The sequence below is a fragment of the Bidens hawaiensis genome, unplaced genomic scaffold (assembly GCF_021521415.1).
Source record: "Bidens hawaiensis isolate Kalapana, Puna unplaced genomic scaffold, B.hawaiensis_p1.1 tig00028789_1, whole genome shotgun sequence".
NCBI classification, from domain to species: Eukaryota; Viridiplantae; Streptophyta; class Magnoliopsida; order Asterales; family Asteraceae; genus Bidens; species Bidens hawaiensis.
Window position 1 is genome coordinate 303 of NW_027494725.1, and position 72089 is coordinate 72391.

The window sequence follows — 72089 nt, forward strand, 5'->3', positions numbered from 1 at the left end:
TTAAAAGGAGACGTCTGCGCAGTTGAACACGCAAGACTCCTTAAATGGACGTCTGCGCAGTTGAACACGCAGACTTCACCATAGGGACGTCTGCGCCGCGACCTACCAAACCCGCAGGACCCACCACGCTCAGAGTTGTGACGACCTCACATGCGATACGCAAGCTGGTCCTGCAGGAAATGCCTCCCTATGGTTTCCAAGTAACCCGCCTGTTCCCGCAGGCGCGGGTACCCGCCATTAGGGACTGGCCACCCGCGCAGCATGGCTACACGCATAAGGCTTAACACTCATAATAATTCAGTAGTCACCTGAAGAAGGAATGAGCAAAGTCGGGAACATTCCCGCATAAAGGCGGGAGGGGGAAAACTCCCGCCTAAATGAGCCAGTCCGTATAATAATGGAGGATCTTTTGTGTGATACCTGACGAGGTATGGACAAAAGATCTGACCAACGATACGACAGCTCACTGACAGCAGCATGGCAGACAACACGCCACAACACTGTGACCAATAGCCGCCGCCTGCTCACCAACTCCTGCCATACCACGTGCCTAGCCTGTAGTTGGTGGAAAAGGAAAAGTGAACAGCACGCCTGGTCACTGTCAGCCGCTACCTATCCACCAATTACCAGCAGGGCACGTGTGTAGGCCACAGTTGGCAGAGTAATAGGCCGGCTAAACCTCCTTGGAAACCCACCTTCGGCTATAAAAGACATCAAATGGTACTATCATTTCACAATCTAATATCTTGTATAATTTACCTGATAACTGCTCTAGTATTCTCAATATACTTTTATATTCAAAGAGTAATATAGACTGATTCTCACGCCGGAGGGTGGTCACAAGGAGGAACCCCCCCCTTTCTTAGTGACGAGCTCACGGTGTCTGTTTTGCAGGTTATCGGAAGAACCATCTTGCCGGAATTAACCCCTCGTGGGAAACGTCTATCTAACCCTCAGGTTACTTGTAATCTGACCGGGTTCGACTGGTGTTTCTTCATTGGCGCCATCCGTGCATAAAGCTAGAACTTTATTTTTCTCCAGTTTTTTCAAAACTTCTGGAAAGATGGTTAAGGATACTCCGGTCCCAAAACCGAGTAACCAAGAGACTCCGGTAGTTACGACCCCAGTTATAAGGGGGAATACCGAGTACACAAACTTTACGAACACTACCCCAGCTACCCAAGCCGGGGCAAGTGAAGTAAATAATCAGACACTGGGATTCACCGATACCCAGTTAGAAAATCAACAGACGAGGCTCCCCTGCCAAACACTCGATGAGGTTAAAGCGTGGGCCGAAGCACGTCAAAGAGAGTTCCAAGCTGAGTTGGATGAACGTTTACGTTCACTCCAACAAGTGGAAGAATTCGAATACGACGATGATTCGGAGGAATCCGAGGAAGACGCGAACCCTCGCCATAGGGCGAAAGGGAAGCGTAAAGAAACGGAGTCCCAACCGAGAAGGCGTTTTGGAGAAGCATTCAGTCCAATAAACGTGGGCAACAGCCCACGGGACTTCTCCAAAACATTCACGCCAACTGCGGCAAGGGCGGGAACGTCCAAATTCGCAAGGGACATTGCGGAAGCAATCGCCCCAAGAAGTGCCAAACAAATGTCCAACATAGGCTCGTACGATGGTATTTCTGACCCTGACGATCACTTGAACAGATTCATCGCGGGGGCGACCGTCAGTAACTGGACGGAACCCACGTGGTGTTATATGTTCCAAATGACGCTGGTCGGGGCAGCTAGAGCGTGGTTCGACCGTCTGCCGGTCCACCACATCTACGACTGGGCAGACTTCCAACAGAAGTTCAGCCAACACTTTAGTCAGCAAAGAAAGTACACTGAGGAGCAGTGGACAATCCTCAAGTGCGTCCGAGAGGAGGAAGAATCTTTGCCTGACTTCATCACTCGCTTCAACTCGAAGAAGCTAAGCCTGGGCAACGTTAGCGAAGATCTCGTTCGCGCCGCTTTCATCCAGGGCGCAAACGACCCGGAACTCATCCGCACCCTAACGGGCAAAGATGGCATGCCATCCACATGGGATGCCATCATGACCGCAGCTAAACGCTTTGCGGAAACTGAGAGGCAACTGGGCAGAGATCTTCCGCAGAGCACGAACTTCTACACCCAGAAGACGAGGGAAAACAATGTCCTTACCGCCCGATTGAACAAAAAACGGAAGCTGGGCATTTGGCAGTCAAGGGTAAACTTTGACACCCCGTCCGGCTTCCAACATCGGTTGGGCGGAAGAGATAACGTGAAACCGGAGAAGAACTCCAGGTGGACGCCACTCACAAAGAGTGTGTCCGAGATATTCGCCACGGAGGAGCTCCCGTGGCCAAAGGCTCCGTTTATCCGGCATCGCCACAACGCTGATCGGAGGAAGTATTGTGATTTTCACAAAACCAAAGGCCACAACACTGAAGAATGCTTAGACGTAAAGGACTTGGTCGAAGCATTTGTCAAGGATGGGACACTCGCGCACCTTGTGGCGAAGTGAGCGTCGAGCAGGCTGATGCGTGAACCCCAGCTGGGGAAACGCACAAATAAAATCGCAGCTTCAACGGAGACTACATACTGCGTAAACAACGAGATCCCGAACAAGATACATGTCGGCTCGATGGTGCTCCCATCCAAGCCACGTCTAATGGGAGCTCAATTACACAGTTTATGTAGATCAATTCCAAATTTGTAAAGAAAAGGCCTAGAGCCACTTCTAATGGAAACGATTCTCCTTCAAATTGAAGCTGATGATTTTACATTTATATTTTATGAACTTTGCACATGGAGATGCCGGTATCCGCCGCATCAAGTAAAGAATCGTTGCGCAGGGAAGGCGGCAAAACCCGCACAAACCCAAAAGCATCAAACCTTCACGCAGGTTAGTTAAAGGGGAAAGGTTCAGCCATCCCACTATGTGAGAGTGCCGGTATATCCGCATGAATCCTGGTAGAGGAAGCTGAACACTAACCTATTAACAACCACGCGTTGAACGGTCGATTCGAACACTAATGCCGGTATTCACCGCATCAAGTGAAGAACCGTTGCGTGGGGAAGGCGGCAAAACCCGCATAAACCCAGAAAATGACAAGACCTTCACGCAGGACAGTTAAAGGGAAAGAGTTCAGCCATCCCACTATGTGAAAGTGCCGGTATACTCGCATGAATCCTGGTAGCGGAAGCTGAACACTAACTCATTAACAACCGCGCGTCGAACGGTTAAAAGTCATTCTGTAAGGATAAGGAAAAACCTACGCGCAGGTCAGACATAGGTAAAGTTTAACCATCCTACCAAGTGCAAGTGCCGGTCCTATCCGCACACTCACAAGGGGGGAAGCAAAACTTCAACCTACTGTCAACCACATTCAAGGTTAACTTATTCTAAACACTTGGGAAATCGCTAATTTAAACTAAGTATGCAAGTCATATAAGGTTTATAAAGCAATGAACCCAAAGGAAATAACAGTCTTATCCGCAAAAAGATTTGTATTTCACAAAAGATATATTACAAGAATGGCCGGGTAACTACCCGCCTACAAAACAAAATCTATAGTCTATCCTAGCAGCGGGAAGGGATCTTCAGAATCAAGCTTCAGGACCACTTCCACTTGGACCCGCCCCATCAGTAGAGCGTGGCGGTTCAAGGAAAGCCTTGAGGATAGCAAGTCCATCATCATCAGCAGCGACTTCCTTCACCTTCTCCACCACCGGATGCGGGAAGGCGGCATATTGGTTCACCGCCTGGTCATATGCAGCTTCGGTGTCCACATCGAACAAAGGGAAGTTGGAAGGCGGGACGCCTTTCTCAACGAACCCTAGACCAAGCAGGAAGCCGGCCTTTTCCCCATCCTCATGAGAAGCATTGAGGGCTGCGCTCATGGCATCATCGTAAGTAGTCTCTGAGAAGACCCGATGCACAACCTACAAAGAAAATACAAGTGTCAAACACCTTTTCTATGTACAAAGGAAAGCGTGAAGACGTAAAGCTAAACATACCTGAGACAACGCTTCTCGAAGAAGCCATTCCTTGGCAACCAGAGCTTCTTGGAGGGCGGCTTGAGCTTGGATGCGGGCGCGTTCGGCTTCACTTTTGTTAAGGTTAGCAAGTAGCACTTCCTTTGCAGCAGCCTCTTCAACGCCCTTAAGCTTCCGCTCGGTGTGGTCAAGCACGCCCCTCTGGTCCAGGATCTCTTGGAGCTTCTTGGCATCTTCCATCGCCAAGGCATCATGAGCACGTTGGAGAGCCTCTAATTTGGCCTTGAGCTCCTCGTTCTCCACGCGTAAAGGCTCAGCAACGGCTTCAGCCTTGGTGGCCCTCTCGGTTGCGTTCCTTGCAGTCTCCTTAGCCAGCCGAAGCTGTTCGTTAACAGCTTGGGCAGCCTTGGAGCGGGCCTCGAGTCGCGCTTGAACCTCAACCTCGAGGGCCTTGAAGGCCTTCTCCTTCTCCGCAGCAGCTGCGGCCAACTGTTGGTTCTCCTCCCGAAGAGCCCGCGCTTGAGATACTTCCTTGGCGCGAGCTGCTTTCAACTTGTCGTTTTCACGACAAAGCAGCTCGACGCGCGGCTGCATCCGGGCCTGGAGAACCCGAAGCTCATTGGTTAGCCTACCCTCCTGGTAGCTAGCCATGGCTTCCCCCAACGCACCATGGGGAGCAGCGTGGCGAGCCCATTCCACGCACTCCACAGGGGTACGAAGGGTTGTTCCTCGGCGGATGTTCCATCGCGAAACATACACTTCATTGGAATCCGACACTGCAAAAGAAACAAAGCAGTTAGGAAAAGATGAAGAAAAATATAAAGGTCAAAAGAACCCTACGCACCTGTAGGGTCGATCACAGGCCGATAGCCACCGAACCCATCACCTGAACCTAAGGGAAATCCATCCAAAAGGTCGGGCAGATGGGAAGGTGACAAAGATTGGCGAGAAGCCCCGCGCGTACCTGATGTGCCGGCCGTCGTTGCCGGTGGCGGAGGCATAGTAGCGGTCGCCGTGGTCGCCGCCGCAGAATCCGCAGCAATCGTAACCGCCGGCTCGGTGAAAGATGCTGTAAAAATCGCACTTACCACCGGCGGTGACGTCATCTCGGCTGGAACAGTCGGCTCAAGGGAGTGAGCAACTGATCCAGCGGAAGCAGGCGCAGGCGCCTGGGTCGTCGCCTCAGGTAGGCTGACCGAGCCTACCGTCATCGGCGGAGGGGTACTCCTCTCCGCTCCACCCTGGAATGCGCCAACATCCACGCCTGCACAAGAAGATAAGTGTTTCAATAAATTTATAAAGTGATAAATCTACAAAAATAAGGATGTTTGTACTTACGGGTTTTCTTGAGCCTGAACGTACGGACGGGCGGGGACGAGCCCGATGGAGCCGGTCTCTTGATGCCGGTCACCGTCGTCGTCGTTGGTTCTCCGGAGGTAACAGTCGTAGCCTCCGGAGCAGTGGTCTTCTCACCACCGGGGTTCCCCGCCACCTCTTCACTATCTGACTCGGTGTCAGATAGAAGCACCGGATCAGCTGTGGAGGCCACCTTCTCTTTCCCTTTCCCGCCGGCAGCCTTCTTCTTCCGCACCAGCGGAGGACCATCTGCGGATTCCTCAGAAGACAGGATGTCAGGAATTCCAGCAGCGGGTACAGCATTGAGGGGTTGAGGATAGAGTATCGCCTTACCTGGCCGCCGGTGGCTCAGGATCTCGTGGCCCAGCGGATAGACCTCCACAAACCGATCCGCCGTTTGTTCCAGGATGGGCAACTCGTTCTCGTCTAGAGCACGAGTACCCACCCGCACGGGACCGTCAGCTTCCCGCGGGTACAGGAGCGACTCCAAATCGTTCCCCTCTGAAAGAAAAGAAACAGTTAGGAGACAAACTCATATCAGCAAGAAAGACAAGACATACCATAAGGAATAGAGTTCAAACCGTATTCGAGAAGGATGGGAAACCGAGACGCCTCCTTCCATACCCGGCTCATCCCCAGCATCACCATCCCGGACTCCGCAAACCGGTAAACCGGAGATTGGACCCGGGATATCTTCGCGAACCATTCCGCCTCCTGGTAGTTGGAAGCGTGAAGGCCCGAACGCGCTTGCCCCTTCTTAAACTTCATGGCAATGGGGATGGCGCGGGCAGAAATGTAGAAGAACTCCCGCTTCCACGATCGGAGACTGCGCTCGGTCGCGCAAATCTTCAAACCCTTGATCCGGGTTGTCAGGGTGTACCACCCCTGGATGCACCTCCAAGTATAGAAGGTCATCAGGCGGTCCACATAGGGCTCAATGCCCAGAATCCAGCACACCCACTCGAAGTGCCGAATCTTGGCAATCGCCATCGGATGCACCTCAGTCAGGTGCACACCGTGCCTCTCCAGGACACGGTAAACAAACTTTGTCAATGGGAACCTAAGGTTCCCATAAACAAAGAATGCAGCATATACCCCGATCTTGCCGCTGGGGGCATCGTACACAGTCTGCTGGGGTTCAGGAAACTCAGGCTCAAGAGACTCAAGCATGAATTTCCTGACGACGTACTGGTACAGATCGACAGGTAGAGCACACTGGCACTCGCCAGCCGTACTCCTATCGTCGGTTACAGCTTCAGCATCATGGGAAGACATATTGCAGAGGAAGAAGAAACGATTTCGGAGGAATGCTCAACTGAATAAGGGAGTATTCACCAGAAATCACCTTAGAGATGAAGAGAAGAAGTGAAGATGTGAATTACAAAGGACCCTCTCCCCCTTTATATAGTGATCGCAATTAATGCGATGAATTTAATGCGGAGGAGAGAGAAATTGAAGGTGCAATGAAACCGTGACATGTGGCACCGGGCAAGCTGGCAACAGCTGTTGACAGGACGAGTGCCATTAATTTTGCGGCCACGCGCCCGAAAAATCGCGCCCACGCGCCGTAAAAAGCGTCTGGAATGACCATATAATGTCACGTCGCCATAACTTCCTGCACGTCCTGACACAGTCAGAAGAAACTGTCGCACGACGACTGTTCTTATCCTTTCACCAACTCTTCAAATTTCAAAGATTCAAAAAGATTCGAAAAGTAAGCGGGAAAAACCCCTTACCCTGGCTATCCAGTTCACCGTAAGACGGCTGCAGGTACAGTGTTAAGGCAAAACCCTTCACATACCTAGCACCCGCAGGGAACAGAAGCCAAGAATACCCAATTATGAAGCCGGGTGCGGGTACAGTGTTAAGGCAAAACCCTTCACATACCTAGCACCCGCAAGGAACGGAAACCGGAAAAACCCAACTATGAAGTCGGGTGCGGGTGCAGTGTTAAGGCAAAACCCTTCGCATACCTAGCACCCGTAGGGCACGGAAACCGGAAAAACCCAATTATGAAGCCGGGTGCGGGTACAGTGTTAAGGCAAAATTTAATTTTGTTATTTACATTTAAAAAACATATTTTTTTTAAAGCCCTAGAGAACGGCAAAGGCAGCAGCAGTTGGTGATGGACGGGAGAGATTCGTTGGCCAAGAGACCTGGCGTACTCCTACTCGGTTCCTCCGGCGTCGGCAAACGGACACTCCTCTCTCGTAACCTATTTCCGATCTTTAATTAATTACTCATTGTTTCAATTACCTCATAAGGAATCATCTTAATATTTCAATTCGATGCTTCTTTTATTCCTCATGCTTATATCAAACGCCTTTTCTAACTTTTCAATAAGTTGGCTAAAATAACCAATCAAAACACCCCCTTGATTAACAATTGTTAGTGTTTTAACTCTTAATCAGTTTCTGCTTGCTTGCAAAAGCTTCATTTATTAATGAATGGTACGAGAGTATGCTGAATTGCTATATGTATCATAGTTATTAAAAGCCGCCGCGTCTCGTCCCTAGGCCCATTTTTGAGGCGAGGCTCAATAAATGCATTTTTAGTTCCTAGGCGAGCACTTCGGGATTGTCCATGCCAAGAACATGAGAAGATAAAAGCCGAGCAAAAGATATGCAAGTTGTGCTACTGAAACATAGATCTATGAGAGGTCAAAGACATAATATTGATACATTTTGTAATTCTAAGGTTTGGAATTACATTTAAATCTCGACTATTTTAGAACTTTTGATACTAATTAAATGTTATATCATTACTTTTGTTTACTTTATTTGAATAATAGTATTATTTTTCATATACATAATATATTTTTTATTTTTTATTTAAGTGCGTTTTTTCCCTCAGGCCCTCACTTCTTTTGCGCTTTGCTGCGCCTAGGCCCCAGGCGAGGCCTGCGTCGTGAGTGCACCTAGCGCATTTGATAACTATGATATGTATATAAATTCTGCATGTTATTCAAATTACCTATATCCCACTGCATAGCTTAAGGGTTTATAATTTTCTTTGAAAAAATTGTTTGATTTGCTGTTTCTGTACCAATATTGCTACTGACATGTCATAGCCTTGTATGAGTGTGCTCCAGCTCTATGCTTACAAGTTTATATTTTTGTTTTGAATAAATAATTAAATACGTATGATTGCTCTGTTTTAGTGCGGCTTCTAATCAATATTGTTACTTGCGTATTTTAGGAGTTAGTTCTATCGTTAGTGAAGAGGTAGGTCCCAGCAGGGCTCAGTTGGTCCCGCATGACTCACCTTGAACAGGGATGTCTGCGCAAAGACCATCTACTCCCGCAGGACCCACCATGCTCAGAGAAGCCTACGCGCAGTATGCAAGCTGCATACGCAGGGAAAAGCCTCCCAATGGTAAAGTAACCCGCCTGTTCCCGCAGTTGCGGATACAAGCCATCAGGGAAGGCTACCCGCACAGCATAGCTACACGCATAAGGCTTAACACTTACAAATATTCAGTGTCACCTGAAAGAATGAGCAAAGGCGGGAGGGGGAAAACTCCCGCCAAAATGGGCCAGTCCGTATGATGGAGGATCTTTTGCGTGATACCTGACGAGGTAAAGACAAAAGATCTGACCAAGAATGCGACAGCTCACTGACAGCAGCGTGGCAGACAGCACGCCACAGCACTGTGACCAATAGCCGCCGCCTACCCACCAACTCCTGCCAGACCACGTGCCTAGCCTGCAGTTGGTAGAAGACGAAGAGTGCACGGCACGCCTGCTCTGTGTCAGCCGCTACCTATCCACCACTCACAGGTAGGGCACGTGCATAGGTTACAGTTGGTAGCGTGTTGGGCCGGCTAAACCCCTTGGAAACCCACCTTCGGCTATAAAAGACAGCAAATGGTATTATCATTTCATCATCTACTATCTCGTATAACTTACTTGATAACTGCTCTAATAGTATTCATATACTTTTATATTCAAAGAGCAATATAGACTGATTCTCACGCCGGAGGGTGGTCACAAGGAGGAACCCCCCCTTCTCAGTGACGAGCTTACGGTGTCTGTTTTGCAGGTTCCCTGAAGTACAACTTACTCTGCTGGACCTAACCTTCGTGGGAAACATTACTTAATCCCCAGATTACCTATAATCTGCCCGGGGTCACTTAGTGTTTCTTCATTGGCGCCATCCGTGCATAAAGCTAGAACTACATCTTTCTCCAGTTTTTCAAAACTTCCAAGATGACTAGAGAAATTCCGGTAACCACAACCCCAGCCACTGGGGTAAACACCGGCAACACAATGTTTACAAACACTACCCCAGCCACCCAAGCTGGGGCAAGTGAAGTACATTTTATGAACACTACCCCAGTCACTCATGTAGGGGCAAGTGGAGTAAATATTCCACTGGGATTCACTGATGCCCAGCTGGAAAAACGAACTCGAGCCCCTCGCCAAACACTTGATCAAGTGAAGGCATGGGCCGAGGCACGTCAAAGAGAATTTCAGGCTGAATTGGACGAACGCTTGCGTTCAGTCCAACAAGCTGAGGAATTCGGTAGTACTCGCCAGCACCTCAACATGAGTAGTGAGTACGAGTACTCAGACGCCGAGAGGGAAGATTCCGACACCGACGCGAACCCTCGCCATAGGGCGAAAGGGAAGCGTAAGGAAACGGATCCCCAGCCAAAAAGGAATTTTGGGGAAGCATTCCAACCAGTCACGGAAAAAAGCTCGCGTGACTTCTCCAAGGCCTTTAGACCTACTGCCACAAACGCAGGAAGGTCAAAATTTGCAAGGGACATTGCAGAAGCAATCGCCCCGAGGAGTGCCAAACAAATGTCCAATATTGGCACATACGATGGTATATCCGACCCAGATGACCATCTGAACAGGTTCATTGCGGGGGCAACCGTCAGTAACTGGACGGAACCCACGTGGTGCTACATGTTCCAGATGACTCTGGTAGGAGCAGCCAGAGCATGGTTCGACCGTTTACCGGTCCACCACATTTATGACTGGGCAGACTTCCAGAACAAGTTCAGTCAACAGTTTAGTCAACAGAGGAAGCACACTGAGGAGCAGTGGACGATCCTCAACTGTGTGAGAGAAGAGGATGAATCCTTACTGGACTTCATCACCCGCTTCAACTCCAAGAAGCTGAGTCTGGGCAACATCAGTGAAGACCTCGTTCGCGCCGCTTTCATTCAGGGCGCTGAATACCCAGAACTCATCCGCACTCTGACGGGTAAAGATGGCATGCCATCCACGTGGGATGCCATAATGACGGCAGCCAAACGCTTTGCCGAAACGGAGAAACAGCTGGGAAGAGATCTCCCCCAGAATACAAACCTCTACACGCAGAGGACAAGGGAGAACAATGTGAGAACCGCCCGGCTAAACAAAAAGAGGCGGCAAGGTATTTGGCAGTCAAGGATAAACTTTGACACCCCCTCAAGCTCTCGCCCTCTGGTTGGCGGAAGGGACAACACGCACCCTTCGAACCGGAAAAACCGTTGGACGCCACTCACCAAGAGCGTCACGGAGATATTTGCCACGGAAAAACTGCCATGGCCAAAAGCCCCAGCGATCCGACAGAAACCCAATGCGGATCAAAGCAAGTCTTGTGACTTCCATGGGACAAAGGGCCATAGCACTGAGGAGTGCACATCCTTGAGGGACATCGTCGAGACATTTGTCAAGGATGGGAGGCTCGCACACCTCGTGGCATCTATCAAGAAGGGAGGAAGGAACGACAACAGGTACAGGGGTAACGGACGAAAGCCCGTCGACATTAGCATCAACATGGTCCAGGGTAAGGTCAGAGGAAGAAAGAGACCGATAACCGAACCATGCGCATGGAAGGAAGCAGAAGTGCGCTTCCCGCGAGTGCCGGGAGGCCCAAACAAAGAAGGCCCCATTGTCATTAAAAGCCAGCTGGGGCACTACATCACCTCCCGCACCCTCGTTGACAATGGCGCATCGTCGACAGTGATGTACAGGCAGTTCTTCGACAAGCTCGACGATGAAGACAAGGAACGCCTGGAGACGGTCTACGCTTCAATGGAAGGGTTTGACGGCAGCATGAACACTCCCTTGGGCATCCTATCTTTCCCCGTCACTCTCACCGATGGGAATTATTCACGCACGGAGGATGTGGATTTTGTTGTGATGAAAAAACCACATCATACGTATGACATCCTATTCGGGAGAGACGGGATGGCAAGATTCAACGCCGTGGTATCCTCAGTCCACGGCATGATGGGATGGCCAACAACTGAAGGCGTAGCGATGATCACGGGCATTCCCCAGGTATGCATCGCATCTGTCTCCTCTAAACCCAAACCGAAGATGGCCAAACAAACCATCACTGAACCTGAACAGTGGGCATTCAATGGGAAATATCCCGATCAGGCCGTTACCATTGGCCCGACAATTGTTGATCCAACACGCACCTTACTCAAGCGCTTACTGCAGCGAAACGCAGACATCTTCGCGTGGACACCAGCCGACATGACTGGTGTACCCCGGGGAAAGGCAGAGCATAAGCTCAAATGCGATCCGGCCGTTACGCCGATCGTACAAAAGCGCAGAGTAATGGGGCCCGAGCAAACCAACGCGTGCAGAACCCAAGTCAAGGAACTCCTTGATGCGGGCATCGTGCGCGTCAGCAAATATCAAACATGGGTTGCAAATCCCGTAATGGTACCGAAGAATAACAAACAATGGCGCATGTGCATAGATTTCAAAGATTTGAATAAAGCATGCCCCAAAGATTGTTATCCGTTGCCATAAATTGATCTCAAGGTGGATTCGGTGGCACCATTTCGCCTTAAATGCTTCTTGGATGCGTATAAGGGGTACCATCAAATCCACATGGCTATAGATGACCAGGACAAAACCGCCTTTCGGACGCCCGATGGCACATTTTGTTATAAAATGATGCCGTTCGGACTTAAGAACGCGGGGTCCACGTACCAACGACTAATGGACAAAGAGTTTCACGCCCAAATTGGGAGAAACTTGGAAGTCTATATGGATGATTTGGTCATCAAAAGCCCCGAGCCAGAGGCGATGTTGAAAGACATTGAGGAAACTTTCAACACGCTCAGAAAGATAAACATGAAGCTCAACCCGAGCAAGTGTTCATTTGGGGTGGAAGAAGGGAAGTTCTTAGGAGTCATTATTACTAAAGATGGCTTCAGAGCGAACCCTGAAAAGGTCGAAGCCATTGTCAAAATGGAATCACCTACCACCATAAAACAGGCTCAAACACTTAATGGACGACTAGTCGCGCTTAACCGCTTTTTGGCAAACCATGCAGATAGGTCGTTCCCTTTTGTGTCAACGCTAAGAAATTGTTTAAAGAAAACGCACTTCCGCTGGACACCAGAAGCGGAAGCAGCTTTTCAGGAGATTCGATCACGCCTGATCGAACTCCCAACACTCACGGCACCACAAGCGGGGGAGGAGTTAATCCTATACCTCTCCGCAACAGATAGAGCAACCGGGGCAGTCCTGCTTGTAGAACGAAAAGGCATCCAGATGCCAATCTATTATGTTAGCCGCGTGCTGGCAGACGCGGAAACCCGGTACTCTACCCTGGAAAAACTGGTCTTGGCACTTATACACGCTTCACGCAGGTTAAGACGATATTTCCAGGGTCACCCAATCACTATTCTCACCAACTTCAAACTCTCAAATGTTCTAGGCAAACCCGAGTTATCGGGACGTCTAGCCAAATGGGCAATTGAATTGGGAGAATATGCGATTCAATACAAGCCGAGACCAGCCATTAAAGGTCAGGTCCTGGCCGATTTTATTGCAGAAGTCCCCGCTTCACGGGAGAAAGAGTGCCAGGAGGAGGTTCAACCCTCCCCAGCACACGAAATCGATGAAGTCTGGCGACTCTACACTGATGGAGCAGCTAGTAACGAGGGTTCAGGCGCAGGGTTAAAATTAACAAATCCAGCAGGCCAGGAATATACTTATGCTATTCGGCTGGATTTTCCAAGTACGAATAACGAAGCTGAATATGAAGCATTCCTGGCCGGATTGAGGATTGCGCGAAAGATGGGTGTAAAAAATTTGGAAGCCCACGTAGATTCCATGCTAGTGGCAAACCAAATAAACGGGACGTACACGGCTGTGAACGACACAATGGCCCTGTACCTTGCCCAAGCCAAAGCCATCATGCGCGATTTTAATGATTGTAAAGTGATACACGTCAAGCGCAGCGAAAACAAATCTGCGGATGCGTTAAGCAAGCTTGCATCACTGGCCTTCACCCACTTGGGAAAGGACATTCGCGTGGAACTCCTCGAAACACCATCAGTCCCGCACAAGGAAATTTGTGTCATCCAAACCGGTACAGAAACATGGATGACCCCAATAATAAAATACCTTGAAGCAGGAACGTTACCAGAGTCGAAGTCACAGGCAAGAAAACTACGCTGTAAAGCACTGAATTATCAGCTGGTCAATGACACCCTTTACAGACGTAACTTTCTTGGCCCATTGTTAAGATGCGTGGACAACCAAGATGCTGACTACCTCCTAAGGGAGGTTCACGAAGGCATCTGTGGAGTACACGCAGGCCCCCGCGCTGTGGTAGCCAAGCTAAACAACGCGGGATACTTCTGGCCGGGGATGCATATGGACGCGTTGGCATACATCAGAAAATGCAGATCTTGCCAGCTTTACGCACCCAACACGCATCGCCCGAAAAATGAACTTGTTCCTGTCACTTCCTCGTGGCCATTTCAGAAGTGGGCCATTGACGTGACAGGCCCATTTCCAACAGCAGCTGGGAATGTTCAGTTCCTAGTGGTAGCCATTGACTACTTCACCAAATGGATAGAAGCGAAACCTTTAGCCCAAACAACCGCAAAGCATATCAAAAAATTTATTTGGGAATTTATTATTTGTCGTTTTGGACTTCCACAGAATTTGGTAAGCGACAATGGCACCAACTTTGCTGACAAGAAGCTACAGCAGTGGCTGAAAGAACTTCAAATCACCCACACCTTTACCTCAGTGGCACACCCACAAGGTAACGGTGAGGTGGAAAGAGCAAATAAGAGCATCGTCGAAGGCATAAAGAGAAGACTCTTGGAACATAGATCCGGTTGGGTAGACGAGCTTCCACACGTCCTTTGGGCAAACAGAACGCTGAAGAAGACCAGTACGGGAGAAACCCCGTTCAGTCTCACCTATGGCACTGAAGCCATGATCCCAGTTGAAATCGGTTTACCCTCACCAAGGGTCTTAATCCAACCAGAAGACAATGATGCGGAAAGACGGTTAGACCTTATGCTAACCGAAGAGCGCAGAGACTTAGCCGCCGTGCGTGAAGAAAACTACAAACGACAAATGCAAAAATACTACAACACGCGGGTAAAACTCTGCAACTTCAAGGAAGGAGACTACATACTGCGTAACAACGAGGCTTCGAACCAACAACGCCCAGGAAAGTTGGCCCCGATTTGGGAAGGGCCATACATTATCAAAGAAGTTCTGGGAAAGGGCGCGTACCGGCTCGAAAGGCTCGATGGTACTCCCATCCCTAGAACATGGAATGGAGCTCAATTACGCAAATGTTATATGTAGATCAATTCCAACTTGTAAAGAAAAGGCCTAGAGCCACTTCTAATGGAAATGATTCTCCTTTCATGATGTATTAATAGCTTGTAACCTATGAACTTCCCTTACGGGAAGAAGTAGTTGCGTGTGGAAGGCGGCAATACCCGCATAAACACAACGCCAAAATGTTAAAAAGTTCTAAGGAAAACCTACACGCAGGTCAGATGTAGGTAAAGTTTAGCCATCCTTGTAAGTGCAAGTGACGGTCTTACCCGCACAATCACGAACAAGGAAGCCAAACTTAACTTACCGTCTACCACGTTAAAAGGTTAACTTATGAACACTTAAAAGGATAAGAAAAACCTACACGCAGGTCAGATATAGGTCTAAAGTTAAAGCCATCCTACTAAGTGCAAGTGACGGTTACAGCCGCACAATCACGAAAGAGGAAGCGAAAACTTTAGTCCATTATCAACCACGTTCAAAGGTTTAACTTAATGCCTTAGAAATTTCGAAAAGGAAAACCTACACGCAGGTCAGATAGAGGGTAAAGAATAGCCATCCTACCAAGTGCAAGTGACGGTTTTACCCGCACAATCACGAAGGAGGAGGCGAAACTTTAACCCATCATCAACCACGTTCAAAGGTTCTTATTCTAAACACTTGGGAAATTGCTAATTTAAACTAAGTATGCAAGTCATAAGTTTATAAAGCAAAGAACCCAGGGAAATAACAATCTTATACGCAAAGAGATTAATATTTCACAATCGATTACAAGAATGGCTGGGTAACTACCCGCCTAAAAGAAATCTATACAAGGCTGTCTATCCTAGCAGGGGGAAGGGATCTTCGAGATCAGGCTTCAGGGCCACCTCCGCTTGGACCAGCACCGTCAGAGCGCGGCTGCCCAAGGAAAGCCTTAAGGATGCTTAGCCCATCATCAGCAGCAGCAGCTTCATTCACCTTCTCCACCACTGGATGCGGGAAGGCAGCGTACTGATTCACAGCTTGGTCATAAGCAGCTTCAGTATTAACATTGAATAAAGGGAAGTTGGAGGGCGGAAAGCCTCTCTCAGCAAACCCTAGACCAAGCAGGAAGCCAGTCTTCTGCCCATCCTCATGAGAAGCGTTGAGGGCTGCGCTCATTGCATCGTCGTAAGAGGTCTCTGAAAGGACCCGACGCACAACCTACAAAAGAATATTACAAGTTAGAACATTTTCTAATTACGAGCGGAAAGCGTAAAGAAAAAGATAAAGATACCTCAGGCAACGCTTCTCGAAGCAGCCATTGGAGGGTAGCTTGACTTTCTTTGTAAGCACGTTCGGCTCCGCTTTTATCAAGGTTGGCAAGTTGAACTTCCTTGGCGGCAGCTTCTTCGACGCTTTTGAGTTTCCTTTCAGTACGGTCAAGCATCCCCCTCTGGTCAAGGATCTCCTGCAGCTTCTTGGCATCTTCCATTGCCAAGGCGTCATGAGCATGTTGAAGAGCCTTTAATTTGCATTTAAGCTGCTCATTCTCTTCGCGAAGTGGCTCAGCAACAGCTTCAGCCTTGGCAGCCCTCTCAGTTGAGTTTCGCGCAGTCTCCTTGGCCAGCCGAAGCTGTTCATTCACAGCTTGGGCAGCCTTGGAGCGGGCCTCGAGTCGCGCCTGGACTTCAACCTCGAGGGCCTTGAATGCCTTCTCCTTCTCGGCTGCGGCAGCGGCCAACTGCCGGTTCTCCTCCCGAAGAGCCCGCGCTTCAGATACATCTTTGGCGCGAGCTGCTTTTAACTTGTCGTTTTCACGACAAAGCAGCTCGACGCGGGGCTGCGTTCGGGCCTGGAGAACCCGAAGCTCATTGGTTAGCCTACCCTCTTGGTAGCTAGCCATGGCTTCCCCCAACGCACCATGAGGAGCAGCGTGGCGAGCCCAGTCCACGCACTCCACAGGGGTGCGAAGGGTTGTTCCTCGGCGTATGTTCCATCTTGGAACATACACTTCATTGGAATCCGACACTGCAAAAGAAACAAAGGCAGTTAGGAAAAGATGACAAAAATATACAAAGAAAAAAGAACCCTACGTACCTGTAGGGTCAATAACAGGCCGATAGCCGCCAAACCCATCACCTGAACCTAAAGGAAATCCATCCAACAGGTCAGGCAGACGGGAAGGTGGCGTAGATCGGCGGGAAGCCCGGCGCGTACCTGATGGTCCGGCCGTCGGCGCCGGTGGCGCAGGTATAGTGGCAGCCGCCGTGGTAGCCATTGTTGGCGCCGTCTCCTCAGCAACAGTAACCGCCGGCTCCGTGAAAGATGCTGTAAAAATTGCACTCACGGCCGGCGGAGACACCTTCTCAGCTGGAACAGCCTCAGGAAGGCTGGAACCAGCGGAAGCAAGCGTAGACGCCTGGGTCGACGCCTCGGGAAGGCTGACCGAGCCTACCGTCATTGGCGGGGGAATACTTACTCCAACTCCACCCTGGAATGCGTCAACATCCACACCTGCACAAGCAAAAGTGTTAGAAAAATTTATTTGAAACAACAAATATAGACAGGAATTATGGGGGTACTTACGGGGTTTCTTGAGCTTGAACGCACGGACGAGCGGGGGCGAACCCGATGGAGCCGGCCTCTTGACACCGGTAACCGTCGTCGTCGCTGCCTCCCCGGAGGTAACACCTGCAGCCTCCGGAGCGGTGGTCTCCTCACCACCGGGCTTCCCCGCCACCTCTGCGTTATCTGACTCCGAGTCAGATAGGACTACCGGGTCGGCCGTAGAGGCCACTTTCTCCTTGCCTCTCCCGACGGCAGCCTTTTTCTTCCGCACCAGTGGAGGACCTTCTGCGGATTCCTCAGAAGAAGAAATGTCATGAACTCCAGCAGCAGGCACAGCATTGAGAGGTTCAGGGTAGAAGATAGGCTTACCTGGCCGTCGGTGGCTCAGGATCTCTTGGCCTGGCGGGTAAACCTCCACGAACCGACCCGCAGTCTGCTCTAAGATGGGCAACTCGTTCTCGTCCAGAGCACGAGTACCCATCCGCGCAGGACCATCTTCCTCCCGCGGATTCAGGAGCGACTGAAGATCGTTACCCTCTGAAATCAACAAGAAAGTTAGAAAAAATCGTAGTCAGCAAAAAAGAAACAAGACATACCATAAGGGGTAGAGTTCGAACCATATTCAAGGACGATCGGAACCTTATCCGCATTCGCCGCCTTCCACACCCGGCTCATCCCCAGCATCACCATCGCCGACTCCGGAAAACGGAAAACCGGGGACTGGACCCGGGATATCTTCGCGAACCATTCCGCCTCCTCGTAGTTGATGGCGGGAAGGTTCGGAAGCGGCTGGCCATTCTTGAACTTCATGGCAATAGGGATGGCTCGAGCGGATATAAAGAAGAACTCTCTTCTCCATGAGCGAAGACTCCGCTCGGTGGTACAAATCTTTAAACCCTTGATACGGGTTGTAAGAGTGTACCACCCTTGGATGCACCTCCAAGTATAGAAGGTCATCAGGCGGTCAACAAGGGGCTCAAGGCCCAGTATCCGGCACACCCACTCAAAGTGCCGGACCTTGGCAATGGCCATGGGGTGCACCTCTGTCAGGTGCACACCGTGCCTCTCTAGGACACGGTACACAAACTTTGTCAACGGAAACCTAAGGTTCCCGTAGACAAAGAATGCAGCATAAACCCCGATTTTGCCACTAGGGGCATCGTACACAGTATGGTGGGGCTCAGGAAACTCAGGCTCGAGAGACTCGAGCATGAACTTCCTGACGATATACTGGTACAGCTCGACAGGAAGATAACACTGGCATTCGCCAGCAGTCTTCTGATCATCAGCATCGTGAGAAGACATGGTGGAAGAAAGAAGAGATTTCAGAGCAATGCTTTACTGAAAAAGAGAAATTCGCCGGAAATTACTGGAGAAGAAGAGATGAAAGTGGAAAGTGTGAATTGCAAATAACCTTCTCCCCCTTTATATAGCAATCGCAATTAATGCGATGAATTTAATACGGAAGAGAGAGAAATCAAAGGTGCAATGAAACTATGACGCGTGGCAAAAGCAAACTGGCAACAGCTGTCAAAAAGGACGTGTGCCAGAGATTTCGCGGCTACGCGCCCGAAATCCCGTGCCCACGCGCCTGAAAAAGCAACTGGAATGACCACATAATGTCATGTCGCCATAACTTCTGGCACGTCCTGACACAGTCAGAAGAAACCGTCGCACGACGTTTGAGGTATTGGGTTGTTATCCATCCAACTCTTCAAATTTCAAAATTTAAAAATTTGAAGACCAAGGTTCAAAAAAGTAAGCGGGAAAATATCCCTTACCTTGGCAAACAAGTAACCATAAGCCGGGTGTGGGTACAGTGTAAAGGCAAAACCCTTCACATACCTAACACCCGCAGGGAATTGAAGCTAAAATATTTGGCAACCAAGTAACCATAAGACGGGTGCGGGTACAGTGTAAAGGCAAAACCCTTCACATACCTAGCACCCGCAGGGAATGGACGCCAGGAATACCTTGGAAGTAAAGTAACCGTAAGACGGACGCAGGTACAGTGTAAAGGCAAAACCCTTCACATACCTAGCACCCGCTGAGAATTGAAACCAGGAAGGATCTTCTGGGCAATGCTTGTGAAAACGGAAGTAATATCCCCGCATTGCGGGAACATCGAGTACTACGTTGTTTGAGGCTCCAAGATGGAATTGGTGGTTTAAACATAATTGATCACTATGTTCAAAAACTACCAGAACCACAGGGAGAATCCGCACAACTAAGACTCAATGCTCCTGACTTGCGAGGAGGTTACAGACCTACCCGCATCATACCCAAAGACCAAGCAGGAAACTCGGGAATTTCTGCAAGTGACAAGGACTTCCGCGGGAAGAACCCCCATGGAAAACCTTACAAAAACCCCTTTTCAAAACCCTTTGCTTAAGTCCAAAAGTTCACCTCACTTTATTAGACATTCGTGAGAAGAACATTGGACTGGGGGGACTTGAAGAGGTAGGTCCCAGCAGGGCTCAGTTGGTCCCGCATGACTCACCTTGAACAGGGATGTCTGCGCAAAGACCATCTACTCCCGCAGGACCCACCATGCTCAGAGAAGCCTACGCGCAGTATGCAAGCTGCATACGCAGGGAAAAGCCTCCCAATGGTAAAGTAACCCGCCTGTTCCCGCAGTTGCGGATACAAGCCATCAGGGAAGGCTACCCGCACAGCATAGCTACACGCATAAGGCTTAACACTTACAAATATTCAGTGTCACCTGAAAGAATGAGCAAAGGCGGGAGGGGGAAAACTCCCGCCAAAATGGGCCAGTCCGTATGATGGAGGATCTTTTGCGTGATACCTGACGAGGTAAAGACAAAAGATCTGACCAAGAATGCGACAGCTCACTGACAGCAGCGTGGCAGACAGCACGCCACAGCACTGTGACCAATAGCCGCCGCCTACCCACCAACTCCTGCCAGACCACGTGCCTAGCCTGCAGTTGGTAGAAGACGAAGAGTGCACGGCACGCCTGCTCTGTGTCAGCCGCTACCTATCCACCACTCACAGGTAGGGCACGTGCATAGGTTACAGTTGGTAGCGTGTTGGGCCGGCTAAACCCCTTGGAAACCCACCTTCGGCTATAAAAGACAGCAAATGGTATTATCATTTCATCATCTACTATCTCGTATAACTTACTTGATAACTGCTCTAATAGTATTCATATACTTTTATATTCAAAGAGCAATATAGACTGATTCTCACGCCGGAGGGTGGTCACAAGGAGGAACCCCCCCTTCTCAGTGACGAGCTTACGGTGTCTGTTTTGCAGGTTCCCTGAAGTACAACTTACTCTGCTGGACCTAACCTTCGTGGGAAACATTACTTAATCCCCAGATTACCTATAATCTGCCCGGGGTCACTTAGTGTTTCTTCAGTTAGGGATTTATATTTCCTTTAAACAAAACTGTGTGATTTACTTTGTTTTCAGTTATTTCTAACCAATATAGCCACTTGCATTTTGAAGGATTGCTATCTGTAAATTTTGAAGATGAAGCTGACTTGCCTACAGACGTTCTTGCTTATGGGTAACATGATTAATTTCAGAGGCGAATGTTTGTTCATATCGAGTGTTTTTTTGTTACAAATGTTTGCTTTATGTTGACTTGCAGGTGGACAATTAACACAAAGTATTACACTGCTGATATCTCCATGTGGATGGCTCACTTATTTGATGAATTTTCTATCACAAGGGCACCGATGTTTGATAAAGTAGCTGCCTTAGTGATGGTTTTTGACCTGAATAATGTTAGCATTTAGCAACAACTCATTCTCTACATATAATTTAATATTGAATCTTTAATAGTAATCATAATAATGTTATCAACTTATTATTGTGTGCAGCTAGCCTCGTTTTCTGAACTTAAGAAATGGGTCTCATGCAATAATATTGAAAACTTTGACATCTTGTTATGTATCGGGAACAAAGCAGATCTTGTGCCAGGTCATTCAGCTCATGTTGAATACCGAAGGCGTCTATTAAACCTTGACGAGTCAGCAGAAATTGGTATTTCTGAAACTGACGGTAGTCATTTACTTGGAGATGAAGACTCATCATCTGATGAGATTAAAAGGTCTTGTATGGAATGGTGTTTGGAGCATAACATAGAGTATATCGAAGCCTGTGCATCAAATCCTCGGTTTGACAAATGTAAAATTTCTTCAAATTACTATTTCTTTCAAGTTTTAATCTTTTTGGTTTGTCACATTTGTTAAATTTCGCTGCAGGTTTGTCGGTTGATGGTGATTCACAGGGTGTTGAACGTGTTCTCGGGGCTCTCTCTGCTCATATGTGGCCCGGGATGGTGTTGAAATCTGGTGAAGCTGTTAATCAACCTTCTTTACCTGAACAAGAATCATCAGATTTAGAACATAACTATGAATTTGAGTATGAAATATTATCAGGTGGATCTATAGAACCATGGGATGATACAGATGTAACTTGGGTTTCTGCAACCAATGATAAAACAGAACCGGATATGCAACCATCAACGTCACAATCACAAGAAGTGATTGAAGTTGAAAGAGAAAGATCAATACCTGAAGCACACGAGGAACGTGATGAAGGTAAGGAGGATGAAGATGAGGGTGAGGGTGGTGTGCATTTTGAACTGGAGGATATGGAACAGTTAATGTCTGAGATTGGAAGTATGCGTGACAGTTTGAGATTGATGCCTGATTTTCAAAGAAGGGAAATGGCTGCAAATCTGGCCATGAAAATAGCTGCAATGTTTGGAGATGCTAGTGGTGATGATGAGGAAGAAACAGAACAGTAAATGTTGCAAGAGATTGGATGTACTTTTTGTTCATTTTTTGTTATGTCAGATGGCTATTACTCATGAGAGAAACTAAGAAAGTTAACTAAATTAAACTCCCTACATATTATTTTGTACCAGATACCAAAATCCCTGTGTTCTAAGGCTTCTTTTAAGGGTTTTATTTAATTACAATACAAGGATGGTTCTAATTTAGGGGTGTAAAGGAGCATGGCCGAGTCAAAGCTAGGGTAAGCTCGAGCTTGCTTGTTTTAACTTAAATGAGGCGGAGTTCAGCTCGTGAGTAGTTTTTGAGGCTCAAGCTTGATTAAAGCTTGATTTAATCTGAGCTTTTACTCTAACTGACGATTGGCTTAGCTCACACACCTAGTCATGACTGGCGAGAAAGGTAAGAAGAAATGTGGAATATTGATGATGTTAAATTAAGGGTTAAGCTGAAGACGTGACAACTTCATAATTAACTCAACGTTTATTATGGTAACGAAAACAGAAAAAATGAAGCAATTAGCCATCATTGTTGATGAGCAGTGGCGGATCTAGAAAATAATTTCAGGGGCAGCGTAAATCTTTTTTTAAACGTACATTAAAAAAATTACTGGCTACACGTTTACGGGGTCTGATTACGCGTTTCACGCGTAGCGGAGCACAGTAATGCATTTTGCTCGTGCAGGTGTCTGGTTACGCGTTTGGCGCGTCCCGACTCGGCTTTGTGTTACAAGCGTACCGGCGCCCGGTAACCTATTTGCAATTGTGGATCAAAACAAGTTGGTTTATAATGAGTCGTATCAAAATAACCTAAACTTGTTTATTTAGTGATATTGTAATATTATTCAAACTTATTAGCTTACTAATAAAATGATTTTATTGATATCTTTCGATCAAATCAAAAACACATATTGTTAATGAGTAGTTTTAAAGTTTACTCAACAAAAATATTGATAAACATAATATTTAATTAAATAAGAAAATAAAAGAGTCGCACATGTTTGAACTTGAAGTTGGAATATTTAAACTTGGTGATGAACCGATGGTATCGTTTTCTTTTCTTTGACGTTTAAAAAGGTTGCTAATAAAAGATTATTTACTCATCTTCCAAATTCCCTAAACAAAATTTGAACCAAAAACCTAATATCAATTTCAATTTACACATAAAACTAAAGGCTAAATCCCTAACTAATTCAATTTAAATATAATCCTAAATACCTAATCAATTCCAATATAAACATAAACCCTAAATCCCAAATTAATTCCAATTTAAACATAACCTAAATCCCTAAATACAAGAAATCTTACCGAAAAGAAGGAGAGGTCGGAGGTGGAGTGGCCGAGTGAGGTCAGGAGGTGACTGGTGGCGGCAGTTAGAGGCGGCCGAGGTGAACTAGTGGTGTGTGGTGAGCAGAGTCCAGAGAGGCAGAGAGCAGTCGGCTGTGTGTCTGTGTTCACAATATCCGGTCCTTTTTTTTATTGTTAAACTTAAAAGGATTATTTGGATTATTGAGTTTTTTGGGCTTTATAATTTAGATGGACTTTTGTTGGGTTTTAAGTACTAAATTGGTTGGACTTAAAATACATAGGGGTAACATTTTTTTTCAGGGGTAACGAAACAAGAACACAGACCAAATTTTTTTTTTTTACATTACCGGCGAAACTCCTAAGCTAGGTCAACTCCTGGGTATAAATTATTGAATTATTTTTAATTTGAGTATAACATTATTATACATTTTATTTAATAATTTTCTTTTTGAAAAGTGTTAGATTGTGCAGTTTATACAAAGGTCTCTAACGTCTGCAGAGCACACAATGTGTCTATAGCATGTATGAACGTGTGTTACCCTATGCATACAAACTATCAGAATTTTACGTTTTACGTCAGAAATAATTATGTCTCGTATACCTTCATGACTTCTTAGTTCTTACACTTAAGTTACTAGTTGCCCTGCTGGCGGTGCACTCATATAATGTATATATGTGTGAACTCTCGGGTGGGCAAAAGTAAAATTGCACTAATTTTGACGTTATTTTACTAATCTCGTGAAAATAACGTTAAAAGTGGGGGAAGGTTATTCAGGCATCATGTGGTGGCGTTGATAGCCGAAAGACAAGGGCACATGCACCAATCAGCCGGTGTCCCGATGATTGAGTGCTATGTGCCTTATGTCCAAGGCTTGATGCAAAACTACTATCGAGCCGGGGGTCTCATCGGAAGCAGCCTCTCTATCCCTATGGGGTAGAGGTAAGGTTGTCTACATCTTACCCTCCTCAGACCCTACCATAGCATTGCTATTGGTGGGATATACTGAGTACGATGATGATGATATGACTTTTTAGTTACTATGTGAGAAAACACTTACTTAATAATGCTATTATTTTATACAGTTTAATCATTTATATGAACCAATAACCAAACCATCGTTATCAGTTTTGATATAAAGTGCAAAAATAATGCTTTTAAAAGTAAAAAAATATATCATAATCCTTGGATTCAGGTAATGATATTTTTCTTGGCTTTTCCCCTAGCAAAGTTGGTTAAAAGTTTGATAATAAAAAATAACTCCTTTTTTGTGGGCATGCTGCATGTTAAAAGACATTGTTAACATTAAAGTGAAAGCATGTGCCATGTGTTTGTGACCTTATCAAATATTCTAGTGATCACCCAAAGTTCCTTAAAAACCATTAATGGGAGTCATTTTCATGTAACTATCATCCATCCCACTTGCTTCTTAGTGTTTTAAGATCAAGTATGGGACCATAACGTTTAATGTCTATGTTAATTGAACCTAATTCTATGTCTATTCCTTATGAGGGGAGGTTTAAAAGATTGATCGTTAAGAAACTAAAGCCATGAAAAGAAACTAACGAATCTTGAAAAGGTAAAATGAATGGATGATAAAACATTAGAGGATTCATCGATACCTTACTTTACTAATACGAGGACTAAAAGCACGTTGTCATGAGATGAAATACTATCAAGTTTGAGTTTGACTTGTGAGAGACAACAAATTATTTTCTTGGTTTTAACTGACTTAGTAATACGTTCCACAAACATTTAATCATGTTTAAAAATTTGACTACTGGTATGCAATATTTAACTTGTTTATTTAAAAGCCAGCTGACCTGGGTTATCTTTAACTCTTGTCAAAACTAAAATATTTAACTAACAGTGGAACAACTCAAGTTGATTAAATAAGTTAAAAATTAACCCCGAAAGTTTTTATATGCTTACAAGTTACACCTTCTTAAACCTTTTACATTAACAAAACTATGCTCTTATTTTGGTAGTGTTATTTTCTTCTTCATAACTAAATGCATTAGCTATTTATAAACTTCAATGATATTTATCCATCGTGATATTTATAGATTGTAGCGTTGTTACTTTGATGATGTAGTAATTTAGTGAAGTGTTTGACATAAAACAGTTCCATAACAAACACATCACATTACATCTCCCTTTTTTAACAATAATTGAGGATAATTAGTCACTAACATTCGTTATACCTAAAGTTTGTTTATCATTTATGACATTATTCAATATGTTGGCAAAACAAATTGTTTTATTTGCTTCTAGCGTAAAAGGGTGAAACCCATGCCCACAAATTTGGTGCATCTCTTGTTAGGTTGCTATCAAATCTTCCAAATATTGAAAGCACTTTAAATGATGCACGACTCAGAAATAACTTTTTGTGAGCAAAATATAACCGTGAATGTATACAATAATAACAAATACAAATAAAGTATAAATCATGCATTAAAAAAATACTTCTCTTTATATAAAACCATCCACGAAGGTTAATATTATTTCAACCCCGAAACTTTTGTCGCATTTTCGCTTTAACATTTTAATTCTTTTCTGATAGTGTTTTTATTATTAACTTTAGGTTGATTATAAAACCATTAACTTGTTGCAAGTAGGCCGGACTTTATTTGTTTTATATAAATTATACGTAGTAGTAGTAGTAGACTAGTAGTAACTTTTGTATGTAATTTCTCTAAATTTTTAATCAAGTCTAGAATATATACACATTGAATCATCCGTATAACTGCTATAATTATAGCAAACAAATAAATAAACCATCTCTTTCTACGCAGCCTCTTCCTTCTCTCGCTACCGGACTGTCACTTCCAGTGGCGGACCCAGGATTTTTTGTCAATGGGGTCCCAATTTTTTCGGTTTACAAAATTTTTCGGGTTGGTCGTTAATCGGGTCGGGTCGAGGCGAGGAACATAATAAAACACGGAACTATGGTGTCATTGGAAACGAGTAAGTAGAAAGAATCTAAATTAGAAACTAGATGAAACATACACTTTTAATTCATACCCGAAAAACATGAACGTAATCTATATATATGGTCTTACATAATTGACCAAAACATGAAAAAATAACTCTAACACAAATAAATGATTAATTATAATATACATACACAAGGTAAATAATAAAAGAATATGCAAAATCCATGTTAACATTATATATGTTGCATGGTGATAATGACTATATGAGAGAAACTAACAAAAAGCACAAATACCCTAACTGAATAACTAAGACTAGGATATTAAAAAAACAACAAAAAAGGAGTATGGTGGGGCTTGAACCTACAACCTCTCACAAGTAAAACAAGGGACTTTCCACTGTACCAGTTCAATCCTAATAGTATGGGTTCCAAGTATTAATTTTTATGGGGTCCTTACAAAATTTAATATACCGTCTCTAAGTAATTTTTAAAAAACATCGGTGTCCCGGGACCCCGATCGGACCTATGTGGGTCCGCCCCTGGTCACTTCATCGTTGTCTTCTTCGACTACCTATCTTTGTCTTTTCTTTCTTCATCACACTGAGTTGCCACACAATCTCTCTCTACTAATATTGTTGTTAAACCAACATTGTGAACCATATTATTTTTATATTTCGTCTCTCGTAGATCATACAATAAACCATAAGGCATAAACCCATATAGCTGGAGTAGAGCAAAACGTAGTGGTGGTTGATCGGAGTTGATGGTGGTGGTTACTTTGTAAGAGTGAACAAATAGGAAAAATGATAACGGGGTAGTTTGACTGGAGACCGTGTGACAAATTGACTTTCTGGTCATGACAATAACTATTAACTATAACACTATCAAATAACAAAAAATAATAAAAGAAAAGTGACACCTTAGCTCAAACTATTGACCTGCCAAATCGATTAGTAGTCAAAAAGGGGCCAAAGCCATTACAAGAAAGCATATTTAATGGTTAACACCAAGGACATGAGTCGACGATAAACACAGAAAAATTAAATAAAATAAAATGGATCTCTTAATATTATTTTACTCATATGAAATATAACTTGAAAATTCTATTACAACTCTCTTATATAACCTTAGACTTGATTATCTATTTATATTGTTAACTTACACATAGCTAGCAAGAAATCTAAATAACCCTAACTTGATCATTTCGAGACTAGAGGTGAGCATGCCAACCCATAAAAAATCAGATAAAAACTCGGCAAAACCGGTCAAAGCCTGATAAAAAACCAGACCTACCTCTATTCTAGACCCCCTAAACCCACAACCAACTTGTTGTAACTACTTGGCTTTTCGCCTCTAACTCATGAATTGGACTTTTTTTCTCGGGCCAACAACAATTATGCCGACGTGGCATACGAAAACAAATTTAGGAACAAAAAAAGTAGCTAAATGTTAGCACTTTACATTACCCTTTTTACTATATATAACATTCTTTTTATAATTTTACAAAAAGTAATAATGTGTTTTTAATTAAAAAGATGGAATATAGTATGTTCAAAACGTGACTAACACAACAAATAATTGAAGTGGAAATGGACAAATTGAAGGAAAATGAGAATCTAATCTTTTAGGTTCAAGTTTAAAAGAGAGTGCCAGCCAATTTTAAAAAGCTTGCAGTATTATGCATTATATTTGAGAATATTTTAACTTTTTACGAGTGGGTCCACAGCCTTGTCATCTATATGGAAATAAAATCCCTATGAAAATGAATTATGAGATTGTGCACATGTAGGCAAAGACGTTACATGGATTTTGGCCTTTTTGAATTATTAAACTTTTAGCTAGCCTAAGTTTCACTCGATCTTTTTCAAATTTAAGAATAATATTATATTGTTATATGAGATATTCATTACGTATATGGATTGTGTATCGTTTTATATGTTCGTTAATTTTCAAAAATTAGTCAAGTTAATCAAACATGGTAGATTGAGAGGTGTTGAGATGGAAGGTGATGCGAAGTCAACGTCAAAAAATAGTTTTTAATAAACAAAAAGTACAACCGATGATCTTATGATGTGAGTTGTCAAAGTATACATAAAGACTTGTCGAGATCGGGTTTTCATACATCATTTACGAGAAAATAAAAGAAAAAAATGCATTTTAAACTACCATTTTCTTTGTGTAAGCTACGTTTACAAAAGTGGTATACGAATTATGATACCACAACCTCAGACTTGCCAACTATTAAAAGGGTTTTTTTTAATTGAAAATTAGTTGAGGGATAAAAACAATGTCTAAATAAAAAAAGAAAAATACAAAATGCATAGGAATTTATTTACAATATTCTAACCATATGCATTTTAGGAAGAGTTCTACAATTGTGAATAAAACTGACTTTAATGCTAACAGCCTGTATTTACTACATGCATCTAGTCATCCCTGTCACATCATCATTTTACCCATCTCTCCTCTTTTTAACTCCAACCCATTCTTCCCACAAACATCCACACTCTTCCACATCACCATTTCTTTATCTTTTTTTCTTTAAAACCTTTCTATTGATGGAAAAAGAATTAATATTGGGGCCCACAAAAATTGGAAAATGCATTGCACGTAGGAACCTACGTGCTTCATATTTTCTTTTAGCTTCGTTGAGCACTTCAGACAAATGAACAAAGTGCATATGGATGTATGTATGCATTGGAGTCAGTCTAAGCATTGACGGGTTTGGACGGTGGTGCAGCATGTCACATTGTTAGTGGTTTGTTAGTTTTTTTTAACCGCATCAGATTATTTTTTTGTATTAAAGAGTTTCTGTGAAAGAGTATTATGCTCAAATAGCCATATAGTCTAGCTTGAAACATGCTTGTAATGACATCTTTTCCACCCGGGTTTGTACATCACCCCTTCCACTTTTTTTGCTTCGTTTTCTTTTATTACTTTTCTTTATGCAAGTTTTTTATTTATTTGCTAAATATTTTGTCACCGGTATTTTTTATACTTTTTTCGGTTAAATTATTTAAATTTTCAAGTTACAATGCCATCACGAAACACGGGGTCTAATACTGCTTATAAACATACAAGGATGTAACTAATAATTGTATGAACTGTTGTAGGCTTGTAGCTACTTCTTACAATTCCATTGATTTATATTGTCTCATATGGACAGCAACACCAAATAGCCAATACGATATTAATTGAACATTCATTACCAACAACCAGTTTGTGTCACCTCCAAATCCAATGGGCTAATCTTCACGAGTCAATGCAAATGAAACGCTAAAAGCTGCTATAGAGTTGCCGTCTTACCGACAATGTTTTGTTTATATATTATACCACTATTTTCTAATTTTCCCTCATAAAAAAATAATAAATTCATTTTGATATATATGAATATATAAGTTACACACGTGTAGGTAATATTATACAAAAGAATATATATGAACAAATTAGTATGATGGTTTTCATTTCCAAGATGTCTTCAGTGTTGACTGTGTTCTTGCCAATTGTATTTTTTATTTTTAACGTATAGAAAAAATAATCACCGTATATAATGACTTTGAATTTTTGATGATTATGTTTTTCGTGCCCATCATGTTTTTCATTTTCATCGTATTGAAAAAGAATTTACTATAAATAATAGTTTTGAAGTCGTGTTCTTCGTTTGATTGAACTATTGTTTGATGAAATGAGATGAAGTCATGTGCGTCATGATTTTTTAAAATATGCCAAAATTCAATCAATTTTGATTGAAAAGAAAGCTAGAGGTCGAGACAATCAATAGATTGACTTAAAAAAATATCGAAAAGTTATGAGATGAAATTACAAAATAACCTATAAACAAAATATTTATCAATTATATGATTGGTGGATTTATTTTTAAAAATAAAAAAAAATGATGGTTTTCTCATTAACATCAAAACTTGTTTAATACGATATTTAACCGGCCAACAAACTCAACATCAATGTACTTACTCACAAGTCAAAAACATTTAAAAGTTCATGTACATTTTTCTAATAGCTCAATCCCTCTGTTGATATAGCTCAAACCCCCTGTTAATTTACACCATGTAGTGGGTTTAAACCCACTATCTTTCACTAAGACTACACGTTATGGACGGTATAGTGGGAAGCAAAGGGGGCAGTATAAGGGTGGAGGGCGGTGTTGGAATGACCACCGGTAAAGAGGGGTGTTTTGGTGAGGCAACCTTACTTCTCTCTCTCTCTCACATACACATACACATACACACACATATATATATGTATATAAATAATGGGGGCAATAAAGGTGCCTCGAACCATAACAGAAAAACATAATGGAGGGGCTTTAAAACCTCCAGTGCACAAGTGACGATGACGTGACACTATGGAGAGGCTATAAAACCCTCTCCATAATAAATAGCCTAAGAGGCAACAATCTTAATCAAGTGACCCAGTATAAGTACTTCCGTTAAAAGACAAAAATCTCGAACTACGACTGTTAACATTTCAACTACACATATTTTAATTTTATTATGTACAACTGCATATTTTAAACTTTTCTTTTTCTGACACTTTAAACTCTCATAATCCAAATTAATCCTTTGGACAAAAGAATTTTTTGTCACTAATATGAAAAAAATAAAGTATAACATGCAAGGTTTTAGATATTATTATTATTTAAGGCCTTGAATGGCCTATTAGTAACACATACCATCAACTTGGTTTAGTAGTAAAATTATAAGTCTTACGATGATTATCGGTCCTAGTCTTATTTAAAAGACATGGTGAAAGATGGAAAAAAACAGATAGTTGTTAAAAAAAGTAACAAATATTGGAAACCCAAGACAAAACCGTTACTAAGAGTTTAACTTCGTTCTTATTTTACGATTTTAGCTTACTGTACCGTGGAAAATCTTTTGCCTGTACATTTCAACAATTATTGTTCAAGTTACCGGAAAGCTAGATAACAAAATCATAACCCATTTAGTTTATTAGTATGGCGCCTCCCTCGCAAAACCAGGTTATATTAAAATCGTGACAAATGCAAGATAAAGATAGCGTTTTGAGTCAAGTAGTAAACTTTAAAAAAAAAAAAGAAAAGAAAAGGAAAAGGATAACGCAACCATAAATTGGCAAATTGATTATGAATTATGATAAAGAAATCAGAGAATATATCCCGGAAAATAAAAAAGAAAGAAAAAAATACTAATACTAGCCTGCCTGCCTGCCTATCTATCTCGAGATTCTATAGCACATATTTTGAGCGGTAACACGTATCACGGATCCCTTCACAACTTATCCAATCGATAAGCATCACGTACTCCATATTATATTATACTGCCAATTTTACAACCATCACGGCAAATAATCATTCGAACACGAACTATTATTATTAATATTATCATGTTTACGTTGAGTCTCCGACGAACTTTTTCCGGCAGACCCACCCGCAAACTCGCCGCACTTCCGGCACCTGGTCATCACCAGTATCTGCCTGCACGACGGACACGAAGAATGCGATCCTAACCACACATCAATACACCCCACATGAAACCCATGTCCACACTGCGGCAGAACCCTAACCTCATCTCCGTCGGAATATTCCGCTAAACAAATAGCACACTCGCCGGAAGTCAACTCCACTTCCAAACCCTTACCCGAGTCATAAACAAACTTGGGTATGGACTCAACCACCTTCTTCTTCATTCCTTTGTTAGCAGCTGCCGGAGGGCTAGGGTTCCGGCGAGTGTCGGAGGTGGTTCCGCGGCGGAGCCAGGCGCAGCGGGCTACGGCGATGAGGCCTAAGACGCAGATGAGAGCGCAGAGGAGTGCGGCGAGGATGACGACGAAGTCGGACTCGACGGCGACGGCTTCCGGCGGCTCAGCTGCCGTCTGGTCGAAGGATGAAGATGTGTTGGTGTTGGAGGAAAGGAATCGGTGGGGACGAGTCATGATTAATTTGTTTGTGAGTTATAAAGAGAGAGAGAGAGAGTGTGTGGATAGATTTTGTGATGAGTGAGAGGTGAAAGTGTGTGTATTTATATAGGGAAATAAAGTTATGTTAGAGCAAAAATATTTTATAGGTATGTGTTTTTTCTTTATGGTTTTGAAATAAATTATGCGAGTTTAAATTCAAACTAATGGGAATAGGGAATGGTGGTATAGTACTAGAAGTCTAAAGTTGCACCAGTCAACTCACCAAGCTTGGTTAAAAGCTTCACCCAATCACAATTCAACACACATCCTTGTGTACACAATCTTTTTTCTTATTATTTATGTTTTCTTTTTTTTGAGTTCTGTTAAGCTATTTGTCGTGGAATAATTTGTAAAAGTTAGTTATCGTTTTACGTCACTGTCATGTAGAATAACTAGTCTGTTGTTAATTTAAGTATTGTTGAATAACTAGTCACTATCCTGATTAGTGTGGTGATGTGGCTTTTTATAATTAGCATACAATTAATTGGTTGTTAGTGAAGGTGGATCAAACGTGGTTTAACGACCAAAAAGTTGGTGAGGTGGCAATATAACGCATATGGCACCTCGGCATAACGGGTAGCCTTAAAGTTTTATGAACTTATACAACTCTTAATTACACAAGTTTTTTCTTCATGTAATTATAACAAGTAATTGAACAAGCATGTTACGACGGGGCTGGATAATGAGTTAGATGTTCAAAAGCTAACATGAATTGTGCCAAGAAGTCGGTAAGCATCGTTTTGATTCGTTACGATAAAAGTTTTGTAGCAAAATTTTCATTATTTTAGTAGAAAGCCCAAAAAGTGTAAAAATTTAACAAGGGCAAAAGTTTCATTCACAAATTATTCATGACGTGGTTAGCCAGTTTACATATATTTATAATTATATATTTATAAATATATATTATCAAAAACTTTGTTCCTAGTTTATATAACATGATGTTTATTTAATGAAGAAAATGTTAAAAAAACAACGAAGACAAAATAAGAATTGTAAGGATTTATGGCTTAAAAAAATTCAAAAAAACTAATAAAAAATCATATATCAAAATATAGATTAAAAACGAAAAAAGTAAAAAAAAAAAAACTAAAATGTTTCCTACGTCTTTCTTGTTAAAAATAATGAAAATGACACAATGTCGAGAAAAAAAAACCACAATGCCAAGAAAAAAAATGATGAAGATAAACAAAAATACAATGATAAATAAAAAAAGCCACAATAGATTGCAAAATTAACACAATGCCTAGCAAAATATAACAAAATGTTGCGTAATATAACACAATATTAAAAAAAAAGTCACAATGCCAAAGAAAAAATACATAATCAATAACGAAAATAATCAAAAAACACAATTATAAATAAAAAGTCAATGATCTTTTTTCTTCAACATTATGTCTTTTTTTTTCTTTTAGAGAAAGAGAAAGACGTAGGAAACATTCTTTTTTTTTTTTTTTACTTTTTTTTGTTTTTGACCATATTTGATGATTTTTTCTTTAATATAGAATATAATAATAATATATTTATATAAATCAGAGTCTAATACTCTTAAGTTAAGCTCAACGAATATAGTTAAACTCCACAAGTGGAAATTAAGCTCAAACTCTTTTATCAGGGAAGCTCTGTTCCAGACTTCCAGCCTCGAGATATTTTTAGCCATTCAATATCATTTGACTTGCTGATAATGTTTACACTTTACACCCCAACACTCATATGCACAAATCATATGTACTCTTTGTTATTATTGTTTTCGTGATTATATTATACAGTTGTAATATAAAAATCAATAATTGTCAAAATCATTTATAAATAAATGATAAAACGTTGCAACCAACGGTTTCGTGAATTAAATAGAAAACCATTTGTTGCTAAACCTATTAATCATGGACTTGTCACCAATATATTTTTGTCGTAGAGTTTACATACAAAGACAAACTTTCCACGTCTTTGTACTTGCGCTAGCGATATAATGTTTTGGAAATAAATGTAATAGTGAGTTCAAATCACTGTAATTAAGCGTGAGGTAATGTAGAATTTTACGTGTTAAAACATTTGCATCTTAAAGAAAATAAATATCAGGGGATTAAAGAGGTTGTTTGGGTTGTTTTGGTGATTTTGTGTTTTGTAGAACATATTGTTTGGGTCATTTTTGGGAAGGTTTAGGAAAAACATATTGTTTGGATTCCATGGATTCATAATTGAAGAAGAGTACTTGAAGTTGAAAATAATATAAAAGCTGAAGAATGGAAAAGATCTGGAGAAAAAAATGAAAGAAGATGTATATAAGAAAATGATAAAATGGGTGTTGTTTATGTAGGTCTAAAATTAATTATTTTATTTAAAAAAAAAAGAACCTGTCGACAAATATATGGCCTTTGAAATTGACCCCTCATTGATCTATTTGCCCCTCACGCCCGCCAAGCTGCTACCGCCATTACTCTTGTCACACATTAGTGCCCACTTTAACAGTGTTTAACATTGAATTTGAGTAAGGTGACATGGGACACTGCCCACTACAACTTAAAACACTAAACACTTACTCAATAACTCTTATTACAATTCTAGAACATGACTTCAAACACCTCGACACCAATAACGTTTTAATGTCTCTCTCCAAATGATAGTGACACGAATTTGTATTCATCTGCCGCCAATAAATTCTTCTGTTCATTTAAGACTAAGAAATTTTAACCTGCAGTGAACATAATATACAAATACAGAAAATGATTATTAACTCGATGTATAAAATATCTCTAAATAGTAAATACTAAACTAAGATTCTCTCAAGTTGATAGTAAGTTGATTAGAAAGTCAAACTAAATTTAACCTAAAAAGTAATTTAGAGAGTAGTGAAATAACATAACTTGATAACTTTCTGTTTTGGGGAACATTTTCCTCTCGTATAAACTATTCACGTTTTCAAAAGGTTTGAAACAAATATTCTAACTTTCAAAAGATATTCCCCCTCAAGGCTCTCATAAGGTATTTGGTCAAATAATAAAGTAGTTTTTTTACGAAAATGAATTGGTCTAAAATTAAATAATTTTTAAATCATATATTAAGCGAGTTTAGTTGGAGGGTTGAAACTAATGCGATTTCAAAATTTGATACAAGCCTAACAATCACGTCAAACATGTAAACCTGATTAACCTGAACATACATATTAATGATATACAATTACAAATAACACAAAAATATAAAAGTATATAAAATAGCTATGGTTAAACTATGAAACTTTTTAATCAATTAGCTGAAGTTATGACATAAATAAAAAAAGTGTATACAACAAATTAAAGGGATCGCCCAAAATCAACCCGATCTAAGTACTTAAGCATGCTCGAGATTCAACCAAAAATTGACACAAACTCGTCTAAACTAAGACTATTACTTACCTAATGCTTAAGACATTCACAATCACACTCAGTTAGTTGTCACATTAGATTTTCACTAATCACTCAAAAACAATTATTTTCACCAAACATATAACTATTCTTACAAATCTTTATATTTTTATATAGTCACAACTCTTACTTTTTATTTTTGTAATAAAGTTATATTGTTAACCAAATCAATTTATTTATAAAACAATTTTGCTTAATTGGTCTAGTCTTAAAACACACCATGTTGGCAGTTTAAGACTCCAAGTCACAAGTCGGTGAACTCGACGGGTCAATATCGACAATTCGGTCATTGTTAGTTATGCTACCAAATTACAATATGTTTCCTAATTGCTTTGTAATTATAATTGGTAATGTTTTGACTAGCAAGTTTGGTGAGTATACATAAACTGAGGTATGGTTAAATATTATAAAGCACATAAGTTGCAACCGAGTTAGGGTTCATCGAGAGAAGCACACGTTATGTGTAATCAGAGTTTTTAAGTTATATTTTTCCTTAAATATGTTGAGAGTTATTCAATATTGTTTCGTGTTTGTTTTACATTTTGATGAGTTATATGGGTTCATTCTTGACATCCAACATGAAATATAAAGACTTATAACCTCAATTTTCATCCTCTAATTGTCTCCTCGTCAAACTACATACAACCTTTATCTCTACAAAAGTACGTGGTATTCAACACCATTAAAGACTTCGAACGCGCACTTGGACTAGGTACCATTCCGTGTTTCATATGAGGTCTTTTAAAAGTCACTCACACGTGACTCATATAAACCACAATAACACTCTTGAACATGGAATAGGCGTCTGCTTTAATAATGCCAATCAAAGTGAATGAAGACTAATCATAAGCACGCACATGAAATATCTTCCCTCTAGTGTTTTTCACGTGCATGGGTCCCACGAGACGTACATGTAGTAGAAGATCCAACTTTCAGTGGATGGTGGGTGTTGCAGGCTGCCCCTTTATATACCTTTAATTTTCTTTTTAACATGACTTGCATTGTTTGTCTTAGTTTATTCTTTAATGTTAAGAAATGTATGATATTTTCTTATGCCATGAAAACCTTCCTTAGGATACTAAAGTTTAAGTGACCAAAGATTTTTGTCCCAATTCCCAAATGAGTCACACATGTCACTTATCTCAAAAGATTAGTAGAGTCAAGTCAATGTCTAATCATAATCATCGTGTTAACATTTGAAAAATGGTTTTCATAGTACAAGTTAAGAGTAAAAACCCATGTTACTACCCAAGCCAGATAAGCTGGCATGGCATGAGATGGAGCTAGTTACGGTTAAATGCTTAGGCTGTGTATAGTGGGGCTACAAATGGGGTGATTTTGGGCGAATTTTTGGAGGAACACCACCTCCCCCCGTGCGCGTGCGATACGAGGGCTGACAGGGGGGTTGAGTTTGTCGCCTGATTGTTTATTTGAAATTATTATATTTAGTGTGTGTGAGATATATGTGTGTGTATATATTGGGTTACAACACCACTACACCTCTAAAAAAATCCACCATTTGCTAACCGGGCGCACATGTCAAAAATCGAAAATAGCCCCTCCACTACACATAGCTTTAAGGGAATACGTAGTGTTTGCACGAATAAAGTGAAAAATGTCTCACCATGTAATTGCCACGTAGGTGAAAAACTTCCCATAAAAATACGCATAAGGGTGAATGGAGTGGTCACGGGAGGGCTTCGGGGTGGGTTTGAGAACGAACATCACCTTGGTTGCATTGGGCTCGACCAAAAACGACCCTGAACGGGGCAGCCACGCCAATTTTCCAGAATGTTTAATTCTCTTTCCCTTTTTTTTTAAAACTATAAACCGTTCTAACCAACCTCCAATGTCTCGAATCTCTGATCACTGGTGGCAGGGGTGCTTGATGGTGGCGAAGGTGTTGGAAAAATATAAATTGGTGAATGGAAATTAATATATTAAATTATTAATATTAAACTCTTCATATGTTGAAACTATTGAGTAGAGTTTCTTTATGACACTTGATAAATTTTATTAGAGTATGAAGTCTCTAATTAAGCGAGACTCATCACTTACCTACAACTCTTGTATGTTTACTAGACTTGGTGTCTTATTTGAAAAAAAAAAAACAGAGAGAGAAATATACAAGAGATGTATTTTGAGCATGGAGAACACTTGAAAACCTATTTGTTGGGAACCCATAGAGATGATACTTTCAACTCTATTACATCAACATATTATTCTTCCCATTCTTTTTCTTTTCAAGAACACCAATATACCTAGTGCAATCTCGGGTGCGAGTGCCATCTCCGGCAGTATACACACTGTTCCGGTTGTTGTACCCTGGGAGACATACGGCTCTTTAGTAGCAATCCGAAACCTGTTTTAAGTGAAGCGTATTGAATACGTGCCTCAACCACGCTCATATATATTGTTTTGTTCATTTCTTGTTACAGTCAATGGAGTTAGCCACATCAAGAAAAAACTAAGACGAATGTGAAGATACTCAACGAGTGAAAGACTCGAGCTAAGAAGTTTCTGTTGAAGTTCTCACCGAAGACACTAACATAAATCTTTACATTAATATAAATTGTATTTTATTTAAATTTTCTTTTGGTTGTGCACACGGTATTGTACTATATTATTTCTCTGTATAACGAGAGTATCGTTATACTTATTTTATTTTTTATTATTTTTAAATAATATTGTGACCCATGTCCTACAATCTTAAAACAGATTTCGTGTGATTGTTGCTACAATCTTAAAACCTTATTTATAAGGATTATGGGTTCACGAAATGGTTTAAAATAAAAATATTTTAGAGATTATAATCATATGAATATTTTCTTTTTTGGGAAATTACGTGCGTAGTACAACTCGTTGTGTTTGGATTTTTAGAGATCATGGTGCAATCTTAAATCCTATACCGTGTTACAAAATGTAATGTTTGATTCATCCGTTTGGTCTTAGAAACGATTTTTATAATCGTTTATATTCTAACTATGGTGTTAGAAACGGTCTTGGAAAACCATTGAGATTTTATTGGTTTTGTTTTAATGATTTTTTGCAATTGTTTATGACTAACAATTGTGTTAGAAATGGTGTTTAGTAAACCAATCATTTCTTGTAAACATTAATAATCTACCGTGTACGTTAGATCAGGTTTATCGGTTTTTGTAAACATGTGTGTTAGAAATGATTATTTTTATAAAATAATATGTTTAAGAAGCTTGTCTAAACACCTCGTTTCCACATGTTTAAGTATATAACATGCGTGTAAGATACGATTCATTATATATATAAATATATGTGTTTAAAACGTTTGGTGTAAACGTTAATTTTCTGACGGGCGTGTTAGAAAATACTATAGTGAGACGTATATGTGTATTTTTGTGAAATAGTGCATAAAAATCCTATGTGTGTCTGTTCATATTTCTCCCATTAAGTTACTAATAATTCAAGTATTAACTCTGTGTTAATGACGTGACTTTTGGCTGTGTACTAGAAAAACCAACAATTTAAAAGGTTTTGCCTTAACGTTTAATGTTTCGTGTATGTATTGTCTTTCGTCTAACGTGTGCGTTAGAATCGTTTATGTTATAACATGCTTGTTAGAAATTGTTTATTTTATAAACCGTACTGGCTGGAAATGTTTTTGTGGACATTGAATTTTCTAACATGTGCGTTAGAAACGATTAGAAATGGTTTATTTGTAAGGCCCCGTTACCGGTAACCATACTTTCGTGTTGGATTTACTCATAAACACAGTTCTAAATATCAGAGTTAATTAAAACATTTACGCGGAATATAATAAAACTTTCATAAAACATTACAATATTTCATAACTTGTCTCAAAACATCCTTTGTCTTTCACATTAAAACATTAAAATTAAAACATCATAAGTCTTCAGATGCCAGACTCTTGTTCAGTGCCACGTGTCTCCTCAAGCGAGCTGCCTCAATCTACTCACCTGCGTGCATACTAAAAGTCAGCTACGCTGAGTGAGTTCTAGTTAATCACATAATCATACCATACACATAAAATTATATCCTTTCATTCATACTTTTATACTTTCATACTTTCATACTTTCTTACTTTCATACTTTCTTACTTTCTTTTGTATTAACTTACTTTCATATCTTACGTTATAAAGAGCATTACGCCCTACATTCCTCGAGTATTATTAGGGATCGGTACCCTCTTTCCTCGAGTATTATTAGGGCTCGGTACCCTCTTTCCTCGAGTATTATTAGGGCTCGGTACCCTCTTTCCTCGAGTATTATTAGGGCTCGGTACCCTCTTTCCTCGAATATTAGTAGGGTTCGGTTCCCTAGTTCTCGAATATTAGTAGGGTTCGATTCCCTCTTCGTTACCATACAACCATACATCATAACTCGACTATTAGTAGGGCTCGGTACCCTTTTCGTAACCATACAACCATACATCATACCTCGAGTATTATTAGGGCTCGGTACCCTTTTCGTAACCATACAACCATACATTATCATTTCTTTCTTCTATTATCTCTATCATGTTCATACACATAAACATACATAACATACTTACCTTATACATAGCGTTACAACCTGACAGTACGTGCAATATCCGAAGATCGTTCACGTACCATCAAGCAATCATTCATACATTTCACATTATCCACATAAGGCATACACTTATCTCTTAGGATAAGTGTATTAACAAACATATTGAGTATGCACACAACCCCGAAAACGTAACACATAAATGGGGCTAGAAACTCACCTGAACACGGTTACGTTCACCGTTAATCGTAATCTCTTTCTTCAGTTGTGCACGGCTGACTGAATAACAAGTATACGTATCAATTAACTATCACTTCTCATAATGTATTTCTATCTTAATATGACCCACAACGAACAGGGGTCCGGGGGCAGCGCCCCTGGCAGCGGGGTCTAGGAGCGGCAGCCCCTAGCAGGGTCCAAGGGGCAGAGCCCCTGGCTGGGGTCGAGCTGCCAGGTCAGCTTGGAAAAATTTTATTTCCATTAACTGTCTTAACACATTTTTCATTAGATTTTTAATTTATTTTCTAATCGAACTTGACTTTAAGCGAAGTTAAACCTTAGGCGAACTTAGCTTTAGGCGAAGTTATCAGGCGAACTTGGCTTTAGGCGAAGTTAAACCTCAGGCGAACTTAGCTCTAGGCGAAGTTATCAGGCGAACTTAGCTTTACAGCGAAGTTGCCATCAGGCGAACTTAGCTTCAGGCGAAGTTGCCAGTTAGGCGAACTTAGCTTTACAGCGAAGTTGCCATCAGGCGAACTTAGCTTGCAGGCGAAGTTCATCAGGCGAACTTGGCTTGCAGGCGAAGTTCATCGCTTTGAAGGCGAAGTTGCCCAGATGAGGGCGAAGTTGCCCAGATAGCCGCTGTTTCGGTTTCTGTCCAACATTTCGAGCGATTTTAACACCCTTGTTACGGTCCAACATCACCCACTACGCTTCCCGACCATTTTCGGTCGTTTATACACTAAAAGCTCGGATCTTTAAACTTCAAGATCAAGAATCATACCTTTTTAAGCTTGTTTGGGTCTTGTTTACTCGTTATCACAACTAATCTCTCTCTCTCTCTCCCTTGGATCTGCCGCCTTTCTCTCTTCCGGCCGGCCGGCGGTTGTAGTGTGTGGTGTGTGTGTGTTTTGGAAGTGTGAAAGGATAAGATGGAAATGAAGATATTTTGGGTTTAGGGGGTATTTATATCCCTTAAATCCCATTCTCATTTAACCCATCTCAATTAATCCGAGTCCATGGTCCGCTCCTTACCCGACCTTAATTAATTACGCGAAATCACTAAACATAACTTCATTTATTCAACATTATAAATTTTAGGATGTTACATTATTTTATAAACTCTATCCTTGGAAAATGTTATGTTTTGTAATGTGTACGTGCGTTATAACATGTTTTTTAACATGTGTGCTATAAACTGTTTTAGTACATGAATATTTTATAAAGCCTTATTGATATTAATAATATAACATATTGCAAAACTAAGGAAATGATTTAGTATGATTTTTAAACAAAGTTTTGCATTTTTTAAATTTTACAAAATGGTTTGCTACTCTTTCTAAAAGTGGTGTCTGTTAAACTAAGATAACGCGCTCAAGGGTACTTTATGCTGGAAAACAACTTCGTGTTGTGTGAACAAGATAAATTGTTCAAGCTTTGCCACTTAACTGTAGTAATGGTAACAACTTGATGTTAATTTGAACATATTTGTTCAAGAATATGGTTTCAAAATTGAAACGAGGATATGTGTGCATGGAGTTCTATTTGAGGGAGTGCCTCAATACAAAGCATAAATTTACCATTGAAATGATTTCGGTTGGATGATGAAAGTGTTGAAGATAATAATAACACTTTGAGATTTGATGTCTAAACGTCGTCTATTTATCCATTTGAATATTTATTAATAAAAAGTGTTTTATATTTTATGTTGTAGTTTCGGTTGTATTATTATTTTGTGTTCAATATCTTCGGATAACACTTGCAGTTTTACAACCAAATACAATAATATTATTGTGACACAAAATATTTTACAGATTTTTTTAACGAAAACTTAATGTTAATAAAAAAGGAATAATTTTAAATGGATAGTACAAAAGGGATTTTGCCTAAGAAATAACTTGTGAGTTATTGCAATGACTAATATTCGTATTGTGTGTACGTGTGTTCGTGAGCTAATATTCTACGTCCGTAACGATCTACACAGGGTTTCCGCACCTGTGTATATCGGGATATCTCGTGTGATCCGTCAGGGAACCTACAATTGGTATCAGAGCTTTTGCTCGATTGTGAGGTTCGGGATATTCACGCGGGTGTAGAATTCGTTTCATTTCGGGTGTTACCGGGACGAGTTTGTGGTGTTTTTGCTCATTCTAGCTTCCTACCAGTGTGTTTAAGCCTTCAAATCGTCAAAATCGTCGTTAAAATCCGTTTTTCAGATCTGCAGAAAGTTCAAGTTCGTCAGGCGAAGTTGCTGTTCATCAGGCGAAGTTGCCGTCAGGATTCGTAGGGTTTCAGCGAAGATATAAGGAGAAGCGAAGTTATTCATAACTTCGCCTACCTCCTCAACTTCGCCTAACTCAGCGAAGTTCTTCTCAAGTTCGCCTAGTTCAGCGAAGTTCTCTTCAAGTTCGCTTACTTTCTAAGTTCGCTTATCCTAAGCGAAGTTATTCTCAACTTCGCCAATTTACGCGAATTTACGAAGGATCCAGCGAAGTTATTACTTAAGCGAAGTTATACTTAACTTCGCCTACAGTACTGTTTCGAAGAAATTTTTCTAACTTCGCCCATTTCAGAATTTTTCGGGTTTCTTAGTCTTCAAGAAGGATGTCGTCAATCAACATTTCAGAGCTTGTCAAGATGGAAGTTGAAGCGGGGTCAGCCACAAAGGCCCCAAGATTGCTAAAAGGAACCGACTTTGTTGCGTGGAAGGATCGGTTCATACAGTATGTTAAGTACCAGGATGCAAAAATGTGGGTATGCATCCAAGATGGATATATTCCACCAATCATGGTGTATGAGGGTCGAGACCAAATAAAGAAATACAATAAAATGGAAGAGGAGGAGAAGAAGATGTACGAAGCCGAAAGCAAGGCTCATGCTGCAATCACAATGGCTCTTCCGCAGGAGATCCTTCATACATTCAGAAAGTATACATCGGCTAGAGAGCTTTGGGAAGCTCTTGAGAGCAGATTCGAAGGAAATGTAGGCATTCGGGCCTCAAAGATAAAGCTGCTTAAAACTCAATTTTCAGTCTTTAAGTACTTAAAGAACGAATCTCTTGATGATATTATCACTCGATATTATCATCTCATGACTGAATTGAGTAACTACTCCATTTCCTACCGAGAAGAAGAGATTGTAGAAAAACTTCTCGATGCTCTCCCACCAAAATGGGAGATGTATACTGTATTAATGAGGGAAGACAAGGACTTCTCTACTTATGATCTTGAAACCGCTGTCAACAAGCTCAGAACTTTTGAGCTTAATATGGTGAGGAAAGAAACATCTATGGATCAGGTTCAAGATCCAAGCATGTATGGTGCGAAAGTGAACTCCAATACAAGTTCAAAAACTGACTCTGCCGCCTACTACTCGAAAGGTGAGTCGGGTGCCAATTCTTCACAGGAGGGGCATGTGTTAGTAAATTCAAATGGGGATGTTTGCTTTGTTGCGGGTGGATCAAGTGGTACTCAACAGACAGCAAGCCAGAGTGGTGGATCTTCAAGTTCCTCAAGCAATAATTACTCAAAGATGCCAATGAGCGTCAAATCTGTTGAAGAGCAGTTTATCCTCTATGCTTCATTTATTGCTTCATACGAAAACTATATTCAAGGAAAGGTAGTTGATCCGGCAATGCTAGATGAAGACTATGACCAGATCGATGCTGATGATCTGGAGGAGATGGATTTACAATGGCAGATGGCCATGATAGTGAGGCGAGTGAAGAAGTTCATGAGGAAGACGGGGAGAAAGTTTGTTGGTGGCAGGCCAGGGTTCGACAAGTCCAAGGTAAGGTGCTATAACTGTCAACAAAACGGGCACTTTTCCAAAGATTGCAGAAACGAGAGAGTTGAGCGTGGTCAGGGCCGGTCCCCACAGCACACTGGAAGTACTAAAGAAGTCAATGCCATGCTGTCCAGAGAAGCAGGTGAATACAACTGGAACCTGCATTTGAATGAAAATAATGAATAGGCAAATATGGCTAAGGTTGAGAATGAAGAACGTGAAAAGACTACCGGAGAAGAGAAAGCTACTGGTAAGGAAAAAGCTTTCATGGCAGATAACAATGATCAAATCTCCGAGGTAAGTTCTAAATCTTTTTGTACTAAATGTGAGAATTTGTCTGAGCAACTTGCTACCATAACTGATCAGTATGTTCGTTTAGATGCTGAATTTAAAACTCTTAAAGAAGATCATCACTTTACGAAAGCAAGAGAAAACAGTTACAAAGTTAAAATAAAAGCATGTGAAAAAGATGTTAAAAGCTTAAAAACTAAACTTGCTGAGAAAATTGAAGTTATTGATCTTAGTTATGAGGTTTTAGAAGAAAAGACTAAACTGATTGCTGAACGTGAAAAGCAGATTGCTGACCACCAGGTGAAAGTGGTGGAACTGAACCGAAAACTGGAGCAGTTTCGAAATTCCTCAGCTATTCTTGATCACCTTGTTAGTGATCAAGGTACCTCTACAAAGAGAGGAGGAATTGGTTATCACGAGGTTCCACCACCGTATAACCACAATTACACTTTTAACCCTAGTGTACAGAAATCTGCTGATTTTGAAGTTCCTCAGACAGTTCCTATCAAGGTTACAAGTAAAGATTCAAGCGTTAGTAGTGGCGAAACGAGTTCGCCTGTTTCAAGTGTAAATATTTCTGTTACGGGTCCAGTCTCATCGGATTCGGATAAGTTGTCCGAATCGGGTAAGACAAAAGAGAAGGTAGTGTTACCCACTGGTGGAGATAAAGATAAAACTTCTAAAAAGAGTACTCCACTCAACCCGTACGTCCCACCTTATGTGAGACGAACTGCTGGTAACACTGCCTCTACATCCAAAACAACATTTGAAAAGAAAATGGAGTATAGGTGTTGTTTTCGGTGTAATAAGGTAGGACATCTTGTTGCAGATTGTCCTTTGACGCCGAAATTCAGAGGTGGGAGGCCTATTAAAACTGAGCATAAGTCTATTGGTAATTTTAATACTGTTAAAAATGAAAACCCTTTAAAGTTTCAAAATGTAACTAATTCAGGTTTTCACAGAGACAAACCTCAGTTTTACAATGCTAATAATCAAACCGCAAGATATAATACTTTCAATACACATAGGTTTGGAAGGACTCACATTCAATCTCCAATGAGATTTCCTACTAGGACTGACAGGAATTATTCAAATGCTAACCTCGGAAAGCAGAAGTACGGGATGTATAGATCCAAGACCAATTGGTCTTGGGTCCCTAGATTCTAATCATTTGCTTTATTGTGCAGGAACAGTTGAACAGGGCTGCCCAGAGTCTTTGGATTGTAGATAGCGGCTGTTCCCGGCACATGACGGGCAACAAATACTTGTTGCACGACTTAAAACCTGTTCAGGGAGCCAGAGTTAGTTTTGCTGGTGAAAGTGGAGGAAGAATTACTGGGAAAGGAACGGTGTCCAATGGGAAGATGACACTTGAGAATGTGAATTTTGTGGAAGAGCTGAAGCACAATCTGCTGAGTGTGTCGCTTGTGATAAGGAGTATACTGTTCACTTCACGAAGAATGAGGCGATCGTGTTGAAGCCTGTTTTTCAGATACCAGAAGAGTGGATAGTGATGACAGCTCCACGTGAGACAAATACGTATGTGATGGATATGAGGTCTACTGAAATGGCCTTGGGAGAATCATGTTTGTTGATGAAAGCAAGCGAATCAGAATCCGAACTATGGCACAGGAGAATGGGGCACATTCATCTTCGGAAGATGAACCACATTGTCAAAAATGGGCTTGTGATGGGCGTTCCCTTGAAAAGTTTTAACTTTGAAGACAAATGTATTGCATGCAAGAAGGGAAAGCAACACAAGAAATCCCATCTCACCAAGAAGGTCAACTCAATTGCCAGTACTCTAGAACTGCTTCACATGGATCTCTTCGGTCCAGTGAATGTAAAAAGTCTAGGAGGTACTTCTTACTGCTTGGTGATCACTGATGACTACTCGCGATACTCGTGGGTATATTTTCTGAAATCGAAAGATGAGACGGCTCAAATGGTGAAGAGTTTGATTACTAAAGTTGAGAACGTCATGAGTAAAACAGTTAAGTTCATCAGAAGTGACAATGGGACAGAGTTCAAGAATTTTGAAATGGAGATTTTCTGTCTTCAGAAAGGAATTGAACATCAATACAGCGCTCCGTATACTCCGCAACAGAATGGAGTGGCTGAAAGGAAGAACCGAACTTTAATTGAAGGAGCCAGGACTATGCTGGCAGATTCGAAGCTTCCTGTGATGTTCTGGGCTGAAGCAGTCGCTACAGCCTGCTATGTTCTGAATAGAGTGTTAACCGTTAAGAGACTTGGTAAAACTTGCTACGAGCTTATGCATGGAAGGAAGCCCAACTTGAGTGGTCTTGAACCATTCGGGTCTCCTTGTTCGATCTTGAAGACAAATTCGAAATTTGGAGAAGTAGCCGATGAAGGAATCTTAGTCGGTTATGTTGTTGGGACTCCCAACAGGCGTGTCTTCAATACTTCGACTTGCAAGGTGGAGGTGGTATGTAACACTGACATCACAAGTTACCAACCGCCAAAACCAAGCAATGGACCTGCTGAGCTTTTCGACTATGTTAAGCTTTTTAAGTCGTTTAACGTACCGGATTTGGAGATTTCTGAAGAAGAAGAAAGAGCTGCGACGAAGATGATGCTCGATGAGGAAGAAAATCTATTGCAAAGACAACTGATTGAAAAATGTCAACCTTCCTCATCAAACACTATTGATACCCTGCTGCCTCAACTGAAGAAGAATTTATCAATCCTTTTCACTCTCAGCATGAAACAACCATTGATGAGATCTCTTCTAATTTGGAAGATAATTTGCATGTCGATTCTGTTCCGACCACGAGAATTCATAAAAATCACCCTTTGGATAATGTGATTGGTGATGTGTCCTCAGGTGTACAAACGAGAAGCAGCTTGAATGAACACACCTGTGTTTATACAAGCATTAAGGAGAGAGGAATAATCGATGAATGCCTGTATACCTGCTTTATAAGCCAGATTGAACCGAAAAATTATCAAATGGCTTTAAAGGACAGCTCGTGGCTCGAGGCCATGCAAGAAGAGTTGGCTCAATTCGAGAAGATTGAAGTTTGGACTTTGGTTGAAAAACCAAAGAATGTGCATGCGATAGGCACAAAATGGGTGTTCAAGTGCAAGAGAGATGATAAGGGGATAATTATAAGAAACAAGGCGAGGCTTGCCGTGAAAGGTTTTAATCAACAAGAGGGGATTGATTATAACGAAGTGTTTGCTCCTGTCGCCAGATTGGAAGCCATAAGATTGTTTCTGGCGTTTGCTGCTCATGAAAAGATGAAGGTGTTTCAGCTAGATGTGAAGAGTGCGTTTTTGAATAGGATAGTTGATGAGGTTGTGTATGTTGAGCAACCTCCGGGTTTTCCTGACCCAGACTATCCAGATCACGTGTAAAGGTTGAGCAAGGCGTTGTATGGATTACATCAGGCACCTCGTGCCTGGTATGCAACTTTATCGGATTACTTGCTCGAGAATGGTTTTGAAAGAGGGAAAATTGATAGCACGTTGTTCTTCAAAAGAGATGGAAGCGACATCCTGCTGGTTCAAGTCTACGTGGATGACATAATATTTGCTGCATCAAAAGTCTCCATGTGTCAGGAATTTGAAGCCGTCATGAAGAAAAGGTTTGAAATGAGTGCTATGGGTGAACTAACTTTCTTTCTAGGATTGCAGGTTGATCAGAGGAAGGACGGGATGTTCATTCATCAAACGAAGTATGTTCATGATGTGCTCAAGCGCTTCAAGATGGAGGACAGTTCTCCATATGATACTCCAATCTGCGTCAATCACAAATTGGGTGCTGAAGTAGACGGTGATGCAGATGTGGACCCAACTCAATATCGGGCGATAATAGGTTCTTTAATGTACTTAACTGCATCTAGGCCTGATATAATGTTTGCTGTTTGTCTTTGTGCACGTTTTCAGGCAAATCCAAAAGAATCTCATTTGAAAGGTGCAAAGAGGATACTGCGGTATCTCAAGGGCAAGCCGAAGCTGGGGTTGTGGTACCCGAGAGGAGGTGACTTGGAGCTGGTCGCTTACACGGACTCTGATTATGGAGGGTGCAATCAGAGTCGGAAGTCAACAACGGGAGGTTGTCAGTTTCTTGGTGGAAGATTAGTTTCATGGCAGTGCAAGAAACAGACGTCAGTCGCAATCTCAACGTGCGAAGCTGAATATATGGCAGCATCCAACTGCTGTTCTCAGGTTTTGTGGATTCAGCAACAATTGCGCGACTATGGTCTGAATTTCTTACTCACTCCTATTTTAATTGATAACACTGCTGCCATCTCAATAATTAACAATCCCGTGAAGCATAGTAAAACTAAACATATTGACATTCGTCATCACTTCATACGAGATTGTGCTGAGAAGAAACTGATCAAGGTCGAAAAGGTCGATACGCTGGAAAATTTCGCTGATTTATTTACAAAAGCGTTTGATAAATCCAGATTTCAAAACCTAATTGAGCTGAACGGGATGATCAATCCCGAGTAACCATGTTTTTGTGATTATTTAAAAAAAAAAAAAAAAAAAAAAAAAAAAAAAAAAAAAAACATCACTATTGCTTAAAATCAGTCGGTTACCTCAGTTTGATGGACATATCCTCGGATATGTTTTGGTCCTCGTTTCTACTTAGAGAATGAGGGTCGCCATTAACCAGATGACTGAAAGTGACCGGGGCAGTTAAGATGTGTTTTCTTTCTGTCACTGAAAATTAGTCGGTCATTCTTAGTGAGAAGGACACATACTTGTATGTGGTCGGTCCAGTTGATCCATTGGATCTTCGGGATTGCCGTTTACCTGAAGACTTTGACGTGATCGGGGTGACTAAAGTCAAAATTTTTTTTAGGGGAAATGAAATTACTTTTCAAGTCTAATACTTCGTAAAGAAGTTCTTTGCTATGTTTAACAGAAAATCGATCCAACATTGGAAAATGATATATTTACTATCTTTATGTGCTTAACTGGTGAAGTTATTAGGCTTAAAAGGCTTTAGGACAATCATTGTATGTCATGGTAACTTTTTATGGTGCGTAAAAGTAGATGTGATACAAATTAAATTTTACTTGATTTTATGTGGAAACTCCTTAAGAGTTTTGTGTGTCTTCATGTATATCTTTCCGAATGATAGGCAGAAAAGTAATTACCCAGTCATACACGAGCCCGTAAGTGTTCTGATTCCCGTGAAGAAAGCGTTTCAAGACACTGCAGTGATCCAGATTCGGGACTTGCAGTTATTTATTACTCTGAAGTCTATAAGTATGTTAAAAAAAAATAGTACTTATGAAGTTATTGTAACATTAGAGAGTTCAAGATATCGAGACTTCTCAATCATGGAGTAAGAATGAATACGGGATCCAGACATAGAATACTTACAAGTTAATCAGACCTCAGGGTCGAAGTCAATTCGGGGTGACTTTGGGAAAGCCAAATACGCTTTGAGGATAGATAGGAGGCATCAATATTTCTGAGTTGTTGCCCACTTAAATTTTAAGGATTAATTGAACCTAACTCGTATCACAGAAACGATGAAAACCATCTTAAGTATATTACCTGCTTACAACCTGTCTCTATATGTCATAATACAGCTAAACACGGATCTATGTAACAGTCACGTAGTTAGTATGATTCCTGTTAGGATCTTTTCTAAAACGTGGTGTCCCTGACTAGACTGAAATTTGATCCCTTATTTGTTAAATTTTTATAAGTTTTTCCTATTTTTGTAGTTGTATTATTTTATAACTGGTTACTTAGACATGATCATATTTGTTTAACTCTTTTTGGAAGTTTCAAATGTTAATTGCAAAATGTTCAAACTTAAAGGTTTGATTTTGAAATTATAGGCGAAGTTGTTGAATCAGGCGAACTTGGGCATAACTTCGCCTAGGCGAAGTTATCCGTAACTTCGCCTGAACTACACTGACCCTATATAAGGTTTTTCAAACAGTAAATTTCATTATTTTCAAAATTATCAGCGAACTTAAGCTCCGAGTTTTCCGGCGAACTTAAGAATTTTCCGGCGAACTTGATTCCTATTCCGATTTCGATCTTCGTTTCCAGTTTCGATTATCACTTGAGGGTACGTGTTGTCGATATACATCACTAACATGTTCTTTCATAGAAGTTTTTACCCGGTTCGAGACCTCGGGTCGTCGGACCTTCAAAACCGAGTTTTTCAAACTTGTGTTACGTGTTCATGGACGAACTTTTCGTCTTAATAACATTAATATGTTGTGTTCTTCTCTCCTGGATCGTCAAATCGTGTGAAATCATCGGATTTTTGGCCGTTTGAATCTGAACAGTCGCCGATTCAGATGAAGGCGAAGTTATGGTTTAGGCGAAGTTATCCACAACTTCGCCTGGGGCTTAATTTCGCTTGAGGCGAAGTTATCCGCAACTTCGCCTGAAGCTTAATTTCGCCTAACTCTTATCTTCGCCTAGGCGATGCTGTGATAAGGCGAAGTTGACATCAACTTCGCCTAGATCATTTTACTTAAAATTAATTAGACGAACTTACAGATGAAGCGAAGTTGTTCCCAACTTCGCCTCACCTTTAACTTCGCCTATACATGTTTGATCACAACTTCGCTCTGGTATAAAGCGAACTTGTGAGTTGCTTAACGGTTATCTAACTTAGTTCGTTTAGTGCAGATATGGCTGCTGTTGGAGGAGCTGGTGGTGATGACGGTGACGATCAGAGGCAATTCTTTCCAGCTCATAACCAGTTCATCACTCTAGATCCAGATGCAAAAGGCGTGGAGGACTACAGGGAGATAATCACCTTTCTCCTGCGCTCAAGAATTTTTCACGCTATCACAACTACCCTGCCTATTTCACTGCCGAATATTGAAGACTTTTGGCAGACGGTAGAGTATGATTGCCGGGTTGAGCTCCCGGTGATGCGAGCCACCGTTAATGGTCAAGTTGTTCAGTTTTCCTCTGAACACATACGGGTGGCGTTGCAATTTGGAGAAGAAACAAGAGATGACCCCACGGAGTTTGTTGCTCCTTTTCGTGATGGCGCGTTCCTAAGGATGGGGTATTCAGGTCTCTTAGGGGATACACAGCGAAGGAAAGGATTCTTATTAGATCAGTGGCGCTTCCTAATGCATGTCATGATAGTCTGTATGTCGGGACGGAAGGCGGGCACTGATGGAATGGGTGCGACGATGCAGTCTGCTATGACTGCCCTGACTTACAATAAAAGATATTCTTTTAGTCAGATGATCTTTTACGAGATCGATCGTCAGAGGAGGGCTGTGGCGCGTGAGCGGTTTACGATGTATCCACGATTCCTACAGATGATTTTGAATCATGTGGCTCCGTCGCTACCTCAAAGACGCCCTATTCGATACGTGGAATGTGTGACGAAACGTATCTTTGCTCAGTGTCGCACTTCCAGCGCACGAAGCAAGCCTGAGCTGCGTCCCAGGCATACTCCGCTTTTTGGGTATCTTATTAACCCGGAGTATGTGCCTGCGGCAGGGGACGAGTTTAGGGACCCAAGACAACAACAGGCGGCAGCACCCCAGGCTGTATCAGCTGCGCCTGCTGTATCTACTGCTGTATCTGCTGCTGTGCCAGCTTCTGAGATTGATCTTGACGCCATGTTCGACGGGCAAGGGTTGTTTGATATGGACCGGTTTGATCCACATGAGAACATTCAAGTCTCGGGTCCACAAGCAGATTTTGATGAGGTGATGGAAGAGGCCAGACAGATGATGGTGAGACATGAGAGAACGGTGGGTAAGCAGAAGAGAATTGTCGATGACGACGATGAGGAAGATGATGAAGAAGAGGCTGTGCAGCTGGTGCGAAAGCGATCAAGAAGGGAAACGACAGGTATGGGTGTAGGAGCCGGAGAGACTTCAAGGTTTGCACGTTTTGCTCCTCCTGCCTTGTCTGGTATGTCCCTTGTTCCTACCTCTGTGCAGGTATCGAGTACAAGCGCTACGGTTGTTCCCGTAGTGGCTACATCGTCGGCTGCCATTCCACAGATCACAGCCGTCCAGACGTCGGCTCCAGAAATTGTGTCTCTACCACCTCAAACGCGTACTCCACCGGTGGTAGTAGCACGATTTGTTGAGTCTACGGTCACCACTACTGCAGGAGTATCGGGTACGGTACCACCTGCGGACACGCCCAGTTCTGACTCGGAACGGATAGCTTCACTAGAGCGGATTGTAGCTGAGCAGTCAAAGACTATTCAAAGCCTAGTGGAAGCAAATCAACTGCAGGCATCCCTCCTGGCTGAGCACGGGAAAATAATAGATGCCTTGAAGGAGTTCTTGGCATCTCAGGGGGAGATGAGCTGTAGAGGAGATGAGTTGAGGACCAAGCGTAGAGAAGACCGAGACGATGATCCCAATGCACCGGAAGGTGCAGGTGGTGAGCTGCCAAGAACCTCACAAGCTCTTGGGGCTTCCACAGCTGAGGGGGAGTCTACCGAAGCGGTTGGTGGTGATGATGTAGTGATGGTGGAGGATGACGTGAACGATGCGCTGAAGGAACTTGATGATGACATGTTCAGCGACGATGTATTATTTGATGAAGATGTTCTGCCAATCAGTGAGATTGAAAAGATTGGTGCAGAAATTATGGTTGAAAATGTGATAGAGGAAGGAGAGATTGTTGATGAAAATGTCGAGCACGAGATCCCTGAGGTTGAGAAAGCCGATGTGAGGGCTGAGATGGATGAGACTACTGAGTGGGAGGAGCAGCCTAGGTGGAAGAAAGGCTGTGCTCATTGGTTTATCAAGACCAAGAAGCCTGCTGTTCCAGCCATGTTCAAGAAAAGCTATAACATTAAAGGCTATGCTGAGGCGAAGAAGGGAATCATCTGTTGGATTTATGATGAACAGATTAAGTTATTTGTGGTAAAACGTTATGATGGCATTCAATACTTCAAGAGAATGTTGAGATCTTTCAACACGTTGCCGGAATGCGAGGTGAAAGATTTGGGCAAGTTGGGCAAGTTGGGCCTGATAAACAGAAGTAACAACAATATGGCAAGAATGATTGAGAAGATTGTGTGGAAAGAAGGCGTAAAAGAAAAGAAGTTTGAACTATTAAAGCCACAGAAGGGAAAGCTCGTGGAGGATACAGAGAGAGGATTGAGAGCAGATGGCAAACCATGGATGGTGATGAAGTACAAGCCGATCCGATGCATCAAAGAGGTTCCAATGAAGAATATGCCTCAAGATGTGTTGAAGAATCTAAAATGGTGGTACGTTGATTGCCAGACTGCTGAAGCTGTGATGGAAGATGAGGATGAACAAGAGATACTTAGAATTTACGATCCGATGCATCTTGTCAACTTATCGCAAGCTGATCTGAAGATGCTCAACGAGAAAAAGATCTTTTATATTCCAGCTTGGAAGGATGAAGCAAGAAAGTATCAACGAGTTGTGACGGTGTGTGTGAGAGAAGGAGTGCATGCATGAAGATACAGGATTACGAGACAAGAGCTGAAAGATCAAGATATGAAGCTACTGCCAAGGGGGAGTCTGTTGGTGCATAGATGTCAGTAGTTCATATGTATAAAGTCTGTAATCGAGTCTGTAATATTGTTTATGTAATTGTTTGTGTAACAGCGAAGTTGTTGACAAGTTCGCTTAGGCGAACTTGTTAACCAAGCGAAGTTGTTGACAAGTTCGCCTAGGCGAACTTGTTCAACGAGCGAAGTTATTGACAACTTCGCCTGAGGCGAAGTTGTCGTGTATTTAAGTAACCTACGGGTTACTGTTTCAGTGTTGGTCATTTTAGGTTTTTGGTTGATCGAGTTCAGTTACGTGTGAGTCTATTGACGTGAGTTTGTAAGCATCTCGGTTTGAGTTATCAATATAACGTGTGGTTGTTCGTATTGTGTGTACGTGTGTTCGTGAGCTAATATTCTACGTCCGTAACGATCTACACAGGGTTTCCGCACCTGTGTATATCGGGATATCTCGTGTGATCCGTTAGGGAACCTACAATGACTAAAAGCTAAGACGAGACATCAAATTTATAAAAACATCATGAGAAAATGTGGTGAGTGTATTGAGATAAAATACACAAGAACGAGATATGTCATCTAATGTTAAGAGCATCAACATGGAAATGCACAATTATGTGTTTTCGATAATTGTAACATATGAAAGAAATATATGTTATTCTTGTAAATGAGTTTATAAATCTTGCGAGATTTATTATATGAGACTTACAATAGCTAGTGATGGACTTGTAGATGATTATATTGCCATAAATGTTGTTGGAACTGTTTGGAGGATTTATCTTCAATTTTGGAAAGGCGGTCCAATAAATAGTTGCATTGAAACAACAATAGAAATGTTTACGTCACCTTAAGCAATTAAGAATGCTACGCTGTTGAAAGTCAATCGAATTGACTAAATCTCCAAATGTTAGTGATTTATATTGTTATTATTCATCATGTTTGTGATGAATGTGTCATTAAAGAGACTTGGATTAAAGACTTACGTTGAAGCCTTGGAGGTTAAAGGCAACCGAGTTATGACCTTAACAGATGAATTAAGTATTGTTTAAAGGCATTCCAAAAGACTAGGCTTAGGAATAGTAAATGAAATATGATTATTTTGTCTAAACTGATAAATGAATGTTTGGAAGAGATAATGGGTTATCTCTTAAAGCTGTGAAGGATCAGAATGATGCATCTTCTTTTCACATGCTAGAGTATTGTAGTCTAAAGCATGCTAGACTAGTACTTGTTAATTATGGTGCTTTGCGAAGACTAACTAACTTGAAACATTCAAAACATACACAAGAAAGAATTTGTGTATAGACAAATGCAAAGAAGGTTTTCATCCAATCTAAGGAAATGACATAACTTATGAGGATCTTAAGAAGATCTTAATTTTCTAGGTCTGTCCAAGATAGTGGATTTATGATGGTTTGTTAACAAGCTTTTATGAGCAAGTATTGATAAACTCGCTGATACAATGACGTGGTCTTGTTCAAATCATGAGTGTCAAGTTTGTCCTTAGTAAAGTTAAGCAAACAGAATCCAAATGCAAGAAATTGTAACGCCTGGAAAATTCTCGTTAATTGGCTTATGTGCCTATATAAGTTTTCATGTTAATCGGGATTAAATTTTCCAAGTCAAGAGGCTTCCTGGTAATTCGTAAAAATCCATATAAGTAGTTTGTGGTTCAAGTCGTCTCAAATTCATACTTAGAAGGGCCAGAATGTAACATCTTTATTTTATAATAAAAAAATTAATAAAACCCTAACCCTCACCCCTTGGTCCGATCGGCAGCCATCACCCCCACCCTCTCCTCGTTTTGCGTGCAATCAACCACCGTCCAGCCTCCCGAGACTTGTTCCAGGTCGGTATTATATTATTACAACTCTTTTTAGCCATTTTTAAACCCGTTATTGAATATGTTAGGGTTGAGTTTTGATGATAACAGTTTGCTGACAGATTCGTATTCGTTTATTGTAGGGTCTGTAATGTGATGATAATCCATTTTTTTTATCTATTCTTGTTTCCATGATGTTCTACTTTGAGTCTAGTTTCCATAAAGGTATAATATGTAATTTTTGGACGAGATTTGAATGGTTTTTATGAATTTATAAGATCAAGTGTCAAAGCTGATGCGGGATGACGGATTCTGGTCTATCTTCCCGACATCATAACTCTTTTTCAACACGTCCAAATTAGTTGGTTCCACTTCTGGAACTTAATATTTTGAGTTAAGAATCAAACCCAATTGGAATAGTTTAATTTGGTTCGGTAATGAATTTTATAAAAATAAAACCATTTTGTTGCGCACTGAAATAGCTGCACGTACCTTGCTGTGTTAGAGGAATTTTTATAATTTTGTGTCCAATAGAAAAATATAATAAAAATATTTTTATAAATCTAAGACATTTATTAAATTCTGGAAAAAATTTAATAATTTATTTCAAAGGTTATCCTATGTAATTAAATGCATCTTCGCATGCTAAAATCTGCACGTTTTACTTGTTATTGATCGATAAGTTCGTTTTAGGTTTAACCGGTGGATGTTCAATTATGTTCTTGTCGGGGCTGTTTGAAGTGAGTTTTTGCACCACAATCTTCCTAGGTATGTCCCATATATCATACTTTAAAATCATGTCCTTTGGTGTTCGTTTGATCGGTCAACTAGTTGTAGATTGAAAACTAGTTTTCGGTTGTCTAGAATAGTGTTTTATTGCGTTTAACGCGAGGGATGAAGTAAGTGATTACCAATTCAGTTCGGATAGCTTTGGTTTAATGTACGGGCTGTTGGAAAATGATTTTTATAAGTATTGGGGCTGAATTGGTTGTCGGTTACTCAAACGGGTCGGTACAACGCGTATTCGCGTTTATTGATTAGTTAGTGCGTTGTGCTTGCGAGCTATCGACCCATTTGACTCGTGTAGCGCCGTGTGGACTTGATGGCTGTGAATTTAACATATTGGGTCCACACGGGGCTGATTTGGTTGTTAATTGCCTAAACAACTATTAAACGCGCGTATTGATGTCACATAGTGCTTCCGAGGGTAATTTGGGAATTCTTTATTCCTGGGAGTATCTAAGGCTCGCGTTGGTGAATGTATGGCCCCGGGGGCTGTTATGATTGAGTTTGATGAGGTCTAGGCTTTAGGTAACTCGAACCGTGTTAGGACGCCTCGTAGGATAAACAAGTCGGTATGGTTTAGTCAGTAATCTTTGTGTGCAATCCGACAGGCTTGTGATTTGTGGATTGGCTTTGAGGTTCTCTAATTCGTTGGTATTTGCGTGACTCGTGTCAGGTGAGTTCATGATGCCCCTTTTTCTCTTTTTACGTTTTGGGCTAGCATGCACACCATATTACAGTTTTATCCGACTATACTCGTTTAAACTAATTGGATGGTTTTATATGGCCTTACTTGTGTTTGTGGGTTCATGAAAACATGGATAAATTATATTGTATGCCTTAGAATATTTGAGGCTCGGTTATGGTTATTTATTTTATAAGGTTATAGACATTACTTATGGTCTAGACTCAAGGATGTAGGCTTACCCGTATTGTAGTATGTCATGAGATGATATTTATGAATGTGTATGCCGGTGTTACTTTATGACCCTAGGCTTACTTTCATGATGGTATGTTTAGAATGTTATATATATATATATATATATATATATATATATACGCGTGTGTATGCATGCGTTACTTTATGGCCAATAATTGGCGATGTTAATTAGCCGTTTTCGACTAAGGATGTTGCGTATGCCTACTTTGTGTTTGCATACGGATGGATGGTGATCTTGTCTGAGCCAAACTATACTACTCAGGTTCTTAAATCCTGTGGCGGGCCCTGAAAAGCCTGTGAGGGGGAGGCTCGTGTGGCATGATCATCATCGGATGTTACGTGTTTGGGTTGTACGTGTGCTCGACCCTGATGTTATTACTTGGATGATATATATGTAGGGATATAATTATAAGGATGTTAATATATATATATATATAATGATGATTATCTATTATTGATGATGGACTAACCGTTGTAACCCATTTTATTTTTAAAACTCTTGAAATGACTATTATGATTTTTATTATAGATGTTATTTATTAAAACTTGAACTCACTCAGCTCAAGCTGACTTTGTGTGCATGTTAGTGTGAGTTTCAGGTTAGGGGATGGATGCATTACCGCTTGGACGTGCACGAAGCTACTTGGACGGTGGAGGGCATGCTTAGTCGAAAGTTTTAATAATAATAAACACTTTTCTTTTAAATTTTTATTAAATACATTGAAGTTTGGTTTTGGGCATAATTCCCGGGTTTTGGGAACTTGGTTTTAGTACTTGTGATTTTCCGCTGTGTATTACTCTGAAACGATTTTTAATAAGATGAATTTGTTTGACTTTAAATTTTTGAGAATTTTTGGATATGATTACCACCTGTAGGATTCCCGGGATTCGGGGTCTTACAGAAATGTGGGGGAGGCCATTTAAGAAGAAACCCCTTAGGGGTATGTACAAATGGTAATTAATGTGACTTCTCAAGCATGTAAAGAAAGAGAGAATCTTTACTTACCCCATCTGCAAGTTGGATAATGTTTTCCAATAACACTTAAATGTGGGGGTGTCTTGCATTTTAACTTGGATGGTTTGGCAATGAGGATTATTGTAAAACAATCTAACATTGCAAACACACGACTAAGTGAAGGACAAAAATGTCATAGTACATAATGAAGATGTGCCTTAATGATAAGTGTATCTTACAAAGATAAATATTATAACCAGATTCAGGTGGCCACTAAGGTTATAGTCTTAGAAAGTTGACAATAGGCAAAATTAACTTATAAGTGAAGAACACATCATGACAATTGATCTCAACTACGCAAGTTATCTGTAGTGACTAGACAAAGTCAACGATAATGTTATGGATCCAACAACCTGAGGGTTTAGTAGAGATCATGTTGTGAAATGAGACTAAAGCCCATGACAAAGGGTATATAAAGGAAAACCTAACTTAGTTGACTGGAGATCCCAAGATCTAAGTTCAATTGGACAACCTAATTATATATTCAAGGGTGGTCACTGTGGGGGCATAACTTATGTATAAGTTGACAAATAAGATAATATATATATATATATATATATATCCTCTTAAATTATAAAGGGAGTCTAATTACTTCCTAGTCCATTCCTATAACAGTAGTGACATGTTGTGAGGCTAAGCATAATACATGGTTAATGATTCGTGTTAATCATTATAACCTTTTAATGATTTATGGATAATCACCTATTTGAAAGAGAAGTGGGGTCGCTTCGAATGAAATTGTGGGGTGCGCAATTCCTAAAGCTTTTACAGAACCAGGCTAGTGTTTCAGGACCATAATGAACACGACAATGAAGAGATGTGCCCGGCTAGGGAGAGTATTGTGTGAAGTGTATTGTTGTCTACACCAATGGGGGTTTGTTCAAGGACATCGCGTCTACTAACCGCTAGGAGACTAAGTATACTACACAAAGGAAGGTTCGAAGTTAACACCTACCTATCCTGCAATACTCAACTGTCGAGGTTACATTGGATATTTTGTGTGTTTTGATTAATCTTCATTCATGTGGGGGATTGTTGGAAAAATATAAATTGGTGAATGAAAATTAATATTTGAAATTATTAATATTAAACTCTTCATATGTTGAAACTATTGAGTAGAGTTTCTTTATGAAACTTGATAAATTTTATTAGAGTATGAAGTCTCTAATTAAGCGAGACTCATCACTTACCTACAACTCTTGTATGTTTACTAGACTTGGTGTCTTATTTGAAAAGAGAGAGAGATATATATATATATATATATACAAGAGAGGTATTTGGAGCATGGAGAACACTTGAAAACCTATTTGTTGGGAACCCATAGAGATGATACTTTCAACTCTATTACATCAACATATTATTCTTCCCATTCTTTTTCTTTTCAATAACACCAATATACCTAGTGCAATCTCGGGTGCGAGTGCCATCTCCGGCAGTACGCACACTGTTCCGGTTGTTGTACCCTGGGAGACATACGGCTCTTTAGTAGTGACCCGAAATCTGTTTTAAGGGAAGCGTATTGAATACGTGCCTCAACCACGCTCATATATATTGTTTTGTTCATTTCTTGTTACAGTCAATGGAGTTAGCCACATCAAGGAAAAACTAAGACGAATATGAAGATACTCAACGAGTGAAAGACTCGAGCCAAGAAGTTTCTGTTGAAGTTCTCACCGAAGACACCAACATAAATCTTTATATTAATATAAATTGTATTTTATTTTATTTTCTTTTGGTTGTGTACACGGTATTGTATTATGGTATTTCTCTTGTATAACGAGAGTATCGTTATACTTATTTTATTTTTTATTATTTTTAAATAATATCGTGACCCATGTCCTACAGAAGGCGGTGATGATGAAAATGAAGATGATTGTGGGCGATTAAGGATGAAGATAGCCCACGGGTCTCTAATTTTTTTGTTCCATCAAGATTCCCACTTTATATTCATAGGACAAATTAAAATAAAGTAGTAGATAAATGAGCAACAAGTTGCGTAACCCGTTTTTTGAATATAAAATTCGATTCTACTAAAAACAAAGTTTTCGGTCTTAGGGGCCGAAGAAACCAAAACCCGCTAAACCCTGGTTAAAAATTCTATAGCCCACAAGGCTAGGAAACCAAATATATCAAAAGCGATAGGAATAAATTTATTTAACTATTAAATTGGATTTTGATTTTGGGTTTTTGAATTCTTTTTATTCCTTTTAAATTGTTTACTATATACAAAAGTTAATACACTTAAAACAAAAAACTCTGAATTTATGTTTTTATAATTTTAATTCTGAATTTATCTATACCTTTTTCAAATCCTGTACAATTTTTTAATTAATAGAGTATTATTTATAGTTTAGTTATGTTATTTTAATTTGAAAACAATTTATTAAATTCCGTTTAATAAAGTTGAAAATAACATGGGTTTGATACTTTGGTCAATTCCACCAAATGTTCTATTTGATTAAGGGTAACAAAATGAAGAGGAAATGAAATATTAAAAAATAAATAAATAAATAAAAGAATGAAATAAATAATTATTATTTCTTATCTTGTTTGGTTTAGTTACGAGAATGAAAAGAATTATTACTTTATGTTATTTGAAACTATAAAAAAAACACAATAATGAGTTAGAATCGATAAAAATATTCCGATATCAAAATAAAAAAATTACAATGGGGACGGTGGTGGTGGCCAGGCAGTGACATTAGTGATAGTGGTGGTGATGGTGGTAAAGTTGTGGTAGCGGTGGTGGCGATGGTGGCAGGAGGCGACAAATGTGGTGACGGTTGTTGCTGTCAGGTGGTGTTGTTGGGAGAGTAGGTTGAATGAGGAATGGCAAAAAAAAAGCGGAGGTTGGAAGGAATGAGATTTCTTCTTTAATTGTTGATTCTATTTCATTAACCAATCAAACATCGTATATCAAAAACTACCTGATGCTTCCACTACACCACATTATTCTGGTTAAATTGCACCACATTAAAATTTAAAATACTGGTTAAATAAAAATACAAATAAATTAAAAAGACGTGTGTAATGATAGACCGGTGAAAATGGGATCACATATTTAATGCATAGAAGAAAGTGGACGGTCCCGGAAACACCACAAGAGGCAACACTCTGTTTTCACTTTTCATCTTATGGTGTGACTGTTTGGGCTTCAAAATGGTGACATACTGACATGGCATGGGGAAACCACTCTCATACTCAGGAATTTTAAGGGAGTTTTGTGTTTACGGTCAACTATTTAAATATAGCAACCAAATTTTCAGCCACATGTAATACTATCTAGTAGGTAGGCAAATAAAAACTGGTTAATTAAACCAACCTGAAAATCAAATCGAAACCGAACCAGTTTGAAACCGATTATATAAAAACCGGTTTGGAATTTTTTACACCAAAACCGGTTCCAAACCAGTTAACTGAACCGAAACCAATCATAACTTGGTCAAGAAACCGGTTTCAATCCGAACCGAAACCGATCATAAACTGGTTTTGACTTTTGTTAACTAAACCGAACCGTTTCAATCCAAACTAACTTTGAGTTTTAAACCGGTTTGTGCACCTCTACTATCTAACGTTAAATTTAATCAAGTTTATAAGTTATATAAGGTTTGATTCAATGAAGTTTAAAGGATCCAATTAACTTACTTAAACGTATAACAAAACAATCACTATGATAGCGTTTGGTATGTATGAATGACAGACGAAATAAAATAGATCATTGTGAGGAAATGAAATAGTCTTTGGTTTGTAAATGGAATGAAATCAACGATTAAACAAGAAATATCATTCATCAAAATTGTTTTTTCGCACCATCCATATTTTTTTCATTCTATTTCTTTTTCACCATCATTTATTGACACCACCATTTGACCACCGCCATCGCCGCCGCTACCACCACCAACACCACCACCGCCTGAACCATTGTCATCACCGTCACCGCCTAACCATCACCACTATTGCTACCGCCGTTGCCACTGTTATCGTCGCCTCTACCACCACTTTCACCACCAGTCCACCACTACCGTCATCGCTGCCACCACCACCATCACCAGCCTCACCATCATTGTTGATGTCGCCTGACCACCACCACTGTTGTCATCACCACCATTGTTTGACCACCGCCGCCACCGAACAACCACTGCCTGACCATAACCGGTGCTGCCAGCATTGCCATTGCAAATACGATTTTTCTGGTGAGTTTTCTTCATTTAAAAGAAGGGATGCTTTTAGCATTTTTATTTCATTTTTTATATTTTCTTGTTTACTAACGCAACATAAAGTAATGATTAATTCATTTCTCATTTAATAAAACAAGACAATAAAATGATGATAAAAAAATTCATCATATTCTCTTATCTATTTAATATTCTTATTCATTCCATTACCACATGCTTTGTACGTTTCTTTTTTCATCTAGATGAAGCAACCATGAGCACAAACACATTGCTTTCAAAGACTAGCCACAATTGTGAGGTTTACCAACGACATGATGATTAACTTTACTTTTAATGGTTGTTATCTTCTTCAAAATATTAAACTCATGCTTGTTATCTTCTTTCATTTATTTAATTATATTTTTTGTACGGCACAAACTTAATTATCTAGATTTACAAAGTTGAAGGCTTATCATAAATCAACGTACTGGACCTACCAGATATTCCGGAAGAAATTAATTTGAGGATGAAAAGTCATTAGGCTGAGGGGTGTGGGGGCTTTAATGGGGGCTCCAACCAATAATATTATGACGTGTGGCAGAGAGAGAAACTGGATAAGGGGGGTGTTGGAGCCCCTGGCCCTGGTGTGGGGGGCTTTAATGGGGGCTTTAATGGGTATAATTATATAGGAATTTTTTTTTTAATTAAATAAGAGCCCAACGGCTCTTTGTATAAAACCAAGAACACTTTACTCTCTCTTCTCCCGCTAACAGGCTCACGCCTGCATGGATTTTCGCGTTAGCGCCCCGTTAGCGCCCCCGCTAGCGCCCCGGTGGTGTGGTGTTAGCGTCTGGGGGCGCGAGCGGAGGGGCTCTAGCGCCCCCGTTGAAGCCCCACACCCCTCAACCTTAAAGAACAGGACAAGAAGCGCTGTTTAATGCTTTAATTTAATTTTGATTTCCTGTATCGAAAAAGATAAAAAGGAGATAAGATAAGATAGATTATTCGGAAAACAATACAATGTGCTACTACTACCTTACCTTCTGTGTTCTAATCCCACACTGTTTTTCAGACGCCCAGGAGACAAGACTTCAAGTCCCCACCATCCAACTCTCTTGTCGTACAAAACAACAAACACTCTCACGTCTACTTTCCTTTTCAAAATTTATTATTATTATTATTGACATTTATCACCATTAATTATTCTCAATTATCTACATTATTATTTTCACCAACCGCTTTATTTCTTTATTTAGCTGAATCTTTGCTCCAACTTTTAATAATAATTGTAATAATCAAGAGAAATTTATTGAAACAGGCATGCTGGTTGACGATTATTTCAAACTATGCACAAAATTTTAACACATGTAGCCCGAATGAAAACAAAATTTGGTACCAAAAAAAAAATGTGACGTCTCTCAACTAAGCTACGGTGATGTTTAAACGTGAATAAAAGAGCGGCATAGGTAACTTGTTTACCTAAGCTCTAGAGGTGTTTGCCTGCTCAGATGTTTGGCACCTCTATTTATGTTTACCCATAGCAGACAAAATACCGGGCTGCTCATCGAAATTCGGTTCAACCGGTTTTTAAAACGCTGGTTAAATCGTTAAACATTCCCATTTTGATAATTTCCCAAACATTAATTAACTAAACATCAATCAATACAGAAATTTGCTGTCTGTCTACATTTATCGCCCTCATGGACCAGTCGGAAACTCCCCGCACTTGTTACACCTCGTCGCCATCGCCACCAACACCTGCCTACACGACGGACACGTCGAGTGCCCGCCCAGCCACGTATCAATGCAGTCAACATGAAACCGATGGCCACAGTGCGGCAGCACACGGACCTCATCTCCATTAACGTACTCTCCCAAACAAATCGCACACTCACACCAAGATTCCTTTCCATACATCTCATCGGCATCATAAGTGAACTTCGGAAGTGCCTCAATCATCTTCTTCTTGATTCCTTTATTCGCAGCAAACTGCTGGTTTTGAGTTCGGCTACGGAGCCACGCGCAACGAGCCACCGCGATCAAAGCGACTAGGCAGATCAAGCCGCATAGGAGAGCCGCCAGGATGATGACGTAATCCGACTCCAAAGCCGCTGGCTCAGGCGGTTGAGCCACGTCATCAAAGGTCGAGAGAGTTCGGTACGGGCGAGTCATTGTTCGTTAACAAATCATCATCATCATCGTACTCAGTATATCCCACCAATAGCAAGGCTATGGTAGGGTCTTAGGAGGGTAAGATGTAGACAGCCTTACCTCTATCCATAGGGATAGAGAGGCTGCTTCCGGTGAGACCCCCGGCTCGATAGTAGTTTTGCATCAAGCCTTGGACATAAGGCACATAGCACTCAATCATCGGGACACCGGCTGATCGGTGCACGTGCCCTTGTCTTTCGGCTATCAACGCCACCACATGATGCCTGATTAACCTTCCGCCACTTTTAACGTTATTTTCACGAGATTAGTAAAATAACGTCAAAATTAGTGCAATTTTACTTTTGCCCACCCGAGGGTTCACACATATATACATTATACGCGCGCACCGCAAGCAGGGCGTATTGTTCGTTAACAAAGATTTAAAAATATAAAATAAATATTTTTTTGATGGGTGGATCGAAAGGGGAATATATATAACGCATGGGCTTCAACAGAATTAGTAGACGTGGCATGTAAACGGGCAAAGGATTGAAATAGATTTACATTTAATATGGTGTGTGGTGTGCTACTGTTACAGAGTTAGTCACGTGTACGGTGCATGTTGTTTTTCGGAATTATTTTTAATAAAAAAATGGAGTTTCTGTTATAGTACCGGCGGCGGCAAGTAGTTTTGTAGCAACCTGCCTACGAAAACTTATCTACTTAAATTTACATAGAAATTAGAAAAGCCTCAGGAGCGATGAGAACGATGCTAAATTTAGAACCGAATGGCTAAACGTGATGTGAGTCATTCGGTTTTTAAGTGGGAAATTCTGAAAATAATTTAAAAGAAGAGAGAAAGTATGAAAATATTCATTGAAATTTTCAACTTACCAAAACAATCCAATGAAATATATTAGCGTTGATACATTTGGTCTGAAATTCGCCCACCACTAAATCATTGACACGTGTAAAGTAACTGACACAATCCGATAGTTTTACTTTCAAATCGATCTGTCCTGATTATTTTGGTCTGAAATTCGTGTTCACGTGAAATTCATCTGACCAGACGAATTTCACGTGAATTTCGTGATCATATCATCTTCATCTTCACCTTCTTCATCTTCATCTTTATCACATCCTCCCTTTGCCGCCGCCGCCACCCATCTCCTTCCCTGAAGAACTCCAAGAGCTCAACATTTTCCGACGAGCCACCGCCATCGCCGGAAATTCATATGGATATGATCGGTGGTGGCGGTGGCTCGCCAGAAATGTTGAGCTCTTGGAGTTCTTCAGGGAAGGAGATGGGTGGCGGCGGCGAATGGGAGGATATGACGAAGATGAAGATGAATATGAAGTAGGCGAAGATGAGGATGAAGAAGATGCAGAAATTGAAGATGATGAAGAAGATGGTGTTTTTTTGAATTTCGTCTCCAAAGATAGAATTCACATGAAATTCATCTAATCAAACGAATTTAAAAAAAACACGAATTTCTATGGAGATGACTTTCAAACAAAGATGCTTTTCGAACAAAAATAATATGGTCAGATTTATTAGAAGGCAAAACCCACGTGATAGATAAGAGATGAGATACTTATCAGAATATTAGTGGCTCTTGAAATCTATTGGTTATATTACCAATGCTTCGGATCCGATGGTTTTCAATGGATGTTTTTTGGAACTTGATATTTTCTAAAACTATTTTGATACACTCTCTCTTCTTTTAAACTATTTTCAGAATTTCGCTTTTTAACTTTATGGTTCAATTGGAAATTGTGGGCCGAACACTTGTCAACTGGACAGGCCCGAACTAGACTTTACGTTTCTTTACCTTCCAAGGTTTAAATTCATGACTTCTTATTTCACATCTTAAACACCTTACCACCCTATCAGAATGATAATAACGGTCCGAACCAAACTTGATTCACAATATCTTGATTCTTTATTTTATAGAGTACTGAAATGAAATAAGTGCCTATAAAAGACAACCAAGTGATAAGATGTGTGCTCTCTATTTAAGAGATTTAAGAGATGGGGGTGGTTTTAATCCCCTATAAAAATGAATAAAACTGGATATATATTAACTCAACATGCTATTGAAAATTTTACTATATGTTTTGAACTTCTACCAATCATACAAAGCACAATTTACTGACCCGTCTAACCATAAGGTAGTTTTGGTGGTTTTAGAGGCCAACATGTTTGGGTTCAAAATTTGTCTTTGGTGAGTCGGTTTTGGGTGGGAGCGTACTTGTGGAAGAACGGTAAAGGTTGAAGGTAGTAGGAGCGTGGTTGGATGAGTCAGGAAAATATTAAACAAACACTTTTATAGATATTGATAAATTTTTGTTATAAAAAGTAATTATATTAAGAGGTTCAAGTTTTTTTTTTAATTCTCCTTGTTTTGACCGATCAAAGTGCAACCGTAAGTTTAAAAATTCGTTTCAATCACTGATTAGCAATCCAACCCATGTAAGCTAAACGAAAAAAAATAGTCTTGTTTCCCGGTTTGACTGGCTAGTCTAGGCTTGATTTTATAGAACAGCTAACTCACAGATCTTGTAATGCTACTCCCAAATCGATACCTTTTGTTCACCATGAGAATAAAACCTTGAATCATTAGATGAGGAATACCGTGATAAACACACTTAAGCGACAATCCGAAAGTGGTCCGGGCTTGATAACATGCTTAAAAACTTCCCATCTATTAAGCTCTTCATACCTACCGACAACTCCTTTGTTAAACAACATCTTTCTGTTCTATCTTCCTAACTTCTTGTCGATTAAGTGATTGTCATCATTGATGCAAAGGGACACGCGTGGCCTTTTGAACCAATTCCTGCTGTATGTGAGGTATTTGTTTACAAATTTATTTCTCTCTTTTAAAATTATGAAACTTATTATAGCCTTTTTATTTCAAGTATCCAACTTGCATCTTTACCGATGCGCTTAGGGGGTTTAGGCCTTCTTTCGGCTCATGATGTTGGGGTTTACGCTTTTGTAGCGTCGAGGGCTCAGTCTTGGAAGCTACAGAATCACATCTTAAGGAATAGCGGAGTTGTCGACCTGGACCCAGACTACGTGCAGGCCCTGGAACGCCTAAATGGCGCTCTCCCAGACTTTGACATTGGCGGTTTCTCTAATATGGACACCGCCCCACCAAAGCCTCAAAAAACTTTGGCGAATGCCCTTTTTGGAAAAATCGCTCAGAGCCTGGGAGAAGTTTTTGGATTGTCCCCCCGACATAAGGCGGTTTTTGAATGCTTACAAGGTCCTCATGCCCAAGATTTTCTGACCGTTATCCCGATTGATGGCTTGGGCCAAAGCATGTCTGCGGTCGAGTATAGGGCCATTCTTAAGTACTGTTTGATGGTCCCAATGTACCCAGAAGACGAAACATGTCCGATCTGCCGTAAGGCCTGCCTGGATAAATTCGGAGAGCATGCGGTTCATTGCAAGGAGATGCCTGGGTTCAAATACCGACATGATTGGGTGCGGGACGTTCTTTGGGACATCTTAAGGCGAGCTGGGATATCAGCTAAAAAGGAAGCCCCCGTAAACTTCCTTACAGACCCCACGGAAGGGAGATCCACTCTACGACCGGCAGATTTGCTCGTCTTTGGTTGGGCCGGGGGAAAGCACGCTTATGTTGACCTCACAGGGGTATCTCCCTTAGCTGGTTTGAGGGATAATGGGTTTGCAGCTGGGAAAACAATGAAAAGGGCTGAAACGAAGAAGGTGGAGAAACATGCTAAAGCCTGCGAAGAGAACCAACATGTTTTTGTCCCTCTGGCTTTTGATACATTTGGCTCCTTGGCACCGGAAGCTATCCGTTTTCTAACCAGGGTCCAACAGGTTGTGCATAGCAATGTGTCGACTCCAAAGGGGCAGGGGTATGTCTTTAGCAGGTTAGGGTTTGCAATTCAGAAAGGGGTGGCGACGCAACTTGTTGCTCGCCTACCTGCTATATTGATGTAATATCTATGTTTCTACATATTGGAACCCAATTTTTGACACATCTAAATAAAGAAAAAGTATCCAACTAAAAAAACCACTTTGATGGTTGAATTTGAAAGAATAATAATGTTTTGGGCCCAATGCAGAATTATGGAGCGTGGCTTGCTTTCCACTTTCCAGCAACATAAAAGCCCATATTATTTATTCTAGTTAGCAAGAAAAATATTTTACATAAAAATATTCCGTTGCCGGAACTTGAACCCGGGTCTCTCGTGTGAGAGCCGAGATCCTAACCAACTAGACTACAACGGACTACTTGCTCAGTGTCAACCTGCAATCAATATTATGGTATCTCGTAGGTAATGTTTTCTCAGGATCACAACTTATAAGCTAGTGGACAGCTGGACAAGATAAAATTCCAAGTACCTACTTAAAAACCTGAAGAATGGTATATTGGTAACCCTTTGATGGTTGTGTTGGCGTGTATCAATTTCACCTTTTTGCCTATAGCTAATTTGGCAATTGGTACTGAACAATAATATATTGTAATCATGATCATTCTTTTGAAACATGTGTGTGATAGTCGAACGTTTATGCAAAATTTAGAACTTGACAAGGTAATACATTTCGAGACTAAAACTATATGCGTATACGCAAATGATCGAGGCAACATGATTTAAACCCCTTGTGTTATCCTTTTTCTATATGTTTTCTATCACCGACAACAATATCTCTTAGTTTGCCAAATTTGAGTCTTTTCCCTTTCGTTTCAAACAGAACGCAACTTATTACAAATTTAGCCACTTAGGCAAAAAGTCTTTTCTCAATTTCACCCATTTATGCAAAATACGGCCTTTTTGGAAAACACCTTTGTGTGACTTCTTTTTAAATTTTATAATCCCAATTCGGAGAATCTTATAAAAATAACCTAACAATAATAATAAGAAGAAGAAAGAGAAAAGAAAAGAAGAAAACGATTAAAATCTAGTTGACATTTTGAGTTACAACCCTCATAGCATGATAGCACTATTGTATAGTTTCTATTTTCCGTCACAAAAATAAATGTATACCTTAAGCTGGTACTTTTTCATTTTAGTTACTTTTTACCAAATTTTCACACCTAAACCCAAGCCTACATTGCAACCCCTTTTAAAAGTCCCCTTATGTATGTGTATTTACGTTAACAAGTGAAGTTTTGATTTCTTATCAAACATATGATATTTGTATGCTTTGTTTCGGCATGAATTTTACACTTAAAACACATATAAATCGGGCGAGTGCTAAGTGAATATTTGTTTGATGTATATGAAGAAAAATTTAGTAGACTAGTTACGATTGTATGTATTTCTTCTAAAAATTTTAAAAATATCATGGTGACTTAGAGTTATATGCTTACGAGAACCGGTTATAGGTGATGGTCGGGTACTTTGTATATATATTAGTGTGGTAATTATATAGTTTTATTTAGTATATTGTTAGAACTTTGTTACTTCATACGTGCTTTTGTATTTCATGGCATTGATCGTTAAAGATGCTACATTGGAAACTTGTACGAGCATGAAATGATATCTCGGGAAGACCGGAGCATAAATTGAAGTCTTGGGAAGTGTTAGAAGGATTCGGGAAGAGTTTGGATGAAACCTAAAGCCGATGCTAAAACTGAATAAGATGGGTTCACAAAAAGCGACTAAGAAGTAAAACGATCATATCTTGGGATAGAAAATGAGTTACGGGACCCATAATATATGAATATTGGGTTTCTCAACGAGAGGAATCGAAATATGAAGTTATCTTGGTCCATCACGATACGCGATGGACCAAAAAGAAGACCCATCGCGATAAGCGATGGGTCCCACAGACGGGAAAGTATAGGGTTTTTATTATATCGTTTTGACGACCCTAATGGTCATTAAGCAGTTCCAAATGAATTTCAGAGCAGCAAAAGAAGAAAACCATCATTCCCATTCATCTTTAGGCCCTATACATGTTCCATATCATCAAAATCGAAGACCGAGAGATGACGAATCGCGGCTAGTCCTTTCGAGTCATACCCGGAATGTAAAGTTTGTAATTTTTCAGTAGTTTACTCATGTACTAGAACAATTAGTTGTAATTATCTTTTGTTAATCTATGAGTATTGATGTTTAGTATTACTGTACATTTAGTCGGTTTAGGTTTTTGTCGATTAGAACGATTAGTTTTTCGATTGCTATAATAATTGCTCGTAGAGTTGTATTGACTAGTTATTTACAAGGAAGCATACAATTGCCCTTAGTTGAGTCACACTGGTAGGGACCTTTTGATAACCAGTGCTGTGTGTTAGCGATTGTGGATACCTACGGTTTAGCTCGTTAAACAATCTTTAGTTGACTTAGGATAATTAGTCTGTTAGGTTGCATGAGACTACTGTTAATTGTTTATTTGGATTCCCGGGTGTGATTTGCTTTGCTTATTGATTAACTCTTTGCTAATTGCTAATGTAATCAGTACTTTTGACATTTTACTTCATAATGTTAGGAATCAGTTTCACATTGCCCTGACCACATACTCCTGGTGGTTCTAATCAGCACTTTTGACAGTTTACTTCATAATGTTAGAAATCAGTATCACATTGCCCTGAACACATACTCCTAGTGGTTCGACGCCATACTTACCCTAGCTTTCTTAGGTGATTAGGAATTGGATTTAATTTTTTTTACTAGATAGCGATAATTTAGCATCAGTAGGTTGGAATCTTAACACACTTGTAGATTACCAATTTTTTCTACCTATTATTTTTCGGTGTGTTTAAAGCAATATCTTGTGTTTTGCTTGAGGATAGACAAATATTCAAATGTGGGGATATTTGATGTGCGCAAATACGTACATATATTTCATATTTATTCAAGGCTCTGCTTTAGTCATTTTTTTGCAAAAAGTTAGTTATTTATTTGTTTAATTTTTAGTTTTCAGGGATAAATAGACCATTAAAAGACAAAACAAAAGTTCTCGTGTTGAAAATCAAGTTTTTACAAGGAAATTGACGAAAACAGGCCTAGTGCTTCTGAAGGTACGCGGCGCCCCATGCTTTGACATTGAGGAAAAAGCAAAGAAGATTGCAAAATATCGTGGGTACAAGCTCTCCATTGACAATCTTCGAACAGTTGACCCTTCTTTTGTTTGGAACACAAAGTTCCTGCATAAAC

At 40.6% G+C, this 72089-nt stretch overlaps 1 protein-coding gene and 2 pseudogenes across 1 annotated transcript; 1 reads left to right on the forward strand and 2 right to left on the reverse strand.

Moving 5' to 3' along the window:
- The first annotated feature begins 7459 nt into the window (after positions 1 to 7459).
- LOC143577733 (uncharacterized) lies at positions 7460 to 22273 on the forward strand. The gene is made up of 5 exons (XM_077061486.1): positions 7460 to 7544; positions 20890 to 20950; positions 21035 to 21170; positions 21267 to 21573; positions 21651 to 22273. The coding sequence occupies exons 1-5, from the start codon at positions 7460 to 7462 to the stop codon at positions 22196 to 22198; spliced, it is 1137 nt and encodes a 378-aa protein (XP_076917601.1). The 3' UTR covers positions 22199 to 22273.
- A 9462-nt stretch (positions 22274 to 31735) lies between these two features.
- On the reverse strand, positions 31736 to 32395 carry LOC143577735 (RING-H2 finger protein ATL8 pseudogene; annotated as a pseudogene).
- A 32098-nt stretch (positions 32396 to 64493) lies between these two features.
- On the reverse strand, positions 64494 to 64967 carry LOC143577734 (RING-H2 finger protein ATL80 pseudogene; annotated as a pseudogene).
- Positions 64968 to 72089: the final 7122 nt, after the last annotated feature.

What these genes read in the sequence shown, in the direction of transcription:
- LOC143577733 (XM_077061486.1), top strand. Translation starts at nt 7,460, where the DNA reads ATGGACGGGAGAGATTCGTTGGCCAAGAGACCTGGCGTACTCCTACTC. An exon ending in ACAGACGTTCTTGCTTATGG is followed by an intron (nt 20,951 to 21,034) that starts GTAACATGATTA and finishes GTTGACTTGCAG; the next exon opens with GTGGACAATTAACACAAAGT. An exon ending in AAATCCTCGGTTTGACAAAT is followed by an intron (nt 21,574 to 21,650) that starts GTAAAATTTCTT and finishes ATTTCGCTGCAG; the next exon opens with GTTTGTCGGTTGATGGTGAT.